Source organism: Battus philenor, unplaced genomic scaffold (genome assembly GCF_028537555.1).
Source record: "Battus philenor isolate CCGP_79_NKW_IND1 unplaced genomic scaffold, ilBatPhil1.0.hap1 SCAF_19, whole genome shotgun sequence".
NCBI lineage: Eukaryota > Metazoa > Arthropoda > Insecta > Lepidoptera > Papilionidae > Battus > Battus philenor.
The window spans coordinates 5080875-5152963 of record NW_027181681.1 but is presented as its reverse complement, the minus strand read 5'-3'; the positions used below and the strand labels follow the sequence as shown (position 1 = coordinate 5152963).

Sequence of the window (72089 nt, the reverse complement as noted above, 5' to 3'; positions counted from 1 at the left end):
TAAGAAGCGGTCTTATCGCCCGAGACGATATCTACCACACAGCCTTTGGACGGAGATGGGACATAAAGGAGAGGGCAGTTTAGAGTGTACATATATACCAATACACACATTCATACATAAAAACCAACGTATATACATATATTTATATAAGTATGTTTATTTTGTAGTTGGTTTATTCAATAGCATTAAAAATAAACAAAGCGCATTCGAAATAATCTCTGTTGAGTTTAATAAGATGAAGATAATAGATAAAAAATTACTGTTATTTATGTATTGTAAATCCTATTAAAAAAACATAAGTAAGACAAAGCGTTTAAACCTGTTTGTCAACAAATGCGCTATCTCTTAAACCTTTTAAAACTTTTACACCTATAACTAATCATCTTGTATGTGATTGTCTATGAAGCAGAGCAATCATTTCTTTACTTTTTAGTGGGGGGTATGTGAAGGGATCTCGGAAATGAACCCAGGGGCTATATCGTCCGCGAGGTTAGTGCTACGCCACGATCATTTCTGCTGCGAGTAGTACGAAATACAGAAGCCAGATTCCACGAGCGTGCCCAACGTAATGGAATAAAATCCGTATAATTCTTATTTAAAATTTTAATTGATATAAATATTTAGATTTTTTAATTGAATTTAAAATTCGAATTCTGCCACCGGACACTTTTATTCACTTACTTCTGTTACATTTGGTACAATGGCGGACTCAATGCCTTATAGGCACTTTCTACCAGTCAATTTACAATTGTGTAAATATATGAACGCAAGTTTGGAAATGTTTTAAAAAAATAATACAAACATAAAATACCACATACACGGTAAACATTAACATATAGTTATTATTATATTAAAAGCATTTTTAATTAAGCATATTCGACTTAATTTTAGCATCGGTGAGAGAAGCGCTAGCAGTAGATTGCCACGCATTATCGTTAGACACGGATTGATTAACTAATAAGAATCAACAGAGATGCCACAAATGTTATATACACACACATATATATATATATATATATATATATATATATATATATATATATATATATATATATATATATATAGATATATATATATATATATATAGATATATATATGTGTGTATATATATATATATGTATATAAATATATGCTATATAAATTAAACTATATAATATAAAATCAGTATGAAGTTACGTCGAATCTTCCGCCAGTAGGTCTCGTCTCAATTTTTTAAACATATGTCCGTTTGCTGACTTTTTAATCCTGATAAACTTTATTCGAAAATAGAATGAATACTTTAGACACGAGAATAATTAATTTGATCTATGACAGATGTTACCATAGATTTGACTTGTTCGTAGATGTAAATAAATAAATTATGTTTTTATTAAAATTTAAAGTATGTCTGCAACTTTCCTTCAACCCGGATTCGGATCCTTGAAGAACCTTCAAAGCTACTGAATCACAGTGATTTAATAGAATGCAATAAATTTCAATCAACTTCTGAATATTTATTATTTGCTCTTTCCATCTCTGTGCATTTATTTTTATGCTCATCCCTACAAATGACATGAAAATAATTTAGAACGAAGGAACGAAACGTTCTTAATTAAACAAAACAATATTTTCAAATCTACTTTACTTATAAATGCAATATATTCGTTTAAATAAATAAAAAGTCACCAAAATTACCGACATTGCACAGTGGAATAGCAAGTTGAAGTAGCTATAGGGTGGCCTGCCTAGCGCGTATAGCGCGTAGATTAGATGGTCACTGAGGACATAAGTTTTTGTAGAGGAGAACACGTACCGACAAGGGCAGCATAGATCGTCTTTTCACAAGACCTTAAAAAGGTATTTGGACTGACCGAGAGACGGACTTAACAATATCTTCAGAAGAAGCTGGATGCATGGAAAATTTACAGAAAATTACCCAGATTCAGGCCGTTTCTAGCTAGTTCTCTATATTCGCCTATGAACGTCCAGCAGCTGAAACGATGATAATAAAACGCGCGAAGCTTGTAGTGCACTATCAACACACAGAGTTTTAAACTCATAATATTTTACATTTTTTAATTAATAAAAAATAAATCTTAATTCCTGTTTATTAATTTTTTTCCCTTCTTTAAATTAGAAAACCGATAAAAAGAGATGAAAAAAGTCCGGTGTCAATTACAAGTTACTGCGTAAACAAAAGAAAAAGAGATTCATTTCTATATAAAGATGGTTATGGATGCAAAAGCGGATGTTTTCTTTAATTGACTATAGACAAAGCATATGACACCTGTATCGCCTGATGTTAAGTGATGACGAGGTCTAAGATGCAACATGCTTGCCCAGAGGAAACCTACTTACTCTTGACTTCAAATCTCCCAAATTATGGTTGGCTAGAATATAATAGAATGAATAGTTCATTTGCCAGTAAAAAGTTTCAGTGCTTTGGCACCTATTTAGAATCATGTTACATAAAGCAATCACTCTAAAATACGTTATCATAAATTCATTTCTCTATTGGAATGCATTAAGCCAATAAATTCTGACAGTAAAATGTCTGTAAAAACATGTAGTAATTAAATTTATGTATTTATCCGAATTTTGAAAACGCTTTTTTTAGTATGCTGTCTTTAGTTTTTAATTATTTCTGAAACTATTTTTTATATTTGAATTGGGAGTACTCACATTTAATTTTAAGCAAATGAGCTTTCACCATTTTGAAGCATCAGAAGAATCTCTCTGAAGATTAACAGTCCAAATAAATATTTTGTGAAGATGTATACCTACTTTATTTATCTGTACTGATGTGAATAAGGGACATAAATATGTATTAGATTGTATAAACATTGACAGATGGCACAATGGGAGGTCGAATCCGCGACAGAAGACGCGCCGGCAGCGTCTACTGTGTGGACCTTAAACATTTCATGCATTAAATTACAATATATGTATTTCAAGTTAGCAACTGCAGCGTCTGATCGCAACACAAAGCCTTTGTATACCCTTCGTCTTCAATTGTTTTCTTCGGAACGTTCAATAAACATTCAAGAATTTATTTGCATTTCTATATTCATATAAAACGCAGACTTATCGAATAAAAAAACCATTCAGAGATATCGTCGCTTATTACTTTATTATTTATGACGACGGAAGCGTAATTTTTGCCTACATTCTGATTTTTAGACTAGTTATTGAACAAAATTCACCGTGAATAAATGCATTATCATGCTACGGTTTGGGACGCTGTATCTATTGGAATTACTGGGTTAATGAGACGTGCTATCTCTTATCTCAAGGTGACATGCTCTGTTTCGTCGTATTTTTTGTATTAAAAAACTTATTAGTGTAACTGCGCCGTATTATCTGATGATCACATATCCTTGTCTGTGATATATCGATGATATAATAGGAACTCAAGTTGGAATATCGGGTATCATTACGCCCTGTTACACCATGGAGTGTCCGCCCAGGTGACTTTAGAGCTTGACGAATTTCCAATTCCGTGGAATATGTAACTTATCGGTTCGAGGCTGCTGAAATAGCCTTTCTACGTCGTTATTACAAAGATATCTGCCCTATCATGTCTGGTGGAGAAACTCATATTTCAGCAAACAGCAAGTATAATGGTAGTACGCAGGGCGCATAGCTCGCGGAAGAGATGGCCTCTGCGGTATCAAGGTAATCTGTAGTGGAAAGCACAGCTTTAGAAGTCTATCGACAAGGTGGAACGACGACTTTGTTAGGACCTTTAGGTCCTTTTTGGAAATCTGTGAGGAAAGCCTACGTCCATCAGCAGAATTGCTATGGTAAACAAGGTTTTTTCCAGTATTTACACTCATTTTACTTTCTGGTTGTGAAGAATAAATTAAATTTCGAAGGAATTAATTGGTTCTTAGAAGCACGATTATAAAAAGAATACCATACAAATTGCAGCTTCCGAACGAAATTTAATTTTCAGGAGACTGCTTACGTCGACATGTGGGTAGAGTTTTATTTTCTTCGGCACTAACTAACGTTTTCATACACTTTTATTGCTTGCAGCAGCTGCTCTATAAAATGATTTTGGCCGTTTCGAAATAAATGGGTCACGTTGAAAAATGTTAGCTCCTTTTTACTAAATTCAGTTGTGAAGTTTCATTAATTCTTTCTCTTTTAACTGGACAGGTGCGTTATTTGCGCTTTGATTTCGACTATTCGTTTTAGGTTAACGTTTTAATTAAAATTGTTGCATTTTGCATAGTTGTTTTTTATTCTATAATTTATATGCTAGCAATTTGCAAGTATTCTTTTTAAAGAGAATGCTATTAGTGGACTTCTATTTAAATTAGCTAACAATTTTACATGCTTGTAGTTTACACACACGTATGTATGTTTACACACCTGTCTTTATTATAATGAAAATGTTGACAGCTTTCTCGTAAGAATTTGGATACTCCGAATCTTGAAGTTCATCTTTTGCGCAGCTTGGTTAATATCACAGTGAACTTAAACATATTAAATTTAATAAATACCAGTAATTTAATTAATATTAAATTTAATAAATACCAATTTTTTTCTTGAGGGAGAAAATCTAAGACCAGCCTTCTTTTTTAACGTCTTAGTGTAGAGATAAATGTTCCTTTGTGGTAATAAAACACGTCCAAAATTAACACGTGTACCTCCGCGGTTCCTTTAATGCTGATCACTACATTTGCATCTTCGTAAAGGCTAATGCAACCTTCCTCGAGGTGTAGGTCTCTAACTGTGGATGAGGAAATCAAAGATTTAGATTTTTCCACTTTCAGACAATTGCTATGTCAGCAATATAGAAAATTATTAATATAAAGTATTGTCATCCAATTTATAATTGGTAATAGTTCCCATATTTTGTGGACCAACTAGCTTATTTCGTTTACTTAAAGACTCTTTTTCATATTTTTGTTACTTATTTGTACTACACTATTTTACACGATTTTAGCGTGTATGTTTTAAAAAAAAGGATAAAGTTGAGAATAACGTATTTAATTTTTTCAAATAACTTACGTTTACTTTTATTAGAAATAAATAAAATAAAATCGTAATTACAAGTTTTCAAAACTTTCACAGTAATCCTAAATTATAAGGAATATCTTTTAAGGCAATGCAGATCGCTAAAGGTGGACGGCAGCTTCGGATACACGCAGTATATAATAATTAAACCAAACTGGCATTGTTTTTTACTATCCGGTAATAAACAAATACGGGCTTGGGTTCCTGAGGGAGCCCTCATGTTTGGCTGCTATAAAAGAGATTCAGGCTATTCACCATCTGCATCCAGCCCTCTCAAATCTGCGAAATCTGTAAATACAAATAGGGCAACAGTGACAAGAAATGTTTGTGTATGGTATGAAGTAACATAAAGAAAGAGTCCCGGTGCTCGGGCCCGCCCTTTGCACATTTATAGTTATCAAAACATCAAAGATCAATTTTAAAGATTTGTTTTGGAAAATAAAATTATTACGCAATAATATTCATGAAGATATAATTTCCGTTCAACTTCTGCATGTGTTTTAAAATAATCACATGCGCCGTAATTGCGGAAGTGATAAATAATAACGAGTCATTTAACAACGATACATTTCCGTTACATTTTGAAATTCGTCCAGAAAATTATTAGGAATTAAACCTAATTTATTATTTAGACCACAAGTGAAACTAATTTCTATTTGCTTGCTTTGTCCTCCTTACGTAACTTGTTTATTATACAGGATGATTGGGTATTGATGAAAAAGTTTTAAAAGAATAAATTTGCTGTATGTTAATGTATTGTACGCCTTATCCAAAGTCAAGGATTTAGAAATAAATTATTGTAATATTTCCAAGTTATCACTTTGTACAGGTCGATTGGAAATGGATTAAAAACCTCTAAAGCTATTTGCTAATAAATTATTTATACACTCATTAAAGCTTTTACACTTATAATCTGTATATATTTGGTTGCTATCTATTTTATACATAATGAGGTTGGTAAAGTCGTAGAAAAAATTATAAATATTGAAATAAAATTTATATACTTTTGCTATCGGTACAGAGACAACAAATGCCTTTGAAGACAAGTTTGATTGACCTCTTCTAAATGAAGTAAAGTTACCCGCTGTTAAATTGGTTAATATTTGTATAGATGACCGCACGTGGCCCTTACAACTGAGTGATTACGTGCTTTGGTTGCCGAGTTGAATGTCTCGTTCATTTTATTACTTAATGATCCTTTTTCGTAAATAGTTATAATTTATTTTGTATTTAATAAAACTATTATATTCCTGGAAGAGAAATACGAAATTAAGGCGGAAACGAATTACGCAAATTTACTTATTTTTGGTTAGATAAAGAACAAAAAATTAAAACACTCAAAATCAAACTGAAAGTTTTTATTAGGGCATGTCGGTGTAATTTCGGTCATACATAATTTATTTATATAATATTATATGGAAACATAGAGTTATGATCTGATGATATAATATATTCTCAACAGACTGAAAATAATTTTAAGTCATAAGGAAAACTAAGTACATTCTACAATTAAACATTAATAATATTATTATTGTTTTAAGTGTAATACTAATATTTATCTAGCAAAAATTTAAAATATTTATTTTTATAATCATTAAAGTCATTAAAATCTCTGAAGTACTTTCTCACTTCGGGCCTCATTGTCAAGATGAGGAGATACACACACAGTATTTTTTTACGAGATGGAATTAGGGATAAGTAGATCTGAAGCCCAAGTAAAGTAACCGAAATAATTGTAAGGTTTGAAAGATTTAAGTGGCACTGGTCAGACCACATATAGCGTTAAATACGTGAGCGATGGTGCCTTAACGTTCTAGAGTGGGGATAACAAAACGGCAAATGCAGCGAAGGACGTCTTTTTTTCTATAAGTTATATAGACGTCCAGATCATCGAAAGACGCTGGATGTAGACCGCTTACAACCGTCCGTTTTGGAAATTTTCGGGGGAGACCTGTGTCCAACGGTGGATGTCTTACGGCTATAATAATTATGATGATGCAATCTCCAATACTTTTTGTAAATTATTTTAAATATTTATAGGAATATCAATGACATATTTTCTTCACATTTATTTTGTCTATGAATCAAATATTCCGTCAAGAAAAAAATGTTATTTTTTATTGTTTGACATTCCAGTGACTAAGATCTACACTTAAAAAAGGTCTTACACACCGCCTGCGGTGGCCGCATTATCTAAATAGGCTTCGCTGGCTTTAAAATATAATTTGTTCTTATCGCACAATATAAAGCTACTCTCAGTAACATCAGAACGTACTTAATATGCTCTCTCTGCCCTTTTACCATTTCTTAAAGAGCTCGTAACTGTTTGATGCTATCATCATTTGTTTCACTGTCACGTGTCAAGGAATGGTGGCGTAAGGTACAAGAAGATCGTTTTTAAAAGTGATTATGGTTTACCAAAACAGCAGAATATAAAACGTATTTCTAGTAGTGCTTATTATTTGAACAACGTGCATAATTACTTCAAAAGGTCATTCAACATTAATAACTTGAAAATATTTTTCAAGAAAACTATACTTAGTGCGTAATAATTAAATAAACTAGAATTAGTAACTGTAGGAGGCGTGTTGTATTAATATTTAACAAATATGAGACTCTGTTATTTAAGGTAGAAATGTGGGTGTCGCTGGGGGCGTAGGGTAAGCGGCACTGTACTGGCTGTACTTGTTTGGCATTCCGACTTTGCGAAAGTGTAAACGCACTACAGTCTCGTTAGTGTATATTATTTAAAACATGTAATATACATCAAATACCTTAGGTAATGGTCTGTGTAATTTTATTCTTTAATATCCAAGTTAGGACGCCTAAATGATTATATATTCTTATTTCTACTACACAAGTCGTTATAGACTTAAGACTCTGTATGTAAACCGTTTTCTATCGGTCTTATTGGGAATCTATGACAAAGACCTATGTCTAACAAAAGACATTCAATTTCATGTCTGATTACTTTCATTAAAAACGTCGATAAAAAGCTAATTGAAACCTATTTTAATATGTGAAATTTGTAAAATTAATTGTCAAGCCCTATTAAGTAGAGCTTCTCGTAGGACTTTTCGTAAAGAAATTAGGTTCAATTATCCCATCCCTGTAGTGGGATATGCTTCATCTAATTATAAGCATAATTCTTACATGGTGCGAGTAATTAGAAACGTTAACACAATTATCCAAGAATTCGACGCAGACCTCTTCAATATAACTGTCTTTCCTTGTGAAGTATGAAATCGATGAAGAGATAATATAGAGATAATTACTTACATATATAAATTATTAATTACTTTTTCTGATACTTATTGTGTAAATCGATAATTCAAGAATAAATGAAAATATTACAATTTTTCTATAGGAATGTGCCTAGAGTTTAAAAATCGCTTTAAGCCTGTAAATTAATGCTGACACTTGAGGTCGTTGCTACGACCCATTAACTATTGTATAACGCTTTCTTATTCAGACTGAATGTCTTGTTCGAGATCGTATCGTAAACGTATTGTGTATGTATTTTGCACGCAGATCGCGTATGGTTCGAAATCTTTACATCATAACGTTTAAAGTATTTCACAAAGTAACACGCATTACAGGCGTGAAAGTAAATTAAAGACGAATGTAAATTACGTACTATTATGAGTATTCATGTTCAAACTTTCATTCCCAATTCCCAATTACCTCACTAACTTGGCTATAAGCATATTAACAAGTTTGAAGATCGATAACAACACTGTTCCTTAGGTGCCATAACCTCCTCTTTTATTTCAATCCGCTTACTAACCTTTACTTCTCTTGGCGTACGTCGCTTTCGGCGTTATTCGTAAACTTCCTCCGTTCAAAGTTCAAAGCAATCCGCAGTGGCGCCTTAATTACTTGAAGTAACCACGCGTATATACCTATTGTTCTAAATAGTATCTAATAGTATTTGATATGTAAAAATAAATTTTATGCCGAATATTATGATGTATAATATTTAAAGAAAATAATTGGATATAGAGGTGTAAAAGTTTTAAAGGAGTGATGTATAGCTCACTTTAAGCAAGTAATTAAATGTAAATCACTCTGAAATATGATACAAAAATTAATTTTCTTCTTTTGGAATATAAAAAGCTAATAACTTCTCGCAGAACAATTTCTGCAAGGTCATATAGTAAATAATAATTAATTTTAATATGTTGTTATCCGGATTTTGAAAAAGCGTTTTCTTACTATGTTATCATTATGTTATTTTAATATATATCTTATATACGAACTTCTGTTTAAAGAAAAGTTAAGATGTTTATTTTCTGTCTGTCGAATTAACACCATATTTACAGGAAATTCAATCGTCTGCTGAAGTTGCTAAAACAACTTAATCATTAACGTTTCGACACGCATGTTTCTACAGACAATTCTACATACTGTTTAGTATGGAATAATTGATTACTTGTTAAGGTAAGGAAAGTCTATTGTAAGTGGGACAACTATATGTATACATCCAAGGATTCGGAACTATATATTTACAATGCAAGACTTAAATCGCTTTTAAATTTATGCCAGGACAGCTGCCGTTGCGTCTTGCACTCTACCTGTTCTGAATACATATTAAGAGGTTTTCAGGTGAAGGCATCGCCGACTGTCCACTACTATGTGGAAATAAGCAGTAACCGTTCAGTTGCGCAAAGAAAATAGAAACTCTCCATGCTAAATATGTCATGGGGTTTTTCCGGTAGGAGTCCATAACCTTTTTGATACCCTTGCATCAGAAAGATATCCTAATAATAAATTTCACTTGAGACCAAAAAGAGATTAAATAATAAGACAAAGATAAAACAAATTTTGAGATTGTAATTTTTGTTCACTTTCACCTTTTTACTTCATCGGTCTTGTATCGATAGAAGTTTTCATGTAATACCTAAAATACATGTTGTTTAATATAATACATAAGATAAACTAATACAAGTTTTTTATGATGGTAATAATAAATAGGGTAATTTGAGCAGCAGTAGAGACTGATACTTGCGATCGCGAGTTCGATTGCCAGCATATAATCTTATTAAATTCACAATTCGTGCATTAATTATACAGGGCTGCCACTGCTCACAAACAAGTTTACAGAGGATGAGCAACAGCGTCTTCTGCGTACCATAATACTACATTGCGATCGCTAACTAGCATGCCAAGCGTGGCGATATTCTTCCATAAATATCTTTGGGAAGTCTCTAGTCTTTACCTTGCAGTGGGCTTCTAGGGGCTGAAATGACCACGACGAATTTGTAATAATAATTGTTATGCTATTAGTTTATTTAAATTTTTATTTGGTGGGTAATCGTGAAGGCAAAGAAAATAATTACTATGTTTCTATACTGTTGTTATTGACACAATTCTTTATAAACAATTGTATGTTACCTCAAATAAAATAAAACAATGAAATTTATTAAAACGTTGCTGTTTCATTTTCTCTTATTAGTCGTACGTGTCCTTTAATAATTTTATTTTAATAGTTCAAACGTAATATTTAAATATCATAATGTATAAATATTATATATGTATACCTAAATATCTATACAGATATTCATAAATACATACACACATATATGTATGTATAAAATCTGAATACAATATATATATATATATATATATATATATATATATATATATATAAATATATATATATATATATATATAAATGACGTTTAACAAATTTTTATGTGTACATTATTATATACTATAACCATGCAAATATATCAACTAATCAAGTTCTACATGTTTCGATTAACCAAAAATTCCTGAATGCTATAAGATTTATTTAATAACATTGATTAATGATCGACAAAAATGTTATTTATTTATATGAAAGAAGAGTGTTTAACTAGTTTAATATTTTTAAAATATTTTTGATTTTTAGATTGTTTTTTGATTGTTTCACAGGTTTAGTTCTTTAAATAAAAACAGTTTGGTGTGTACAAAAAATAATCAGTCTTACCTAATCACTTCAAACACGTCAAATGCTTTCAGAGCATGTATTTTAACCGAAGGTGTCAATTTCAAATGATGAATTGATTTTAAAAATGTCAAGCAAAGACATCGTCGTTATGTAGGATATTTTTACAACGTTGCTAGCTTATATGCTTTCTTTTTTTGCAAATTATAAAGAAACGAGCTAGACACACTCATATTTTTCACAGTATCCAGCAAAATGCAATAGAGATATATGATTATTATGCTTTTTTCATGGCATTTGAGTGACAAATGTCTATTTATGCCAAAACAAACCATTTTTATTTTGATTTGGTTCCTTATACTGACGGCAGTAAACTTAAACGGTTAAGTAACATTTTCAAATTTTGCGGGTTCGAGATGACAGGGCGCAGAGGGCATTTAGCCTAAAATCTCTTTTAAGGTAGCGACGCTCAAAAGCTCCCTGGAGAACTACACCTAAAATATTTTTGACGGATTAGAAGGTCGTGAAACTCTTAGATCGCTTTGGCGGATACTTCATAGTGTCTAGGCTATCAATCGACGATCCCCTTTTAGGATCCCAACTCAAGGGCGCTCGAGAGAGCCGTACATTAGCTAGGTCGATTGATCAAGCTTACATTATTTCTACTTAGAAAAATGTTTGTCACGGAAGAAGTGAAGGAAGAATCTCCAATTCTATTTTCACATACGCTTTATTGAAATAAGAGTTTCAGCACGGCAACTGTATAGTATATAATAAGTAAGAGGATCGTACCTATCGAGGAGTGTAAAAGGTACTTTTAAAGGTCTATACTTTGTAGTGGGCTCTATGATTCCAGATTGTTTCTATCAGAAGAAAAGTGAGGTTATAAATATTTTCAAAATCTTATTATAGTTTAAATAAACAAGCTTAAATTCAGTCATATATAAAAAGCAAATCTATTTTTTTATAATTAGAGCGTTGATTCCAAGCAATGATTAAATTAGTTTCTAAATTACCTGCGCGATAATGCCTCTGATCAAGGTCATCCGATGTTTAAATTGCGTCACAATACGTGGACGTCGACCTTGCTATCGGTCACGAAGTAAAATCCTGTTAGTGTTGCATAATGTTCTCTTGTTACTGACGCGTAATCTGTCATATATAGAGAACAATGAATTTGGCGGGGATATTGATGATCAATGCATTTGTATAATAAATCAGTTAACGTAATTGATATCGAAAATATATGTAATAAATAAAAACTTATGGAAAAAAGTTATTGCAAAAATTATCATCAACACGTGAACCGATAGACGCCCTGCATGTCTTCCCCAAAGAACGCCATGATGACCAAAATTACACAAATAAAGGACCGTGTAAAACTATAATTATTTAAAAAAAAACAATACTATAGTTATTTACCTACAATCTCCTCACCTCAATATTCAAAACTTGGCGCCACGGACAGTCGCCCGGCTTGGTCGCCGATTTAACCGGATGGGTGTGAATGTACCTGGGGAGAGTTGTTTAGAGCATAATGTTATAGACAGAGAATCAGGGACGGTGGGAGATGTCCTTTTAGCATCGTCATCATCATTATGTAGGCCGATAGACGAAGGCATGGCAAAGGCAATCCAAGATCGCTGTGATTACCGGTCTTGCACAGTCCGCATCCATTATGTTGTCGGTCAACCAAGGTTCGTGTTTACTACTTTGTTCTTTGTTCAACGTGCGCCACCCAATGCCACTTAATGACTTTAATTTCCAGCAATTACAACACCTCGGTTCAGTCTGGAAGCTCCGGCATAGATAGGCATTAGAAGCAGACCTATGGTTTAGGATAAAAGATGTTTTGAAAATAATTCGAAGATTTTTACATGATTTCTGGAAAGTTACAATTGATTTCTTATTTTAAATGGTAAAAGTAATATACGCACAATTAAGAAAACGAGTGTTGGATGTGAAATTAAAAAATATAGGAATGGTTTGAACATCTCCCATAATTTATTTTATAAAAAATTACAGCGGGCGTGCACGTACACCGTAATGTGATTCAAGAAGACATCAATACAGGTAAACACCGCATCGTGTTTTATGATATCGGTCAAGGCGTCGGCGGTTGTTAAAATAATGCAAGTATTTCAGTGCTTGATGCTCTGCCAAATGTATTTATATTTAAATGTGTTTGGACCTTTTTTTTGTTCAAGTTATTTATTTACATTAGGCTATTTGTCAATCATGTACAGACATAATAATAAATGTATACGTTACTCTGTTTACTACATTCCGAATTGACTGTGAAATATTTAGTAATAAATTAATTTCTACGTTATTCTTACTATTTATGTATCAAAATATTTTTCTTGTAAAATGAATTTATTCAAGGCTATTAAAATGGCGAATATGCATGTAAAATTCACAGCCTGTTTAAACCGTTCAATTTAAAATATAATATATTAATTATTTTTTGTATTGGAATGCATCAGCCCAATAATTCCTAGCAGTACAAAATCTTCGCTTAATTAATGTCTTACTATGTAATGATACGTTATTATTACACGTTATTTATAATTTTTGAATAATTGGATGTGGTGTACCATGTATTAATTGACTGCGAATTAGCTATAAATTCAGCCTTTTAAAACTTTTAAATCTAGAACCATTCATCCTGTATAGCAAATTATTTCACAGTTCTACATTATATTGACTTTTGGAGTACTTATAGTTCAATGTTTTATAAGTCAAAATAGAATTTAGGTCCTAAAATGTTTCTTACTGCCGAGTTGTATATTTCGAATACATTTAGAAATAATAAAAAACGTAGGAAAAATATTAGTTGGTACTACAGTTTTAAGTATAGATGTATAGTTAAAGAAGAAGACGAGAACTTTTGTATTTATTTAATTATTATTTTCATACAAAGATACTACTTAAAAAATCAGTAAACTAATGATCGAGTCGAATCGACGAGATTGTTCAATTGAGATGAAGAAATACAGTATCAGTACAATACGTTACAGATGATATAATGTTTTTAAGGACTGTAAATAAATATTAAAAATTTACACCTCAAACTAATTTAACTGTCGGCTAAAAAATCCGCTGTGCATTTGACAAGCTGCTGTAAATAAGTCGTCATTCAATGTGACGTCAACGTCGAATCGGATTATGTTTGGGCGTATTTACACAAGTCAATTCCACATTTTAGGGCAAAACGTAACTGAAAGCCCGTTAGCCTACTTTCGAACTGCACCGTTTTTTTCAGAATTATATGTGATTTCATATCTTTTTAATAATTATGATTAAGAATAAGTGTATTAATGGTTTGATTTCTTTCGTCTTAAAATTAAAAACCTTGACTGTGAAAACAGATCGCTACGTCATTTTTGGAAGGAAGCGTCTATTAAAAAAGTCTTTTTGTGTGTTAAAGATTACAGACTAAACTGTAAACTATTTTTTACAAGATAGCACACCTCGGAAATGATGTATTCACTTCTAGGCTATTTTAATGTTATGTTTTTAAAAATATGGATTCTCCCTGTCTTTTTTCGCTTATGCCTTTCAGGTCTGAAGCTATTGCGAAAAGTATTTTCAGTGTAGGAGGTAAACTGATTTTGACTTCTTGAAGAAATTTTATCCAGTCTATATTGAAGAAGAATTTTTAAATTTTCATTTTGCGTTCACCAGATCATTGATTTTACTAGTTACGGGACCCTTCAAACCGAACACAAAACTGAACGTAGTGATGAAGCTGGGCTATTCGAGACATGTTTTCGAGGGTAGTCAAATGCAGCAACATCGCGGGAAACTGCGTGAACTCAGTCCCGATCTGGCCTCGTATCAACATGACGTCAATCTAAACTCCGCCGACGTGCCAACGTGTTTGTGATTTACCGCTGAAAACTCCGCGTAACCTGTATAATAAAATTATTGTTGATCTTAACCGTACTGCCTTGTTTTAGTGTAAACAATATTCTTTACGTCTTCACAGATAATAAATCTATAAGATTATTGCAGAAACTCAATGTTGTTGTCACGTGATCGAAATGTAGCATTAGTACATGGAGGGTATTTAATATTCGCTATTTTCATTTTAAAACAAATAAAACATGTTTATATTTGTGTAAGCACAAATAAATTTGATCTTCTTACAGATAATCTCAGGCTATTTATAAAGTGAAAGCTTTTTTAAGTAATAATTTAACTTCTTAAATACATTCTGCTTATTGTAGTGGATTTTCTTAAACATTTAATTAACGAATACTAAGTTAATTTTCTATAGATCTTATATTAATTATTAATCTATCAAACATTTTATATATTAGTTAATATTTCATATCACAATATTAAATTAAATTTTGTGTTCATATGTATTTATTTATCTTCAATAATATACATATAATTTACACCACCAAATCAACTAATTGAATTAGAAATCACTTTACACGAAATACATTACATTGCACATCGTACACTGGCATCTATGTCAGCGAATATAATAATATAATAATTATTTTATAAAAAAATATTTTCATGTTTCAAATTATTAGAGTTATTCCACATTTATAAGTTCGTCATTGTAGCTCGCACAAGCTCCTAACAAACTGACTCGGTAATAAACTAATTAACGGAGTTTAATAAACGCTTTTGCTAGAAGAACTTTCATAGTTAATACTAAGAATATGGTCTGAAGACAAGTTACGGTTTCAAGTTGCTTTATAAAATCCTCTTAGAAATGTTTAAACTTAATAGTTTTATTACTTCGTTGGATTAAAGATAGGATTTATATTCTCAATATTGCAAATCGGCAAGTATTCACAAAATGGAAATTCATACTAAATTTCGTAATCAGTCATATGAAATCCACTACTAGACATAAGCGTACCCCTTGAATTTCCAGTAAGGGCGTTTATAAGCTGCCTACCATGAAAATTAAACCAGCTCTAATGAAATGCAATACACAAATGAGAGAAGAAACATAACTCCAGATAATATGAATAAGAAAAAAAAACAAATGATCGTTGCGAGTTCGGCCTTCTAGGGTTCCAATGAGTCGGAATGTTAAACGCGATTAGAGTGACAGTGCAACTCAAGGTCTCTTTTGGCAGTTTTAATATAGGTATTAGACATTAATAACTTGAGTAATTTTAATGAACTTTTGCCTAAATTGAGGAAATAATGGCTTATCAATCCAGTGAAATACGTTTAAGAAGTCACATAATGAGTTTAACAACTTTATTAAACAAAAACTTGTAAAGTCATCCTACTTGAGCGTCGATTTCTAAAGTGTTAATAAAGCTTTGGAATGAGGTAAGAGAATAACTCTTACCGTGTTAAATAAAAACCGTTTAAGGTTTGGTGCGGGCTTCTCTCAGATCTGGGTGCGTGGAACAGGACGCCAATATAAGAGAACACGGACCGGCAAGCGCAGCAGTTATCAGGGCGGCCGCTCGCTCCTTAACCACGAACAGCATCGGCGAACCGAGGTTGGATTCTGATCCCTCCTTGGCTCGCCTGTGGTCTTCGTTGCCATCCCAAGACGTAATTAAAAAAACATTACTAGTACATACCTCTACCCGGATATAGCTGTTACTAATGTGTGTACGACTTCTTATGCCTGGAACGTGTCGGTCCAGATTTTGTTTTGTTTTTAAGTTCACGGACCCTTCCGCTCAGTGAACTCAGTTCCGTTTAAAGCTCCCGGGCTAACAGCATCAACATCAATCGAGGATAACTATTAGCAGTTATCATTGGTAATACACATTGGTTGTGTCTTATCTTCGTCTTTAGGTGTCGAGGGACATTGGGCGAAAAAATGTTTCATAGTTAAAATAAACCAGAAAAATACAGTAGATAATGGAATAAATATAAAAAATAATGTTTTTACAAAATTCTATTATTATTTTCCAATGTACTAATAACATGACTGCTTTTTAGAAAGATGAGCATAGTAATTCGTTTTACGGTTTTTATAGTGCGCTTAGAAAGTGACCTTTTGAATCCAATGAGCGAAATTTTTACGGCGCTGCGTTCCACATCCTTATTTTATATTAAAATGTTTAGGTGGATTTTATATAAAAGAGGATGCAAAAGGAAAGTTTTAAATTTGCTAAATTGGTACCCGAACACGCGAGTACTTTACTTGAATACTATTATAATGATGGTGACGAATAACATAGATATCATTAAATAACATAACATTTTCGATGATTATTCTTTATAATGTTCGACCAATATGTGTTACCAATGATGACAGATAGCGCTAAAACGCAGACTCTTACTCCTGGCACAGTCGCTTAACGTGTTTTAAAGAGGGCTATGCTCGGGATTTTTCTACGAGATAAATTTAAGAATGAGAAGATTCGTAGGCAGAAGTAGACAGTAGAAATAAAAGTAATCAACCTAGCTCATCCAGTTGGCAAGTTGAAGTTGGTCACAGGGACTTTAAGTTTGTGGGATGAAGACCACGGACCGACAAGCAGGGAACGTTCACGTGAAAGGTGGAGAGACGACTTTGTTCAAATCTCTTCTTCTTTAATCGAACCTAGATCCCGTGTTGCTCTTCTATATTATTATAGAATAGTTGTGTATGTGCACGTGATGATTAATATTTAGCTTCACGAAACTTTTAAAAACGACATACTCTATTTTCATGATTTAGTGCTGTGTTTACTGTGTCAAATGGCTCGTGTTATTCTATGTTCTTACCATCAAAGATCCTTTGAACTGCAGACATATACAGAATAGCAATTTTTTTTAATATGTGCTACGATCAAAGGAGGTTTTATTGAGGGAGTGTAACGCGACGCAGTGATTCTCGGCACGTCTGGGCATCGGCATGTGAAGCGGCATTTTACACTTCAACAGTTATTGCACTTTCTCGTCCGCGTCTACGATCAAAGATTATGCCCTTTCACACGTGATTATCAGGACTAAAGGTTATTGTGATTTGATAAAATTAAAATTAATATAGAACAGTTTTTTATTTTTATTATACATATATCACAATATGCTTCAATTTGGCGTTGAATCGAATGAACTTCATTGTTTAGTTATAAGAAACATTAATAGCATTCAGACTTGTAATATAATACTTCAATAAAATCAAAAACCGAATGGATCTATTGTTGTCAGTATGAAAGAAACTTTTTACTTTGCGAAGCGTATGTTCAACTAACTTGTTTTCACTTAGGAGTCTGTCTATAGAGTTATTCTATGGACTATAACGTTAAAATTTGAAGTTATTTTGTAGACGACGATGGCATCTAATGTTACAAAGTTTTTAGTCAAGGCTAAATACGTAATTATTATATTGTAACTTTACCATTTATAAAATATCGAGTTCGTATGAAGTGAAAAGTAAAGATTACACATTCCTCTAAAATATTTTTTGGCCAAATGCTCTTTAGTGCAATCCAGAGCTCAATAAACATTTTTAGATGTACAACATTATTATGTACATTCTCTAAAATTCTTCTTACTCATTACGCAATATCTCGTTAAAATTTTAACTTTACTTTAGTCGTAATACATAAAGTCGATAAAAGAGATTGACCTTCCAATTACATAAAACCTGAAACAGTCTTTTATTATTCAGTTTTAATGGTAACAGTAACTTTACTTCTCGTACCAAATTGTGTCCTAACGCTTTTGTCGTGTTTTCGTAAGAATTTTTAAAATGTTTAGAGACTAACTTCCACTGTTAAAATTACAATTCATTGTTCATTATAGGAATATAAAGATGTGCATTTGAAATATGTTTTTTTCTTAATACGATCGAGTCTCTCGGAGACACGTCTGTTTATAACAGTGGCTTTAAACCTTCATTTAGAATTTAGCTTAACTGTTAGGCGGATAGCTATCCATGGTTATGAAATTTTAATTCTTGAACGCCAGAAGGGTTCGCTGTCCTATGTTGCATTTCGAACGCAATTGCTGGAATCCCGCAACAGCACAGAGGAAGATTGAAGGAATTTGACGCAATTGCGCCCTTCCACCATAATTGTAAACTATCTTGCATCGTATAAAAAAATTATACTAGCACATGAAATCTTATTGGGCTGTATGTAGGCTTTTATTCTCCGGAACGGTGTAAAATTTAACATTGACGATTTTTGCAATTGATGGCAGTCATTAACATTATCATCATCTTTCACTGCAAGGTATAAGCTTCCTTCAAAGATCATCACGATGACTTGTCTTGCGCTGCTCACATCCAGCAACTTCGCGTGACATTTCGAAGTCCACCTAGCAGGGAACCTATTCATGCAGCGTCTACCGGCTCGCAGTCGCACTCAATAATTTTCCAGCTCCAACTGCCGTCAGCTGCACGGGCGATGTGTCCCGTCCGCTGCCACATATATAATGGCATTAAAAGCAGTAAACACTGAAAGTTAATTAAAAGCGCTATTAAGTTAATTGCGCTCCAAGTTATGTTTCAACTAGATACATTTTTATTTAAAAACACAGTAGGGTCTAATATTTTCATTCTGTTGTCAAATTAATAAATTGACGGAACGACGATGAATGTTTGTCATGCAAACAATAAAGTTTGAGTTGAAGGCATAACCACACCTGTTTTTCCGACTACACGCCTATGTGTGTTTGCAGTGTCATAAATAAAATTGAGCGGTTCTGATCGACGTTACATTCGGAAAATAGTTGGCTATTAGTCTTGGCCCAGCGACAGCCAGCTAAACGTGGAAAACCCAGAGTTGTCCACAATTGAAATATTTAATCAATCCTCCGCTGCCTATCGATTTATGATAGCTGATGGTTTCTACAATTGATTGCAGTCCACTGCAAGGCATGGGCCTACCCCAAAGATCGCCGCGATGACTGGTCTTGCGCTGCCTGCATCCAGTGCCGTATTGCGACCTTAACTATAGCGGTCCACCTAGTCATGGATGCCACACGAGAATCTGCCACCCCCCGTGGCTGTCAGTTATAAGAGGGATGTCCCCCCCCCCCCCTTCTGCTTCAGACCGGCAATTCTTCGAACTATTGCGGATCTCATTTAGGCTCGAGCTCGTAGCGTAGCTAAGAGCATAGCTGATTCCATTACTCTTCGAGTGACCTTGAGCCTTCTTATAAGGCCCAACGTAAGCGACCACGTCTCCCACAATAGCTAAAGTGTTTTTGTCTTCAGGCGTTACATTGACATTTACTATATTTATTGAATAAATTTTTTAAAATGTTCTGGTTGTAAATATATTCATTATTATGCACATGTCGCAGTTATCCAGTCACCGTGATAATTTTTGATTATCGCTTTCATATATCTGTAGAGCACAGAAATAGTACATAACTTACATTTGTAACATTAACAACATTTTCTTAGTCCAACGCAAAACTACGTGCTGATTTCTAATAATTTTACTTAACAGTTCAAAATATGCCGTTTTTGAAAATGTTTTCAGTTATACTCATTTTTAATATTCTTGCAAAGAAATGAGAAATTTCCAACTTTATCCGAAATAAGAATAAGGTGTAAATTTTTAATGTAAATTCATAGCTGCCGATATTGTACAAAGTAATACATAAATATCGTAACATCGTCCTAATTCTATTTTTAATAATTTTTTCGAAAGTAATAATAAAAACGATTGTTTTTTGTATATTGTAAATTAAATAACTCTAGAAATAATTGTGTCTTATTGTACCTTTGTTTTGTACTTTCTCTGGTGAAAATAACAGGTTAATATTATGAATTTTTATTAACCTGTTATTTTCACTAGAAAATAAGCGCTGTTAGGTGTTGCTGAGGATCTTCACTAACGCCGTCATTTCATTCACAGGATCATTGTTCACTACTAGCCCTTCTTCATAGATTTCCATAAAGATAGATTGTGTCCAATATCTTTCGACGTCCTAAACAAGGTCGTCTATTCGCTTAGTGGGTGAAAGTTCTTGCTGGACCGTGGTATCCACCAATTATGGGTCAAGAAACTGTCTCACTGCCAGTTTAATTTACTAACTACTTTATTTCCAGTTAATTTATTGTAATAAATGCAAACCATGTGACCTCTAAACAGTACGAGCTAAACAAAACTAAAACTTCACAGCGCTTTCTGTTTCTCGCTCAAATTTTAAAAGATCAATAAAGGAACCGTCCAACAACAGGGTTCCCTTAACGAAATGTACTGTTTTATTGAACTTTGCTATTATGGCTCGCGATAAAGATAAATACGTCTGTGAAAATATATTTTTTGGTCTGTTTTGCCAATGGCGTGCAATCCTGAAATACTTTTTTCAGATAAACAATTAACAAATAGATGTAGCGATTACTGTTTTAATTTGTCAGGATTTTATTTAAAGTAGACAGAAAAGTTGTTAAGAATAGTGTTAGCAGTATGCCCAAAACCATCTATAATTCATTACAGATGACTTGCATATACTATGTTGGTGGTTTCGAAAAAAAAACATTAAAAATAAAAGAAATACTCCGACATGTCACTTAAATTTCTTAAAATTACGATGCAAAAAGAATAAAATATTTTTTTTATATTCTTTTTAATGATATTTAAACGAGCTGAGTTTTTTCTTCTCAAATCTAAGGCATTCATCATCCGAATATATGGTACCCATTCTATGTTGAATAAAGAATTTTTGAGTTTGAAATTAAAACACATAAAAATGCATCCTGACAAGAGTCCTTTATCACGAATTAAATAAAGTTAAATTAATGAATAAGTGAAGGGGTTCGATTTATTATATTATACACATTACAGTACACCTATCTCCCGATTTACACGGTAGATACGTTCCTGAGAAAAACGTGTAAATCGAAAATTAAAAGTTTTCAAGTTAAAGCCGTATAAATCGAAAAGCTTGCAGAAAATGTATAATTTTGCTATTTAATAGTTTGATTTTTTCAATATGTTTAGGTGTACACAGAAATAAAAATAAAATGCATTAACAAGTTAAACTATTTAATATAATACGGAAACACTGTTTTTTTATTTAATTACAATACATTAAACAGAAGAACAAAAAATGAAACCAAAGATGTTTTATTATCCTTTATCACTGTCAGAAATTACTCTCATTCTTTTATTCGGAATCGAAGGATCGAATTAACTTTCATCACTCGAAGTTATTTATGCCGATTCGATGTTTGAAGCAGAAATATTTACATTATGAGAGATGGCAATAAAATCGATTATTAAAACAAAAAAAAACTTTTTTGGAAAACCGTGTAAAACAAGTACCGTGTAAACCGGGGTGTATAGTAAAATTTACCTTTTTGTTTGTAAAAAATCACTTTAACTTATGTATGTAGTGAATAACTTGCTGGAAATCTTTGGTGAAGGTCATGTCTGTCAGTGAACATCCAGATAGATACGACGATGAATTTGAAAAGACAAATTAAAACAATCTGTAATGTATCTTATTTATTTTGAATAGCATTACTAAGTAATTCCTTTAAGGCTACACCAATCTGAAGTCGGTTCAGCCCACAGGTGTCCACCGCAGGGCATAGGCCTCCAAAGATATCTTTAGGGGGATATACTATAATCGTTACGCTTGGCAGGAGGGTTGGCAAACTCAGTATGATAGAGGTACGTAGAGGACGCTATTGCTCATCCTATCAAAACGTGTTTGTGAGCAGTGTCAATTCTATATAATTAATATTCAAATTCAATATGAATTATATTAATTATACAATAAGATTGTATCTCGGGAATTGAACCCGCGACTTACAATCGCAAGTTTCAGTCCTTTACCGCCGACGGCCAAGTAGTAAATAAGTAAATAAAATACTGTCGAGTATGTCTAACTGAACAACATGAAGGAAGCAAACTTTGTCAAATTAATTAATAAAAAATACACGGGCTTCTTCCGCTAGAATTTAGGGATAATTATAATAAATGTCAGGAAACCGTGTTCTAGGTGTAGGTGTCATAGAGTAGCCACGGCTTGATTACCTGATGCTTAGAGAACCTTAGCCAGACCTAGACATAAAAATCGCCCTTGGGGGATCACGGGTAGCTTGGCACAAGAATATAAAACGGACAGACCGTCTTGTTCTCTCTCTACAATATTGGTCTAATTATAAGGAAATGATTTAGTTTTACGATGCATTACTCTCTATGTCTGGTCCGAAAATAAAATTCCCGGGTTCGAATTATGACTGATAGAGAAATTAAGACCCGATCTTCTATGGAAGTCGCTTATGACCGGTGGTAGACGTTCTACCGGTGTTATGATGAAAATCTTTAGAGAACATGCTTTTGAACTACATTACATTAGAATTTAAATTACCTTATCAGTTACTTTTCGTTCGGTAATTAAATTTCAGTTCGAAATTTTATTTTATTTCGTTTGACATAAGTTAAAATGCATAAAAAGTTTCGTGTTAACGGGATAATGTTAATACTAACACGACCACCGAATACCATTAAAAACACCACTAAAATAACTAAACCATTTAATTAAAAAAATATTTGTTTTGCCAAGTCTCTTACGTTAACAATCAGCTACTGTTTTTATTCAAGTTAAGCTTCCAATTGTCTACTTAAATAATAATAAAGAGATTAGCCTACATGAAGAATTTTTTTAAAATTTCTTAGATATCTAATCCACGCAATATATTTTTATTTTGATCATCGTCATTATGGCATCCAATAGGCGTCCATTATTTTGATACTTGGTGGGAATAATTCCATGATAAATACTTGTATTATGTACCGATACGTCACTTAAATTTTATTTGAGAAACATATCATCATTACATAAGAAATGTATCATGTAAATAGTGTTGTATGTAGATTTATAATACAAAACTTTATGTAACTACACTTTCTAGTTAAAGTGATCGTACACATCTTGATGAAATATTTTTATATTAAATGAATTTTACGCTGAGACATGTTTTTAAAACAGAGATATTCACATGGGTAATGATCTTACATTGTCTTTAAAATTTCACAAAACTTTATTTCTACAAATTTTGGACGATGGTCACTGTTTACGTTTTTACGAATTTAAATATTTTTTTTTAATATTTGTTTTAAAATAACCTGTTCTTATATCTTTCAGTATCACAGTTACAATGTACCTAGAAACAAACAATAAAATGCTTTTATATGAGACAGTAGTAAAAATAATATGTTTATACAGTAATAATAAGCCTTGGACGCCAATAAATGATCGACGAACTTATTATTTGTATTTATCTGTGAATTAAACATTGAGTAATGGATTACACGTCTTAGTCACGATTTCTTTTGAAGTGAAATACAATCGTTTTATAGGCTGAACGCGAACCATGAACAAAGTTCTATTCTGGGTTGTTTCGTCGTAAAACTGTGACCGATTAATAAACACGTCTTTAGTTACAACTTCATTTGTAAACGTTGAGGGCCGATGTTGCGAGATAACTGTACCACTGCTTCCATACGTGTTTGGTAGAAACCAAACCATCAAATACTAATCCTGAAATAAAAAACAAGTATTTCTGCACTGTATTATTTCACTGCCATTACTACCATCACGTGTTATAAAAATAACGATCATCAAAACAAATAATAATAATTAAGTTTTAATTACTGTTTAAAAAATATTTTAAAGTTCTTCAAAATATATCGATGTATGGGATATACCTCCATAAATGTTACTTTAACTTATATATATATATATATGTATATATACTTATGTATATATACATATATATATATATATAAGTATATATATATATATATATATATATATATATATATATAAGTATATATATATTTATATATGTATATGTATATATATATATATATATACAGAGAGAGAGAGAGAGAATCTCATATTACTTAGGTGCGCCTTAGCTTAGGCTTGTTTTTACCGATTCCATTATTCTTTTTTTAACTTACCTAATGCTTTGTAAGACTTTCTTATGCAAGAAGAAAATTGCACTGAAACGTGAAAAATCTTATAAATATAATAGCTTATAAATATAATCTTTTCGCGTTTGACAGTTCGCTTCAGCTAGCTTTAATATTTAAATTATAAAATAGTTTAAGGCGAGACTAGAGTCACACTCTAGTGTGACACGCACGACCGAGATCATAAACAATGGAAAAACTAAAAGTCATGTGTTGCAAAAAGAACGGTACGGATGCTGTCTGATTCAATAAAGAAAAAAAAGCATTGATAGCTTAACAGTTAAAGACAGATAAACGATCGAAATATACGAGTTCATTCCTGGCCAACTTTTAGATGAATTGTTATGTCACCACTGATTAATAATGACGAAAAACATCACATAACTGGCATGTCTTATAAGCTTATAATAAAAAATATTCAGATTGGTATGAAAAATCATTAATCAATACTGATCCATTTGTACCGATGTGGAGTACTCGGCATTTGATTTAATAAGTCATAAATAAAATTCTCTAAATTGAGAAGTTTTAAAAATGTCTCGTCAAATTATTTTATGTGAATTTTTTAAGCCCGCTGCACTTTTACAACTGTCCAGTAACATATTTACATTACAAAAATTTTTTTCGTATTGTACTTTTATTAGGAAATTAAAATCGCTCACTTTTTTGTTACTAATGATTTACATAACGGATACTAGAATGATAGTATTGTCCAGATCAACTAAAAGCAAGTAAAACTCTCCTATCTTAACACATGTTAATTCACTTTACATGTTTGATGTAATATTTGTTATTCTTTCAGAATGGATAAGTTGGTTCTTTCCCTGCACATTACACAGATATAAAGTCTTTCTACTCGTGATACAAAGTTTCTAACTACTTCATTTTAAATAAAGATCTAACATACTTTAATATTGTTACGTTAGCAAATTTTGTTCTTTTTTGTTGTATGCACTGAGTAATATTTAAACCAAAAAAAAATAGTTTCTACAGAGATTTATTGAATGCATTGTTAAGAAAAATCAAACATATTAAAAAAAGAATACTTAGCGAATGTACTTATAATCATCATTTTTTCAGCCACCCACCACTAAGGACTTTAGATTTACAATATGTTTTTGGATTGCATAGCGTTTTCCGATGACTTTAATGTTGTCTTTCCACTTTGTATGCGGATGTCCTACTCTGCACTTGACAGCATCATTTAATCTTTAAAAATGTCTCCATAAAAGCAATTCAGCATTACCTTCAGAAAAAAGGCGAATTAAACTATTTTAATTTTGTATTTAAATTTTTATATTATAAATAACAATTTCAACGCCCCTACGTCATCTAGCGGTAAAAAAAAAAAAACAAAAATACGAATTTGTATTGTACATTTTAAAATTAGAACAAAAAAATGCATGTGCTGAATTCATTTAATACACTCTTTCAATTTACGTAGTTACGTAGTTCAGTTAAGCTCAGCGAAGTGTATCAGTTTACAGCAATTTCAGTCGACTGCGGCTCAGTAGCAGCAATTTTATTATTACGTGCAACCGAGGTAGCAATGCATCTGCAAGTGCTCATCAGTGCAGACTTACTACTACACGCTTGCAGATATTTTAAATTAAGAATTAAAAATGTGAAGGAGAAAAAATGTAAATAAAATGCAATAAAACACATATCGTATGTAGGTTGCGTTTTATAGCAGCAAATCGAACAAAAATTGTTGTATTTTAGTTTTATGAGCATAGAAAGAAAATTTACGGAGTTAATAAGATACTGCATATGCATATGTATCTTTTTTATTTCAAAATAATAACTAACACCGCATAGTTATTACAATGGATTGTAATAATTATTATAAAATGAACCTCTTGATCATCTTGTCTTTTATGGGTACAAATAAATATTTTTTTAATTTTTAGTTAATCAATCCGTGTCTAACGATAATGCAAGGCAATCTACTGCTAGCGCTTCTCTCAGTGATGCTAAAATTAAGTCGAATGTGTTAAATTAAAATGAAACGCCAAATATGTTGCTCAAAAGGCCACAATTCAAAGATGTTTAACCAATTCTGATTATTTTTTTCTTATAACACTTTAGTTTTTCCGTAGAAATCACAGAGTAAATAAAAACAACAGTCCCAGTTGTCAAACATTTGATATCAATTATCAGAAAATCTCCAATTCACAGCAGTAAATACTTTTATTCCATTTTTAATACTCCTAAGATCAACTAGCATAGTTTCCACTAGAAAACTTATCACTTCGAAGGTTATCGGACGAATGACCGAGCTCCCGACTCAATAATCAAAACGCTGTTTCAACCCCATCACTCTCAATGCTTTTACCGGAAGTTGTCACAAAAGAATGACGGGGTCGAGTAGTATTGCCATTTAAGAAAAAAAAAATTACCTTTTATAAAATTATTATATTAGGCCATCCTACGAAATGTGTAGCCTCCTGGCACACTAAAAACATCAGGAACTCTGCCAATAAATTACTTACTAACTTAAGTTACTCATTATTATTTTGAAGCTAATAGAATGAAATCTTAATTTAATTTTGATTTAAACAAGCATAATCTCATAAAAGTATCTATTTTGTCTAAATTTAAATAGATACTCTAAGGTAGCTTCTGCACATTTTAAAAGATTTCATGTGTCTGTTAAATTATACAGTATTTTGTACCAATGCATTTAGGTTTACATAGATCTTTATATTTACAAATAAATGAATTAAAACTTTATAGATGTTAATTTTCTCATAGGTATACGGAATCACACAAACTTAATTATTTTAATTTCAAATACAAGAAACTTCGATTAATCTTAAAATATTAGTTCAATTTTCCTTATTGTAATTAGTTTGAGATACTTTTTATTTCTGTTGTACTGCGACAGACCGTTAAATTTTGACTCTGCAAAGTCTGTCAAGGAAGCTAGTACTTATAAGATTTACACAGTGAAATATCGCTATATGACTCAAGAAGTAGCTTCTAAAAATACATAACACTGTTAAACATTTGTAAACAACTTCTATGCCAAATCTTGTACAGTTATTCCGAGAAGTCGCAATACAGTAAGACACAAGTAACGTAACATTGGAAGTAGTTTCTTAGATATTGTAATAATTTTTTCCGTTCGACACTGAATTACACGTCGGTATTAACTGATGTTTCATAGATCCAAAAAAAGGTTGCATGAACTCTGTACTGGAATTATGTTTATGTCAAGTAGCGTTGTTCTGCTGAAACCGAATCATGGAGTTGTACTAATTGAACTATTCAAGTTTTGGTTGCAGGAAATTTTTTACTAAAAAAAACTTTACTATAGACCACCTTGTATATTCTTATATATCGATAATATGACTATAATGTTAGTGGTTGAGAGGATGAGCAGCATCGTCCTCTGCGTAGTATAATACCGAACTGTGATCGCTAACTCGCCTGCCAAGCATGGCGATTATGATATATCCCTCCGTACCTTTCCCTGCGAACTAAGGGTCTAAGGAGAAACCTTGTAGCAGGCTGAAACGACAACGACAGCGAATGTTAGTACACAACGCTGTATAAAACAGCGTTGTGTGTCGTAATTCTTAATAATAATATATTATTTTGTTATTTAAGGAGCAGTCAAACTATTCTTTTTTGTTTGATCTTTAGCGTATCAACGCATAGCTAGCATAACTATGGTTAGTGCCATGTGAGTCTACAACAGGTTAACATTTACACAATATTATATATTATAAAACTTATTGAAATGTATATATCGTTGTGCTGTGGGCGTGCCTAAATAAATTAAATAAATACTATTTGGGAAAATATATTAATATGTCTCTAATTTATATGGATGGAACTGTCTTTGCTTGAAATAACTTTTGGACAAGAAATTATTGCTTCATAGTATATTAGATAAATTAACAAAGGATAACACTCATCCATTCGATTCCTGGGATTTTTTTATATGAAAGAGGTTCCTATCACTACTGATCTCCGATAATGACCTTGAGTTTGACGTTTTGAAATTAATTAATAAATAAAATATTTGATTTTTTATGTCCATAAATAGCCTCAACAGTAAATGTTCATCGATTTTAACATATCCGAAGTGACTTTAACCAATCTTATACATACGATAAACCGCTGGACAATTTAATGATTTCATTGTGGCGTAATATTGTCGTGTGAAAATGTTTGATTAGGTGTCAGTGTGAAGTGTTATTTATCTTAATTTATTAAAAGATATGGGAGGCTAAAGTGCGTCTTAAATTAAAAGAGTTCACTGTAATACTGCCTTGAGTGGTCGGCGTCCTGCTATTACTTTTGGCGCTTTAATGACAATGAATTCGATGTTTAAAATTGTCCACGTGAAGGGAGACTAAAACATTAAAAGAGATTGGAAATCGCAGACGCAAGCTTTCTTCTTTGTTAAGAGTATTTACTATTGTTACTCAATCATCCTGTAATCTTACAATGAAATAGCACATAAAACACTTTGTTTATGTTATACTACTCATTTCTAAAACGAGATTATTGGTAACAAATTAATAGGTTTCGTTAAAAAGCGTGGCGGACGTCCATTGCTTCAGTTTTAGGGGTACGCTATCGCTATGCAGCCATTATTTAATCTTACAATGGAGTAGGATATAAAATATGGATATATTGTATTAATATGTTATGGTATTGGTAGCATAGTTTTCAATAAAACCTTTTGTTTTGTTGAAAACGTGGCAGACTTCGACCGTTTACGAAATAATACATTAATCCAAACTTTATCAAATCTCCTTGGACTTAATGATAGACATTATTAAACTTTTGATTATTATTGAATTTTAACATTCACAAATGACTTTCTCATTGGAAATTGGATAATTCCACAGAGAGATCGTTAAATAAACGCGAGTTAATTGGACGTTATAAATCTTAAATAGGTTTACGAAGTCAAATGAATTTATTTGCTCTTTTAACTGGATTTCAGTCAAATGAAGCACTATTGTAAATGTTGGAAAGTAGTATAATTGTTTTATTTAATTGATATAATAGAATTGGAGATTGTATTTAAGACCACATAACAATAGTTGAACACAAAACGATTTCATTAATTATTTTACCGGTCTCTACTTAATTTATTACACGACTTTATGTTAGTTGGTATTTTTAATTTTTATTTCATGGAAGAACATGTTGCATGTTTATTTATTCTTTTTGGAAGGTTTCAATGGATAAAAAATGCGCAAAGCTTGAATTCATCATGAAATTTGCGAGTTTGAACTATAATTACTTATTAGTAAGCCAGGGCTATGTCTGTCGGTTCAACTCGTTTACAATAAAAGCCTGCTTTGGTGGACATACTGAATAATACAATCCTCACAGTTTATCGAAGCGTGAACAATACGTGAAGTATATTTTATTTTATAATTTTTCTAACATCTTCAAATAAACAATACCACAAATTTGCAAAATTTTGAATTAATTCCAGAAGCCATGGTTAACTATAGCCAACTCGAAAATTGTTATTATTGTTGACGCTGGATCCGCTCAGAGAATTATTAATTCAATTCTCGGCGGCAACTGTTGTCTGAAGCAACTTCTGTCCATCTTAATATAATGCAAACTTCCACCATTAAATGACTTCGTCTTAGGGTATTCGAGAATAATGCTAACGCTGTATTTTCACCAGGACAATTCTCTTAATATAAATTTACGTTGGCTTACTTTATTTTTAAGTTATAAAAATATAAAATAGTGTACTACCACAAGTGTACATGTATAAGCAGCTGGTTGTCGGACAAGGTGTCGGCTCCAAGTGGCATGTGTGCGTTGGTAATCGAGCTCCTCTATCTCTTCCTGATCAATATGAAGTCGATCTGGTCGCGGTGTTTTCCGTTAGTTTTTCCATATGGGTGGCCCCGCCTGGTAAATTAAAACTGTAGATTTATTATAAGGTTACCGTCGTTGAATTACTCGTCTAAAGTCACAGCGGGCGGTGCATATCGCTCGAGCATGTGGGGGCTGTAAGGTTCTCAAACAGCGACCACAAGCTAGTAGTCGCAGCATGGGCAGGGCCTCCACTAGGTGGGCCTGCGATAATACATACTCAATGCCGCGGGAAGTGGTTAGATACGAGCAGCATAAGATTTTGCAGTGGACTTAATGATGATAAATGGATATTTCAGTGAAACAAGTTCATCAACTAGTGCAATAACAGCCAAAAGACAAAAACTTTTCGTCAATAATTTGGGCTTATTATTTATGTATAAAGTATAAAATAAAGGAAAGAAAATATTACTTTATAATAATGTAAGAACCTAAACGAAAAGAAAATTATCTGGTCAAATTTCCATCCGCACTTCAACGCGTCCATCTTGTAAATTGAGTTATGTCTCAAGAAAATTTAAAGATTACAAAATACGTATGTGCCCGTGTCATCTATGTTAGATACATAGAGATAAGCTGTGGCGACCAGCTCAGAAAACTGGTATGAAACCTTTAAAATAAAAACGGTGAGTAATAATTACCTAGGAAGTCCGTATATGATATTTGTTATGGGTTTTAAAATACTGTTTTTCATAGTTTAGTATTTATGTTTAATTTAAAATTCAAAAGATCTTAATTCGAGTAGGAACTTTTGAAACATCATTTATTTTAAGGTAATAAATAGTAAGCTACCGTTGGCTCGAAATGTTAATCTGCCGAGAAGAGCCGACCAGAATCTCAATATTTGCACTATTTAAATGAAAGTTAACGATGGTTGATATTATTATATTAACCCTGTAAACAAGTCAAACCAAGATTTACACATTACGAACAACTAAATTATTATATATAATTTATAAAAAAATAATAGAATGTAGACCAGTTTTGGTCACATTTAAAAAAGGAATTTCTACTGATATAAACTAGCTATTAATTCAGTCGTAAGTCATTGGCTGCATTGGGTGCGTTGCCTATTACACGCATTTTATTAAAACTTGTAAAGTAAACTTCGTTCGTTGTATCAAACAAGCACTTTGGTTTGAGGATATCAATTTGTTAGTAATGCTTAAAACTATGACGCGGTTTCTAATGGTTAGTTCTCGACGGTTACAGAATGATTAATAAAGTTTTTTTAAACAATTTGGTTAAGGTCGAATGCAGTGCACAGTACATTAATATTAGTTTATAGCTCTTTTAATTGTATATAAGTATAACTATAGCGTGAAAGTTTTTGTTAACCTTTTCGATATGATTCTTCTCGGCCATAGCATACATACAGCCGAGCATCGAATTTACTCGTCGGCCGTGATATGAACGCATACGGCTGAGCGTTGACTTAAGTCGTGAACCAAGAAATGTTATCTATCTCTGCAATTACAGTTCATTATAATATTATTAGGTGAACTTTCATCACAAATGTGTTAAAGAGCAAGACGGGCTTAATGCGACGGCAGGTAAAAGCTGGCTGTATGCATACACCTGTGGCCATCGACTATATTCGACGCTCGTACCGAAGTGGTTAAAAGAGTTTGGCGTTTGTTCAATACTATAACATCTGCGAATACTGGCTGTATTTTAAAACTGTGGTGTATGGGGAACTTAAAGTTTTGAATATATTAATATGAATAAATGAAATTAATTCATTTATATTCATTATAAATAACTACACTGATCAGAATTTTAAAATTAAAATAAAGCGCAGCTTTTTGACATACTCGTACAAAAACGATCACTTGGGTTTATTTTAATTAGTCGTGAGAGCTTGCATTCGGGTTGATTTTTTCAAGAATTCTATAGGAATAAAAGAACTGTTTTCATTAAGCGATACTGCTTACGAATTGTTTATTCAAATTATTAATCCGCATGCCACGCTTGTTTAACACCAACCGATAAATTTCATTACTAGTTATTCCGCTTGCGGGACTCCCCGCATGTTGTATGACTAAAATAACGACCAATGAAAATGAGCCTTAAGACATAAGACGTTACGTGTCATTAACCAAGTTATTTCACCAGAAAAGCCGCGTTCTAAATTAGGGCACTATAACAAATGCACGTTATTGTTTTCCGGCAAATAAATATACCGTAATGACTCTTTATACCTGCTTCTTGTATTGTCTGAATAAAACAAGCTGTCTCCCTTATCCGCTTGCAGGTAACGATGAAGTCTACTATTGTATTAATTTCACGTGCTGACACTTAATTTCCTTTTTAAGCGCTGTTTGTTTTTGCCTCTCAATTTTATTCCTTATTTATTAATAATTAAGAATAGATTTCAGTTGATTGTATAGAAGTGTGCAAGAATTTATTTTCAGCACAACTCCACGATCTAATATATTTTTTTGGCAGTTATGTAATGTAAAGATTATTCATTCATTCATGTCAGTGGCGTTGCAAGGCATAGTCTTCTCCCAAAGAACGACACGATTATTGGCCTTGTTCTGCCTGCATCCAACGATGCAGGCTAGACATGAAAGCGAGGCTCAAAGTCAACACACCACAGAACTCCTTCTGAAACTCTTCTACGTAAACAAATTGCGCAAACTCATCAAGACATCTTTCCATCTCACACAACTCCTAAGCTGGCGCGGGTACTATAAGCAGAACTTGCGCCGTTTTAAAATAACCGACAACGATGCCCGTGTGACGGCTCCACAGAATATAGACTTTTCAACACTTACTGTTCCCGGTTCGAATCCAAAAGATGTTGCCACGTTACCCTTTGCGAAAACTCAGATATACCCCCGGTCAATTTACCGTACTTTCTCAAGTTAAAATCTACTTTAGAATCTTTCGATGAGTTAGCCCGAGACATTTTCTTAAATTTCAAAGTATTTATCGGCCTGTAGCGTTTCGGTAGCGACTTCAAATAAGTATATAACTAGGTAAAAGTCTGAAAATGTTTATATGTATACTTTTTGCTGTATTTACCTATAAAGAAAATTGTTTATAATAATAAAAACCTATCGTTAATGGCAGCTGGGAAAAGAAATATCCGCATGAAATAGCGGCAATCCCTCTCCGGACTGTCTGCGTTCAGTAAACGTAAAAAAAACACACTAAGCAAAACGCCCCAGAGTTATAAATTAGAATTATAAAAAAATCCAGCGACATTAACTATGTATGTCGTCGGTAGGTAGACTGTGGGAGGCCAGGCCACGCCGCGTTTACCAGCTCGTGGTAGCAACAGAGAACCTTTTGAAACCTTCCAGCCTTCTTATAATGCCCATCAAGCTATTTTCGATTCAATTTCTATATAGAAATGGAAAGTGTTGTGTTTTAGGAAAATTAAGTGCAACAAAACCAAAACTTCACTAAAGTTTTGTCGGCCTATTCCGCGTGACCTATCTCTGGATGCGATGCCTTAAATCAAACACTTGACTTTTAAATGAAAAATGTTTGCCCTCGATTATAATGATTCAGAAAATTAAAAAGTTTTTCAGTTTATTTTCCTCCCGTCTAACAAAAGAAAAAGGATTTTTGTGTAATTAATTAATTGAATAAATTAATTAGATGCAGAATTTATAAATGAAATTTAATTTCGAGCGACGAGCGCAACCTGTTTGTACTTTTTTATTTCTTAGTACAAAAAGTTAATATTCCGTAACGAATTGAATTTAACGGATTAGAGACGGTGACTCGTGAAAACGTATTTTTATGTTTTTTGATACGACATAAATTACATCGTTTTTATTAATTAACTTTTGTAAATAAAAATGTATCGCCAAACGTTTTTTCTAACGGAAAACTGGAGTACGGGACATTTTGGCTATAGTTAAGTTTACAAAGAAGGGTTTACACAAAACAAAAGAAATTTTTTTCCACTGAAAAGCACAGAATAACTTAAAACATATATCTCTGGCTTTGACGTCAATCAGAACCAAAAAAGTCGTGTTAGGTTGTAATAAAAATATCGTGGATATAACGCATCACAATGAAAACATTATTTCTACAGCCTTGTGGAGTACGAAATAGAAAATTTGTTAGTGTAAGTCATATTTGGTTATGTAGCATTAAATCGATACATACTTCCAACAGAATCAGCTGGAAGCCACCTACATCCAGCGTTTTCTGACGACTTTAAAATGATTGTCTGTCTACCTTGTGGTTGGACGCCCTGTAGGCTCTCATCTCCATTCCAGAGCTGATGTAAGACCTATCGAGCATATGTTCTGCATCCCACGTGTCCCTGCCCACTGCCAAATCAACTAGCCAATCCGCTAAACTATGGTTGCTTTAATATTAAATTAATATCAATATGAAGTAAAATGTCCAAGATGATGTTTTCCGCGATTATTAATACTATTCCAAACACTTAGTGAACGAGCACCATATTGGATTGTTTGGTATGTAATAGTTATATGTAATAGTTTGCCGACTTACTGCAAATCTATCTGCAAATAAATCTTAGTTTGATTCTGGATTTACGTTTCCTTATTTTTTCCCATCTCAGTTATTATTTCATAATAAATAATAAAAAAAGAGTTAATTTTTTTACTCGGGTATATACTTCGTGATTTATTAATTTGTATTTATCTATAGTTCTTATTTACACCATTAAATGTACGTTTTGTCAATTAATTACATTGTGGCAAATTCTAAGCAATTATTTAGGTGTCATTAATAAACATTTCGTGCCGCTACGGATAATATGTACAGGGTGATGGATCACCTTTTTGGGGCCCCTCGTACTCCTCTGTTTGATTTTGGAACAGGGAATTTACATTTTTTTTTTTAATAAATCTTCTCACATACTTTTTTTATTTGTTTACTCTTACTCATACTTATTCCCGTCGCAAAATGAGCTCAGTGCCGCTTGGTGACGGAAACCAGCCCGCTGAGACAAGACAGACAAGACTCATACTTCAGGCATCGCCTCTCTTCCTTCACCTAGTTATCATAGGTTTAGGTAATGATCTCATTTTTTGGCTTATATTTTTATGCTATACTATTTCGCATTCTGATTTTTTTATATTTATGCACTTTGTGCGTGGACTCCTACGCGCTCCGGTCCGCGTCTCCACAGAACTTTAAGTCCTCAGCGGTCTGGGCGTTATATGGCCTATCCACTGCAACTTCAAAATGCCAATCGCTTCTCTACAATATAATTGTACATAAATATAAATAAATCATACACATATACTATTTATATTTATATACAATAATAAATAATGCTTAATTATAATAAATTTGTCGATAATTTCATGAAATTAAATTAAAATACACTGATGATTCTGACAGCTTATCAAGCAATAACATTAAAACTTTCACTTTGAATGCGCAACTTCTCTTGGTCATTCTAATATCAAGGAAGAAGGTACACATTAATAACATATATTACTACCTAAAAATAGAATAGAAAATTAAAAATTTTAAAGCGTTCTATAAAAGCATGCAACAAAGCAGTGTTATATAGTTTGTAACGTCTACAAAGCGCCGGGCGCCGCAAGACGTATATTTTAATTACTTGCTCCAAAGAGCTACAATAGCAGACACGTCCAGGGTTTATGCCCCGCCTCGCTTATTGCGGCTTAATTTATTTCGGACTTGACTTAATAAAGTTTAATTAAGTTTTCTTAGACAATTATTAATGTTACACAAAATGTTGGAGCTTTTCTTCACCTGACCCTTTTGGATAGATCATATTTTACTAAATTATAAATTTCTTTTAAATTAACATAATTAGTCCATCATTAATCAAAAAGTGTGTTGCTGGTGAGTTTTTCTAACGTTTTTTTTTTTCAATTATTTATTCATCACCACCATCAATTCGATCGTAGTACATCGGCTAGACGTAAGCCTCCTCCATAGTTTTTTCAATTGGACCGGTAGGAAGCGACCTGATTTCAGTGTCTTCCAACGACCCTTATATGGCGGTCTGTCCATCATGTGGGTGGACGTATACGCTGCACTGGATCTCCGGTTACCACTTCAGAAAGGCAAAGCCCCAGCAGCTAGCAGTTGGCGCTATGTAGCTTGCCCACTGCCATTTCAATTAGCCAATGCGCTCTGCTATGCCGGCTGCTTTTGTTCGTATACAGATCTCGTTCTCCTGATTCGGTCATCGGCTTCATTACAGACTTCCTGTTGTAAATCTATAGGGAGGGCCTACATCTAGCAGTAGATGGCCTAAAATTAAAATGATGATAATCATAGTATGACCATCTTTTTAGATGAAGGTCTATTCCATTTTCTCCTATGTTTCTATGTCGCTGCCTTTGACCAGCCTGTCCCTTCTATGTCGTTAAAGATATCAGCTAAACGTTTATATATCCTGTCCACCTCACTCGTTCCTACTATACTCTTCTATTTTAATATTCGTGTGATTCACATGGTTTTCTTTATAACATATCGTGTATATCAGCCCACTGTGATTGTAGTTTTATTGCATATGTAAGTTATATCCTGTTTATATTATTCATCATCATCTTATCAGCTGACAAACGCTAACTGCAAGGGATAACCCAACCTCAAAATACATTAGGTACATTTAATAACTAATAATCTTTTTTGTTACTATTTAAGAATATTTCCAACTTAAAGAGATTAAACGGTACAAATTAAAATGTGTAATTTAATAAATTGAGTCCGGAGCCTGCCTCACGGACTTACTTCTTTTTCTAAACACTTTTTTGTATCAAAGTATTATTTTTTGAATACGACTATATATTGTTCATTATTGCAAGCTCTGGGTAATTGACAAGTATAATATTATAATTTGGGTGTATATGCTTCGGACAATTTTACGATTTCCAATATAAAACGGTATTGTTTTAAGATCAAAGTGGATACATTCTCGGGATATGTCTCAAGGCGATAAGATCATACGTGGTCTCTCTTAAATATATAAATTTGTTATTCGTCATTATTTAATACAATAAAATTTATAATTTTAAATCAAATTAGACTTGTTTTTCAAATTAATTTTCCGGTCTAACTTGAACTTTCAGCATTAAATGCATTTACGGAAATAATTGACATAGTCCAGTGGATTGCCAAGTCGAAATGGCAGTTGGCAAGCTACATTTTGCCCAGAGAATATGGCCGATAGGACCTTAAGTTTCTAGAGTAAAGACTATAGATCGACAAGCGCAAAGTAGAACCCACAAGGTGGACGGACGAACTTATTGCAGTACTCGAAAGATGCTGAATTCATGCCGCTTCCTACCGATCCTATTTAAAAAGGGGACAGACCTGTGTCCAACAGAGGACGTGTACCAGCTGAAATGATGATAGCAATGAATACATTTAATTCAATGTTTAATTAATTTATAAAACGTTCACATCAGAAAAGTCGACATTAAAACTAAAAATAAATTGATTAAATGTGATCACAGTAAATTATATTCCACGCTTATTTCGTTTTCTTTAAAACATTTTCAACGACTTGCAACTTTGGGTAGAAATACGACGTCTAGACGTCATTGACCTCTCGCGTGTCTCGAAAGTAGATTAAATAGAAACTGTATATATTCCCTGTTACTACAGCACCACATAAATCAAGAATAAGTTTGTTGAGATTTTATTCAGAAGTACTTGGCTCTTGAAAAAGTTTATATATATGTCTTAATGAATCACCAAGTAAAACGAGGATGTTTTAATTTCCAGAAGTGAATGCAGACAGCAAATCAAAACAAAAAATAAACATTGTTGAACAGCTCAAGTGTTACCAATTTAAATAAAATGGATACACAAATTAAGTGTTAACAACACAGTATATGGAACGTCGTACATGAAGTCTTTGCGAACGAAAATAGATGCAATTCGAAACGCAATAATTAGTTGTTTATTATTGTTCTCAGCTGCAACCCACAAGGCATTAAGTGGACTCTCCAAAGGCAATAAACTTGTGTTTATTTTTCACGGGCACGAAATGTTTGCGTTGGGTGTAATTAGCGATAAAGCATGGCCTATCCTGTCTTCGAAGAGATGTACTAAAGATTTATAGAGTGATTGGATGTACATAGCTTTAAAGGGGTGAACCTATATAGTGATCTTCTTGAAATATGTTACATTTATTTATTTTTTGTAATCAAATGCGACAGGCTAAAAACTTCTAGCAGCACAAAGTCTGCGGTGACAAATAACAAACAATAATAATTTCAACATAGTTAGTTAGTTATTCGTATTATAAAACCGCCTTTTGTACCATATTATTTTTGTTAGGCGTTTGGAAAGAATGTACCATACATTAGCAAGTAAGCACATACATGTACATTCATCTATTTGAAGTATTTGAAGCCTGTACACCATTTTTCAATGACCTGTATAGTATAGTCGATAGCAATCACTTGTACTCGTAAATATCGGTATTAAATTTAAAAAAACATCGTTGTAATATTACAAAAAAAGAAACTATATGTTTTAAAAGAGTAAAAAATAGCTTTCATTCTAAATGTGAACCATTAAAATACACAATTGAAATTAAAAATAGAAATTTATAATGACACGCCGTATATAATTTTGTTTTTTTTTTACATTTAATGACAACTACGCTTATATTTTTTAACTGTTCTAGAAAATTATTTTAAATTTTGTAAGGGTTAGATATTAGATAATGCTGATTTGGAGAACACGTACGAGTTTCTTTACCTACACGTGTGTGAATATATCATAAACATAGCTTTGTCTCTTTCTCTATTGACTAGAGCCGAGATCATGTACGTATCACTGCGTCTATGTTTGCCATCAAACAGTATACTGTGTTTTAATTTGAAGGGACTGTAGCTGTAATAAGAGTATGTGCGTAAATGTGGTATTGCTGACTTGTAATATAAAATTCTCTTTTAAAACGCATTATTAAGCGCAAGCGTACATATGTTTATACTTCTTTACATTTTTGTTAACTATTTCTATGATTGAAGGAAATATTTTGTAAGGAAATAATGTGATGTAAAAAATATGTTTTTCTGAAGACAGCTATGGTCAAAAAAGAGTCAGAAATGAAGGGATCTGGAGAAGAACCAAGGCCGGAGGATGTAGTTTGAAGAAATGCTGATCCGAAGTGGCTGTGAGCGAGCTCATCACTTGTGCAACCGTTCGGCTGGAAGGTTCTTGAAGCCAATCACTGCCCGATATATGCGGCGTAGATAGGCCCGACGACATCATAAAGGTCGCGGGTAGTCTCTAGACGCGGGCAACGTAAGATCAGCTGCCTCTGCCTAGCCGTCTATTGCCTGATATAATGATGATGATATGATGTAGATGATGTTTTTACATAACTATAAATATAAAAGAACGTATTTAATACCCTACCTGTAGGTCTCTTTTAGGTAGTTGCTAATATCATAAAATAACAGCTATATACTATAATCTTTATACGCTGACACCTTTCAATACATATTAATAAAAACTGTCAATTATGAATAAAACTTAAAAATAAAAATGTTTATGTATATTTATATATATGTGTGTGTGTGTGTAAGTAACAGATGGTGTGTTATCGGCATCGTTATATAAAGCTAGTATTACCCAAAACCATTACATAATATTTTATTTCACGTGACTTACACCGCGAACGTAATTTACGGTTGTGTATACGTTCTTGAATTTACGGTCCGGAACTCCGACAGTATTTCACCTGCTTATCGAACGGACAGCTTCATATACTTAAGCTGGCCATGAATACTGTAACAATTGAAAAAAAGTATAAAATTAATTTTCAATTTGGTATTTGTACCTCTCATATGAATATTTATATCATTTTTTTTCCATTTTCGACATAGTCGGTGTTAAATGTTTTTGTGATAATAAAATGGATGAGGTCAGACTCGTTTTGTAACTTAATTGTGTGTGTACATGCCAATTAGCTTTTATTAAGGCTTTTTATCATTAGGTTAGGTCTATAAATAGATTTAGGTAAATTACAACTGCGAATACAAACATGAACGAATAAGATGTAATAAAGGAATATATTGTAATAATAAAAGAGGAGTAAATATAACCAAAATAAGGAACATTATTAATAATGAAAAAAAAAGAAGAAGGAACAACAATATATCTATGAAGATAAACAAAGGTATAAGAAAGTTGTGGACAGAACACACAATGTGCACAAAATTGATATTAAAAAAGCAAAAGGTACCCACGAAAACCACGGTCTGCAAAGAAAGCCAGAACAAAATAAAAAGAAAAAGATATAATAAAAGAATACTCAGTAGAGATAAAATTTCATATGTGAAAGCTGCTTTTGAAATACATTACAGAGATCGTAAAACCTCAGAGTTTTTGTTAATATTATTGCAGATAACAATAATTATCGATGTCTGAAAAGATTCGTTAGTTCTTTGTTTCAAACAGGAGCCAAAACGACATAGCCTCAGGATATCAGGACCCAATTGTTTCGGGACAAAGGTAAGGGTATGATTGAACGGAGAGACAAATTTGCGAAAATTTTCCTTCAGGATAAAGGAGCTTCATTTGATTATATTGTTTCATTTTTTCCACGATGCGATTTATATTATAAATAAAAGTAACTATATGGTATAATTTGTCTGAGAAAAATCAACTCAGGGCCTTCAATATATTTTTGTCCAATTCATCAATACCAAAAACATTTTGTTCAACATTTTTGGCGATATTAACCGTAATATTTCTCAAAGTTAACATCGTGCTCGTTTAATCACACCCACGCTCGTTTTCTAAGCACGTTATCGTCGTTTTAGTTATTAAACACCCACTGCAAGGAACAGGCCTCTCCCAACGATGCCTATGATATATAATATCATAATCACCACGTTTCGTCGGCAAGTTGGCTATCGCAGTTTGGTATTGTGGTACGCAGATGATGCTGTTGCCCATCATTTGGAAACTTGTTTGTAACAAGTGGCAACCCTATATAATTAATGCACATATTGTTAATTATATATACAATTGTATCCCGTGAATCGAACCTACGACCTACGAACGCAAGTATCAATCCTCAACCGCTAAGATACCTCTGCACAAGTAGTGCAATCGTGTGAAAGGAACAAATGATTGTAGTAGGCGTTTACAATCGCAAAGAAATCTATTTAAAAGTGCACAAGTATGACGTAGCAGCTGTTTACACTTGGCCAATAAAACCTATATTTCCTAAGACGTTGTTCAAAGAAAAACAAGATTTGTTTTTGTACTATTTCTGTATTTTTAGTATTAAATATTAGTTATAAAAGACTTGTCAGGTATTATAATTTAGTCTACGAAAATACTGACATATCTTTTTGAATTATTTACCAAATAGTGTCGAAATCAAGATATGATAATAATACTTTATTTTACTTACCATTTATTATGAAAAGGGGTCTTAAGTTATTTAAACATTAAATATTCTTAAAAACTTAATGAACACTACACATTAATTTTTGCGATTTTATATGAGTATTATAAAAAGATTTTGGTTAATATAAATTTACAATTCGTTATTTGATGCTATAGATGCTAAAAATTATTTCAAACATTAAATTCGTACGCTAATGAATATACATTTTTGCTTCTCTCTCCATGCTCCTTACCAGTATAGAATCTGGTCCATTATAGATTAACATACTTCGAAATCCATTAATCGCAACCGTCGTCCCCAAAGACATTAACGTGAAAATTTTATCTCGGTGCTTATGACTGAAGCAGGTATTGTAGAGATGTCTAGACGAGATGTGTATAGCTTCTTAAACTATATTTATTGATTGGAGTGATCATAAACCATTATACTTGAAACAAATGGTTTTACATACAGATTATAAGGAGATGTTAAGAGGTCACTATGTTGACTAGTAGAGAATGTTATAAAAATATACACCTATCAACAGATTCAGATTCCTCTCAGCAGATTAAACTAAGTTACAAAAATGGTTTATTTTTATTTACAAATTTATTCTATCTTGTAACCGCTTTTTTATTTGTATTAATACTAAACGTTGCTACTATAAATAAGTTAATTATATTAGAGCCTCATACATACGTTTATTTTCTTTATGTTCGACTTTGAATCCATCTCAATGATCATTTTTTCAAAAGAAAAATGCTAGAAGAGCCGTTCATCACGGAAACAACTAAGAGATTGATAAAGTTCGACTTCGATGGATCTCAACTTTTAATTAAGATTTACTGACAGTTTTGTTAAAGTAAAAAAATGAACAAAATTAATTGAAACATCTGTCTGCCAAACATTTGACAATCAAATATGAAATAAGCTTGTTGGGATCTAATCAAACAAAAATATGACAACAAAACATTTAAATGAAAGTGTAGTCACAATATTTTGAAGTGTGAGGTTAACTAAATTTAATTTTATTGATCTTCGTTAATTATTATTAGCACATTTAATCAATAAGCTGTTCACTAAGAACAGTGAGTCTGTGAGGGTAGATATGTAAAGTATAAAAATATTGTATTTAATTGCAACTTATTCCATTGTTAGCCTTCATACTTCTCCTGCTAGATACTGATTCATAAACAAAAATCAAAATATTTTTGTTCAAATAGGTATTTACTGCGCTTTCGAATCATAATTTTTTTAATTATTATATTACCAGTTACTACCATGGGCTCGGAATGATGATCTGCTGAGAAGAGCCGGCCAGAAACAGTTCTCTTTTTATATGTACAATGTTTGATGAATTTGTTATAATATTAACCCCGCCGTGGCTTGGTGTACGTTTACTTTCAGCCGCTATTCTTTAATGGTCCATTTGCTAGGAAACCGTACACATCGTTGTCCCATACGTGACCTCCACTGAAAAACTATCTCTGTGGGAAGATTTTGTCGAAGATTCTTTATACCGGCAACTAATATCACATTAGTTTTATGATGGTTCCATACACTAGAGTTAGATACGCACAAGAGTGGTATCTAACTATAGTGCACTATAAGTTTTATATTTCAATCCTATAGTGCATAATTAGTCACTTCCTCGCATTTAAGCTTTAGATCTACTGAATTTGTTTTACCTTCAAAATACGTTGGTAAATGGATTAGGTACTTGCGTACATGAACAAAGTTGCAATTAAAATTTCACTGCCCAGAGCGTAAAACCCCTAGGGTTAGCCGTCGGCCGGAAATTATCACCGATACAACCGAACCATAAAGCGAAGTGGAATTGTTCATTGTAAAGGGTGCGAATCTTTGAATTTATTCTAGTCTTTAAAAAGTTTTGACGCGAGTCGATTCTACGCAATGTCAATATCAAAATCAGGCCTAAGACGAGTAATAGAGTATTTTAGTCACATAGCAAGAAATGACATTAAACAACTGATAGTTACTGGAAAAGTCATGAGCACACGTCCGAGAGATCGTAGTCCCATCAGATGGTTGAACAAATCAAATCAATTCTTCATGCTGCCCTCCACGATACCACAAATAGAAATAGGAGCGCAAAATAACCAAGCGTAAGATGTCTCTGTGTTCTGGGAATCACGAATGTGGAAAACGATGTGAGGTGGAGTTTTCAAAAGTTTTGTACAGACGTGAAACCTATGAATGTGTTCAATATATAAGTTTTAGACGCAAATAAGGAAGAAACTTTGTCTTAACCTTTTTTTATACATTACAGGAATATTTAAAAAATAAACCATCATTACGGAACCTAAAATTATGTCTCTGCATACCAACAAGATGATAGTATATATTTCTTGTGTACACTATATGATAATTTCCATTTTAATATCTTTAACTCTCTCTCTCTCTCTCTCCTAAGCATTATTAATCCCATTGCTTCCATTATCATCTCTTATAAATCAGGCCTTATAGATTAACTGGCACCCCTCGATCACAGGTAACGCCAATTATTTTCCGCCACTTTAGCCAGCCAGCTGCGATTCGGTGTTGTATATTTACCTCCAAATTTCCTGAGTTGTGCAACATGATACCTAAATATTTGTACTTGTCACATCTGTTGACTTGTTGTCCATCAATGATAAGAGGGTTTTCAACTAATTAGGTTCATTGCACACCATGTATTGGGTTTTCGCAACACTTAACTGAAAGGCCACCTGTAACTAACGTTTCCATTCACCGAGAGCTACCTCCAACTCTTTTCGCGATGTTGTACAAACAGCTACATCGTCTGCGTAAATAAATGTCCACAGTGCTTCGTTTTGAGCATGTTCTGCGAGTGCATCCATCACCAGGCAGAAGAGGTATGAACTTAGTACAGAACCTTGATGTACCCGTTCGGTACCGCTATTGGTTTCGTTTGCACCACTGCAGTTCGAATAATCGATTTCACATTTATGTACATGTCGGCTATGATATCGACGTACCTCCCAGAGATATTTTTCTTACGAAGGCTCCACCAGATTGTTGTACGAGGAACGCGATCAAATGCCTTTTCCATGTCTAAGAAAGCGATAAAGAGCGGTTTATTTTTGGCCCTGAATTCCTGAGCAATAAGCAAGTTTGCCATAAGCAAAACATGGGATCGATGGTTGACAGGCCAGGGACCAAGCCGTACTGGTTTTTAGTTGAGGAGCTCTCTGTTCTTAACCGGGCATCGATAACTCGCTCATACGGCTTCATCGTGTGACTCGTCGACTTAATTCCGCGATAACTGTTGCATTTATATCTACAACCCTTGCCCTTGTAAAGGGGGACGATGGTGCTTAACCTCCATGCGTCTGGTATACATGAAGTTTTTTGAAGAAGTTTTGTTTTCATGAAGCTTTGAGAAGTAGATGGATGAGAAGATACATCCCTTTATTTCCAAGGCACTTCCAAGCTTCGATGGAGAATCCGTCCGGTGCCGGGGATTTCTTGTTCGACATTTTTCTTAGCGTTGATTTAACTTCCAAAGGTGATATCGCTAGGAAGAGGCCGAGATTTTTCTCGGCCATTGGAAGATCAACTGTTATTTTTGTTGAATTTAGAAGTCGGTTACAGTAAGTATACCACTCCGCCAAGACATCCTTGTCCCTTAACAAAAGCGTCTCGTATGCGCTTTTAATAGTCCTTGTCTTTATCGAATCCTGTGATGCCTTAATCCGAGTTTTTGCGTGTTTACATATCTCCTTATGTCCTTCTTTACTTTCCAGAGCAGCGTATAGTGACCCCATGGCGTCTCTTCTAGCGATGGAAACAGTCTTCTTAGCCTTATTTTTAAAAACTTAATAAATATCTCTATCTTGTGGTGTCGCAATGGATTGCCAAACTTTAAAAGCCTTCTTCTTTGCTTGCAGAGCCGTTTGTACCATAGCACTCCACCATCAAGTTTCTTTAAATGTTTTCCTTCCCGGTTTCGTACGACCTAGGATTTTATTTGCCGCTTTCATTATTCCAGAAGATATTTATTTACAAATAGAATTTACATCATCTTCCATGTTTATAGTCAACCCTTCTAGTTCTTTCTTAAATTTCTAAGCCTTTTCGCCTTTAAATAGCCACCATTTATGTCTGGCACCTTTTCTTGTTTAGCTTTTGGCTTTTGCCGGAAGATCATGTCCATGACTAACACCCGATGTTGTGAAATGACGCATTTGTCAGGTATCACCTTGCTGTTTTTCACTTTACCCATGTTTACTGGTACTTCTGTTCGTTACAATGTATTCTGTGTACTATGTCGGCCACTCTTATAAGTTACTAGATGTTCTGACTTCTTTTGAAAGAAACTGTTGACAATAGCCAGATCATGAGCCATAGCGGTGGGTAATATGATTTTACCAGCATGATTCAGACACCCGTAGCCGTATCCTCCATGCACTCGCCCGAATGTATTGCACCTTGATCCTATGTGGCCATTGAGATCTCCGCCGATATCACGTGCTTCTCCATGCGGTATCTGCTGGAGTACGTCTTCAAAAGTGGTCCAGAAAGCTTCTTTTTCGCTGTCTTCACAGCCGACTTGCGGAGCATAAACGGATATGATATTGCAGGTCTCGCTGTGTATTTGCACTTTTACATACATTATGCGATCATTTATCCGTTATACTTCTATTGCATTGTCATTGTGTTCTTGGCTTACCACTACGGCTACACCATTTCGTCCATCGGTTGAGCCAGTATACATCATTTTGTAGCCTTCGCTGATATTTCTCGCTTTGGAACCACGCCATTTTGTCTCCTGAAGACACGCAAAGTCGATCTTCCTTCTTTTAAATAGCTCTGCTAGTTCCATTGTCCTCCCCGTTAGTGAGCCGGCATTTAATGTAGCGAAATGGACCTTCAAGTTTTGTTCTTGGACTACCTTTTTTAGCCGAACCCGTCCTGTACTCTGTAGCTCTCGCATATTTGTCGCAGATGTAGGGCAAAGTGTCTGCGCGTCGTTTAACGACACCCTATCCACTAAATGTGCTCTAAAAACTTGCCTTTTTATTATTTCCTTTCTGGTGTGGTGGTTGTTTGTTGGGTTTATTACTCCAGTGCCGATTGCCATCTGACGCACCAAAACCAACCGGTTACGGTTGGGAAGCCTATGGAGTTAGGTGTTAGGGTCCATGACACAGGTCTTTTAAACCTGCGTTAAGTGTTGTCTAGTTATACCGCCAGATACTCGGTCGTTATTGCCTCGTCCGTTATCTAGCAGGGAGCATCACGGTGACTGCTGGAGTCACCGCCGTCGGCTATTCGTACGAACCACCGACGCGAGCCGGTGAGGTTGACAATTGGGCTAGATGAGATCTTAGCTCCGTTCACCCTTTACTCCCCCTCCTCTCTCCCCAATTTTAATATCTTTAATACTACAATAAAAAGAAAAATTTAATCCTCTTATGTTCGAAAGTTTGATAATATTTTGCGTAAATATTTATTTCGTCAATAAACTTTTTTAACATAATATGTTTTAAATAATTTTCGGTTATGAAATTGGCATAATGGTTTATAGATACCACTGTCTTTGTATCACCCTTAGCGACGTTACTATTTTTTAGTTTTATCTGAAAATTAGTCACTAACCTTGTCCACAGAAAAAGAGATTATGCCAACTGCATTATCTTCTTTGCAATTGTCATCTTAGTTCACAAAATATAACGTTAGAATAACCCCCTAACACGACTTGCTATGGCGTCCTTTATACCAGAAATTAATTGCTCGCGTTCTATTGTTTGGCTACAGTCCCTACTAGACAGTTTCTTGCAAGTACAACATTTGATACTGTCATAAAATTATATTAATGAGAATCTAACCCATCTGTTTTCAGACTAAGAATTGCTCTGTATCCTTGAAATGCATATTTATAATCCACGAAATGCCAGACGTAAGACCGTATATGTATTTATACGGTCTTACTTCCGGCATTTTGCAATACAAAAAAATTCCGTGAAACTATTTACATTCTAAATAGTAAAACGTAATTTTCCGTAACTGTCAAATATCACAAGTCTACCATTAAAAATCGCTGAGACAAATTACACCGATTGTTTTCAGTTTTTGAATTCAAGACAATGAATTCTTTTCTAATTCTAATAGGTTAAATATTTTGCGCATTTGAAATTTTAAATATTGGTTAAGTATGACGAATTGCTGACACTTATTCTTACTGTTCTTTGACATAGAACTAATTCCTGTCAATCAAAATGAAGGATTACCTAGTTTTTATTTTTTCATATTCCAATTATGCAGGGGATTATTTCAAAAACAAATTCAGCAGGCAATGCTATTACTACATAAAATTAACAATTAAATAGAAATTAAAAATATACTAGCCTCCCTTAAATTAAAATCAAATTCGATCCAATAAATAATTAAGATTTACATTTACCTTATTGATGTTATTTTATTGTTTTACTAATGTACATGCTTTGCTTGTAAAAACTTGGGACATCGGTACTGGTTATAAAATCAAATATGTTTTGTAGTACATTTTTTGCATTCCTTCTCTACATTTAAGTAACATAAAAAAATTACAGACAGTGAAGATCGAATTATAAATAATCAAGACAAGCAAGCAAGTACAAGGGAGTACAACGCAGTTGTAATCAGATTTTTATCATTAGAACGTAAAACTGAGGGCTTTTACAAGATCGTCCAAACGCATTGCTGGTGGGGTGGGACCTGCGATGCATCTGCAAGTCCATGGTCTCTACTCTAGAACTTTAAGGCACCAGCGGTCTTCTGTTCCACTCGCTATAGGGCCGGCCATAACTACTCCAAGTATTGATTTATCGTCTATTTGTAAGAGCTATGGCTAAAAAACAATCTTTTTATGTAGAACTACATGAATATCTTTAAAAATAACATAATTAACAAACCGTTTCTATTGTTACAGATCGAAAACCATGGTTACCCTGTTAAGTGCTAGTGCCAAAGTGTAGTGCCAATGTGAAAAAATGGGTTGCACACCGAGCATGCTGCTTGATCATAAGAGCCGACGCCGCGACAGCACTGGCTCGCAAGAAGCTGCTCTAGCTAAGGTTGCTCCTACGCCAGTTTGCCAAAACAAAGCAGTCCAGGCTGCGAGGGCTCCACGAGCATCATTGGAATCAGACGGCCTCAGCATTCAGTTATCAAGCAAAAAGGACAGCTATGTCTCACAAATGGGCAATAATTTCGCAACTCAATTGCACATTAAGAGGATATCTGGTAAGTTAAATAGGTTTTTCCTTATTTCTCATGTACGTACCTATGAAGCACCGTCCAACAAGTTTCTTAAGCCCATTCACACCTTGATAGCTCCGCCGAAGAAATTTGAGACCTTATCTCCTAGCACGATGAAATAAATAAGTTACCTTAAAAATATGCCCTATTATAACACAACATAATAATAACAATTTAATATCAGGTTTTTCATCGTCCTTATCAATTCATTATTACATATATAAATTTCCAGTAAGACCGTCGGTAAGCGTCTTGGATACAACGTATTAAGACGTCTTGAGAAAGGTCATCTGCCCCTCTTTTTTGTGGATACCTTACGCCGCGCTCGCTTGTTCGTGGTTTTCATCCCAGAAACTTAAAGCCCAAGTTGCCATCTGTTCTACACGTTATATGATATGCTCACTGCTACTTCAATGTGCCCACCCACTGGTCTATGTCGGCTACTTTCGTTCGTCTACGGATCTCCTCATTATTGGTACGATATTGTAAGATTGTACAGGTTTTTATGTTTGGGGAAGCAAAGACTTAAGGAAGCGAGCTCAGCATGTGGTAGTTGAGACAGTAGTTCCGAGTACCGTTGGTTTTAAGCCTCTTCTAGCTTGTTGAGACGTTTAAAGTTTATCATATAGTATAAGCCTGCCAGGTAAAATTGGACAAAATACACTTTAAGTGTTTTTATTACGATTTTTTTTTAAAAAATACATGATAAATAGGGGTACGGAAATTTCGTATTTACGAAATAGATGCGAATAAATGCGAAAATTACATATAAATGCGAATAAATGCGAAATGTATGATAGTGTTCGTATTGATTATTAAATTATTATCGTATCGCCCAAGTCGCGACTCGCGTCAATTGCAGTTGCAAATTGCAGTTTTATATCTTAATGATTATTTGGATTACATAAATTACTTTTTTGATGAAGTAGAGAATCCAAATTCAATAAACATATTGCTGGAAAGCTTTTCGAAAATTCCTTTTTTCCAAGGATTTCCTCAAAATGAGGTAATTGATGGGTATGCGCACTTTCATAGGTTACTTCTTCGGCCTATTAATATAAATGAAAATCCCAATATAAGGGACATATTGTTGGCTGTCAAATGCAACTTTCCGTCCTTTGCTGAAGCAGCATTACAGAGTATTTGGAATCCAACCAACAGCGTGGACGCTGAACGCTTCTTCAGCATAAACAATGTCGTCGTGACGGATCGAAGAACGACGCTTAAGGAGTCAAATGTTGAAATTTCTACAATGTTATCTTTTAATTAATTAAAATTGTTTAATGTTAAGACTTGTCCTTTGAAATTTTGTATTTTGTTAAACTTTACTTTCATATTTAGTAATAAAATTACTAAACAAGTATTTTTGTTTAATAAATACCTAATTTACACAAATTTTATAATTTCAAAAATATAAATGCGAAATTTATGCGAAATTTTTAAATTTTGAAAAATGTAAATGCGAAATTGGTGATTTTTTTTGCGAAATTTCCGTACTTCTAATGATAAATAATAAACACAAACAAATCAAAATGTTAAAGAAAAAAAAGATAAAGGAAAAAAATCATATACTGATTAAAACCTTAAGACGGAATTACTAAGAATAAGAGAACTTACAAGAGACGAATTACTAACACGACAAGAAAAAATTTCTGTTTCGTCTAGAATACTAGATCTTTAGTTTGTTGTAAAAACCTGATTATCTTGTTACGCTAAAGAAGAAACTATAAAGCTTTACCAGCTTGTTTTCTCAAGAGAAAAGTTGTAAATAACAAAACCTTTTTGCTTCTTTTAGTCTTTTTAAATGTAAATCATATACCATGTTACATTAAATACCGTTTACTACGTTTTAAGCAATGGTTCATTCAACATTTTCTATTTTGAATGAAAGTTGTGGTAAAGATTAATCTGTATGTCATATTTAAATTATTAAGTACAACTTAAAACTAGTACATAGTGAGAAAAACAATTACAAATTCTTTTCTTGTTAAGTTAATAAAAAGTATAACAATAAATGTTTTATTTATTGACAGACTGGTAATATTTTAATAAATTCTTCTCTCTCACAGAGCTAAATGGATAATTTAACATTAATATTAGTCGCATGAACCTTGTTTTAACAGTTAAGTCCATATAAAAATGTATTCGTTTTAAAATATTCTTCTCATTTTGACCTTTCGTTTTATAATATTGGTTGAACATTTGATTCACAATTCAGTTAACTTTTGTTTCGTATTGTATTTGATATGATCTTACCGTACACCTTATTCATATTAAGATTTTCACAATGACGGAACTGGTCGCCTCCAAAGGGACAGAATTCAAGTCGTTTAAACGCTCCGACCATAGCTAAAATTTCTTTAAGTTTGCTCTCCGGTACTTCTTCGGGCATTTTGAATTCCTTCCAATTTGCCACGTGATATTTAGTTTCGGATTTTTGGTTTATTTTAATATTTTTTTTCTTTGTTGTATTTAAACTAAATAATGTATTTACAAGAAGATTTATGAAGAATACCTGAAAAAGTGGTTAGCGTTGAAGTTAGTTAAATAAGGTTTTAATAATCCATGCACGAAACCGTCAACCATGTGCCACCGTTGTGGCAGCAAGACGTCACGGCTAAGCACACGCTCGAGGGGCATCTTAGGATGGTTTATACTCCTCGTGCGCCGAGCACTCACTGACATTGTGGGGAATGACCTCTAGTTACCAAGATGCTACAGTAGAGGCAACGCTGGTTTAACCTTCTGCGAAAAAATGATGATTTTTATGGTCCCCTTCAGGGGGGGGGGGGCTCTGGTTCCCCTATCTTATTTTTGGGACAGGTATATATTTTACAATGATTTTTTTACAAATTTCCCTATTTTCACCCTCTCTTTCTCACCTTCCACAATTTTTCTCTTTCTTTCCTCTTTCATCCTTCATACGTTCTATTATTCTCACAACATTAATTTACATTACATTCACTCATCGCCTCCCAATCTTTGCCATATTTCTTGCAATTTTTATTATTATCATTTCCTATTTACTATTTTTACTTTTATTTCCTCCAATTTTTCATTTTCATTCATTTCCTATATAAAAATTTCTTCTTAATATTACTAATGTAAAAATATATTACGATGTCTTTTCCTTACACGGTTTTGTTACGCTTAATTACAACATTTATTTCCTTGTAAAAAAAAAACGAAAAAGTGATGTTGCAGAAGAAGGCTGCGTAGAACGAAATCTCATGGAAGCTGCGCACTATGTGGCCTGTCTACTGCCATTTCAACTTGCCAATCCGCTGGGATATATCCGTTACTTTCGTTCGTCTACGAAGAGAAACTCACCGCCATTTAAATGCATATTTTATGTGAATAATAATTAGGTAGATATTTATATTCGTTGCAACATAATTCAGGTTCTACAATATATATATGTATACGTAACGTAATTTAATTTTAGCTTACTATAAAAAAAGTCTTCATCGTAAACATTGCTCACGTCAACACCAGATATATTTCAAGTGACATCTGTACGACAGGGAGATTAAATTAACATTCTTTTGTAACTAATTGTTAATTTAAATTCTTATTAAGAAGTGATTCGTCGCAGTAACTTTGAGTGTTTTTAATTAATTCCAATTACCGTTCTGATGATTTGAAACTGTAAATGTATTTAATTAACGTGAACTCGTGATTAAAATATTTAAAAAGATTAATATATACAGAATAATTTACATAGTGTTTCACTATATGTTTATAAGGTTTAAAAGAGTAAATTTTAGCATCTTCATCAGCAAAAAGCTTCAGAGTTTTTTTACTTTTAAACATTCTGAAATATGTTACATCAATTTAGTTTTTGTAATAGGATGCTACAGGCTAATTACTTCTGGCGATAGTAAACAGTAATTAACTTTAATATAGTAAATTGAATTCTTAAAACGCTTTTTCTAACTATTTTATCGTTGAGTATAATAAATAAATTCTCAAAACTTAGGATGGAGATGACAGATATAAAGGAAAGTGCAATATATGTAATAAACCCATTTTTATAATTTTAATTTACAATAGAATCATTGCGTTATTACATAATGCATAGATTTCCATTTATTTAAACACAATTTCATCAGAGAATTTGCATAAGGGTCTCGAATACAGCTTTACACACACATGCACGCGAAACTTATGTTGCGCACAAAATTCCACGGCACGAAGCGAAGGGTAGCGGTTAAGTGTTGTACTACTTTAAGAGGCCAGGGAACTCCTTCCATTAAGAAAAGGTGTCAGCAGTGTCTTCCTTATCTTAATCGGTCGAGAGGTTTCGAGTCACGTACCGCATTGTTTCGTATTAAATCATACTCTTTGTTATTTTTTAAAGCACATACAATAATTACTTATAAAAATCGTAGTAACCAAAAATGCTGAAACGATTTTTACTACAGTTTTTACGCTAATTTATTGTATTTATATTCCTGAATAACCAATCAAAATTAAAATATTATTTAAAAAGCAATGTGCCTGTATGCAAACATTATTTATTACTTGAAACAATTTTCCAAACAATTTTTTTAAACACTTCCATCATTATAATCATTGCCATGTCAGTCGTTAGACGTCAACTTCAAGATATAGGCCTCTCCGAAGTTCTTGCGCTGCCCGTATCCAGTGACTTACTGCGATCTCTAATATTATACGTGAAATGATCATCTTAAGAAATGGCTTCTTGAGTCCTTAGAAGATGCTCTCTAAGCTACTACAACAAAATTAATTCTGTCAGTCTAGGATGATTACTTTCTTCATTAATTTATATAATATCAAGACATATTAAAAAAAAAACAGTGCGAACTGCTACTGTAATAATAACATTAGATTTTCATTGTAGCGTTGTATCATAAAGCACAATGTTTCTTAACAAATTCTTTTTAGTTACCATTGATAATCTCAATCTAGTAATAATATCTGCGATATTCAGCCCGAGTCGAGACTCCCGAGGAAGCCCTCGGGCTAAGTTACGTAAACGAGGATTAGACTAAGCGCCTTTCGCGCTCTTTCCCGTCAATCTCTTGGAATCTCTTCTTGTATAGATCAAGGCATATCAATTAAAATAACTTATTTATGTTTAAATAAAATTGGTTCTTATTCACTAAGCTGTTTTAACTCTATAGTATACATCTTAAAATAAAAGAGTTGTTTCTATTTTCTTGAAAAAATTTATTTCTTTTTCCATTAAAACCATTCCCTGCACCTTAACAAAAATATGAAAAATAAATCTATACATTTGATAGAACTGTCCTCGAGATTTGCTATAGAAAACATATTAAACGATTTTTTGATATTTGTAGTATTGTAATTATCAAGCGGTATGTTTTAAGAACGTGAAATTAAAATCAATCCTAATTGTTAATTGTTCAGAATTATTAATCTTATACGTTTATCACAGAACACCAATAAATATTTTTGTGAAATTTTCGTTAAATGTTGAGACAGCTGTCACCTGTGACAGTTTAAGAGGTGCTTTGAAACCTACTTTAATAATTTAGCTTACGTAACTCTGCAATTACGATTTCAACGTCAACATCATGTCGTAGGTGTTTTCAGACTTCTGCGTACATTTTTAATCGTTTTATTATCCGTTAATTCAGGACAAATTTAATTTTTTGGTTGAACAAAATTTTTTCTTCAAATAACTTGTATCTCGTTGGTTTGGAAAGAATTAAAAAAGGTTACATTTAAAAAAGGAACGAGATTCTATGATCTTTGTTTCCAGCTATTTTTCATTTCTTTACTATCAGTCAAACTGAGTCAATCTGTTGGAGAAATTCCATATATTATAAATGAAGGGTGCATTAATAGCAGATTAATTTGGTGCTTTGAAATTGGACGTTTCTGGCATTCTATTCACTAGGAATCCCTGTATTGGATTCTAAGTGTATTATAGTACGAATAAACGAACTCACCGCAGAGCTAATTTCTATCGTGAAACTCAGTACAAAATCTGGTATTCCACACATGTGTATTCTAAAATATATTTTGTATATATTTTACACATTAAATATATGACAATCGAGTGTGACGTGCAGCTACATAAATTAAAAGCCTTGATTTCAAAGTTCAAAGTACTGCGTTACTATTATCTACAATTATTTCTTCATTTACCTTAAGTAATAAACAAAAAAAATATTATGTAATGAATTTTGAATAGCAATATAAAAATATTTGTATATTTCTGAATTTCAAAGAAACAACTTTATAAGAATTTCAGTGCACTTAGCGTTGATGATAAATAAAAATTTATTAGTGACACAAATTTGCAGTTGGATCTCCCAAAAAAAAAAACAGTAAAGAAAAAACTCGATTGTAATAAATTTAGATAAAACTTGAATTCAATAAATCTAGTTAATAAAGTCCAAATTTCGCAGTAAATAAATCTAACCAAGTTTTTCTTCCGAGTATAATTTTCAAAGAGCATTTAATAATTAAGTAACAAAGCGTGTCGGACCTTTTTATTTATTTCCATCGTTTATACTTGCTACACTTGGATGCAAATTTCTGAAAGAAAGCTTTATACGAATTTTTTTAAAAGATTGTCTTCACGAGAATGTTGTGGTTTAATATATTTCTAATACCTTTTTGATTTATTTAAACATCTGAATGTTCTTTTGTTTCCGTGTCGCAGGCGGAACGGATAGAAAAAGCTTTTAATATATCTAGTGAGGAGACACAGACTTTGCTACCCAGTGCTATTGACAGCTCATTACTGTACAATAGCGAAGATTTATTACTTTGATTTCCAACTTTCATTATGTGGAGTACGGAATTGTTACCGCAAATAAACTACGTTCTACAGGTTGATTAGAAAAAGATGTAATAGCTTTGAAAGGACGAATTTTAGCTTATTCGTTAAACAATTAATGTGTGGTATCTAAAAATCAATAATTTCTGAAACAATTAGTAATTTAATGATAGTATAGTAACAAAAATCGGTTTTAAAATTCGGATTACTGCATATTAAATTTAATTATTGTTTACTATTTGTTCTTGCAGCCTTTGTACTGCCTGATTCTCGCCTTTAAATATATACAGTCTCTGTCTATACAGGGTGATTGGAAATATATAAACTGTATATTGACTTACTAATGTACCAAGGGTTTCCAATACGTTAATCACCTTTTTTGTTAAAAATTTCTTCACTATTTTTGTTCTTTAAGGTGGAATTATAAAGTAACATGAACTGTTTTGTGCTGTAATAATTTTTTTTTCATCTTTCAGGAAGTTTCATTATGCTCTTTTAAAATTTAACGACTGAGACTTAAGCAAGCATATTTATATAAATACCGCTACGTAAAACTATTGGGCTGTACGGAAGAAACTGATAGGATAACCTAACATATTTTATTCAATATTCCGTTAAAGCGATCTAGTTACAAATCGCGAGCAAGTCACGTGTTTTAATTTACACGTGTAGGCAGCTTAAATTTCACATGCAAGGAGACCCGCTAGTGGGAAAAATAACTTATTACGGCGACAGTGCACGTCATACGTCCACCCGTCTCGTTAATCTCTCCCACCACTGGCATTATCAAAGCAATGACGCACGACAACCAAACAGCTCCACTGCTTCGCACGGATTTATTTCATCCGCTAAAGTAACGTCACAAATTCATTGTTCTGAAATAAATGGATTTGATCGGTGAACAATTCGTTTAATATTCAAAGCCTCATCTATAATACATTGCTTTAAGGTTGCATCGTCACCAATCACTAGTGACCTGGATTGGAACGTCTTTATCTTGTACCGTGTACTACAAAATTGATAAGGCATATATGACTTAAACAAATTTGAATAACTTGCTAAATATTATCACTCCTTATATCAATTGCATTCAAACAATAGTCACACTTAACTTAAAAGTTTTTTATTTTATTTATAACTTCAATTTCCTATAGTAATGAAACTTCAAATGGCGACTATTTATGTTAACTTTTAGAACAATATTATATTCTATTATATTTAGAGTGGAAGGATAATCGAAAGTGGACTCTTCGCACCGATCTACAAACAAATTGATATTAATAATTTCGAGTTTCTGGTATCCTTCGCTTGAATTGAAAATCCGGGACACTTATCCATATTAGAGCCGTAACATTACATGGATTCACTGTCTATTCCAAGTCTATCGCGTTAATTGAAGAGGCTTTGAGTGCAGTGTCCGAGTTCGAGTTCTAATGTCCCCCGTTTTTGGGTACCTCGCTTTCTCCCCTACTAGCAGGGGCTATTCATGCAATTATAATTTTCACTGAATTTTATTATCGTCATGCGCTTCTCTCACCCTTCTTAATATCTTCCACTCATTTCTCTTTCTCGCTCCACTTCCAACGCCTTCTCTGCAGAATTCTATATTTTCAACTTGTTTTATTTTTGTTGGCTTAATTTTGCTTTTTACATTTATTTGCCTAAGTTTAATATTAATATTGTTTTGTTTTTCTTACTATCTATAAAACAGTTTACTTTTAGTCAACTATTAAAATTATTACATTTAATTTTAACTTTTCTTTGTTTTTTTTTATTTTATTTAAATTATTTCAGTTAGACCCTTTATTTGTGGGCACTTAACGCAGGTCTTATGCCCTTTCTACATAAGTTTAAACATCTGGCGACTATCCTTATTGTTCACTAGTGAGGCGATGGTTCCTACGAAGGTAGTCGGAGAACCCCGCGTGCCCCGTAAACATCTGGGCCAGAACCATTCAGCTTTATCTGACGAAGCACGCGGTGTGCTGAAACGGCCTCCGGAATGCCTCGTAGCAAATTTAAAATGGCGTCCTTATAACACTTTCACTGTGCAAACTCTTCCCCAGTGCTGTCTTTCTTATAAGAGCAGACGGGTCCAATGTCTCGGGCCCCCATTCTCAGAGTGGCTCCGAACAGCTGAAAATCTCTACCACATTTATCGTGAAAACATTTTTAAACATTACACTTTTTTACAAAAAAAAAATACTGCTGAAAATGAGATAATGGAAATAAATCGTAAGCTTATGTATTTTGTATGTTTACGACTGAAAAATTATAGTAAAGCGTTATTTGATATATGCGTGCTTTAATGGAAGTTTTCATTAACTAAATGAAATGATTAATTTAAAATTTAGCAAAACGAAATTTCGTTAATTAATTAATTTCAATATTAAAGAAAATACAGACGAATTAAAATGAACGGGAACCATCAATAATTGAAAAAAAAAATTGTAGTTAAAATAATCTTCAGAATAGATTAAGTTAAAGTAAAAGTTTCGAATTAAAGTGAAAAGAAATTATAATCTATTATACGATTTGTTAGTACAACAGTCGAATTTGGCCAATTGCCTAAAAGATACGTACATACGAATTTGCATAATATTATCGTGAAAACGAATGCATATGAGATAAAAATATAAAGTTAAGGAGTCGGCGAATTTAAATATTTCTGCGTTACTTAACCTAATAAAGTGAGATGTATCAAAAGATACTTTTCCAAATGTTTAATTTGCTTTGCCTAATGGTTACCAATTGAAGCGGAAAGAGTTTTTTTTCCGCAACTTAGGAATTAAAAAAATATATGCGAAGCACAGTGTACTTGTTACAACTAAGTTATTTGTCAATTATGTGAAAATTATGTCCTTCAAAAAAGTTACTTTGAGAATATAATAGAAGATTTTACCAAACTGAAATCCCGAAATGTTTGCCGTAATTTAAAAAAAAAACTGTCGCTTTCTAATATAGTTAGATTATAATATAATATGCTGTTTGATTACCGCCCATAATAAAGAAAATTTAATTGTTCTAGATAATATAGCGATAAGTAAGTATATGAGTGAAACTGTAGTATTATTGGTTACGTAATTATATAAAACTTAATTATATTTAAATAACCTATATTGTACACATAACACAAAGTAATAAATAGTTTTAAGAACTGAAAAAAGTACAATGGGCGGACAGCCAACCATAGTATGGAAATTGAAAAAAAGTAAAGGTTTGGATCTAATGTACAAGGTATTTCAGAAGATATTATTTAAAGGTTTCAATAAAAGAAATAAACCCATTTTAAATGCGGTCATAAAAAAATTTTAATGTTTTCCTTCGAAAAACACTAGTTGCGCTCCGATGAGCAAACAGTGACGTATGCGAGATGCAGATAACTCGTATCTGAAACAAGACGGGAAGCCTACGGGAAATAATTTATGACATTCGATTACCTTGACACGGTTGCTCGGCGCGCGCGTATCGGTGTGATGTCATACTGTATCTAATCGGATTAACCACTACTCATGAATAGCGTACAAAACAAACTTTGTTGATTCGACCAATCGCAGCCGGACGGGATGACCTGATGGACGACGTTTACCACACGGAAAATACAAGCACGGGGTGGACGGAACCGGGCAATAAACTTGTTTTCTATTCCATTATTCTTTAATGTTTGTATTTTAATTATTTTTAAGTCTTTTCAGCTTTACTACTTGATAGTGCTATTTCTACTATCAAGAATGATTTATAGCGATTATCTATATAATTGTTCAGAAAAATTTCTTTCGTATTTTAAGAAATAAATCTCAACAATTTTAATCAACGTTTTAAAAATAAAAGATATTTTTGGCTATAGTGTTTAGGTGGTTCGATAACTTTTTGCCATCTTGCATCTTGAGTTCTGATGAAAAATCGCGAGTACTATAACAGTATCTGAAGAGTCCTATAGAGAAAAAAACAAGAGGAAATCTGCATGCGTGAGATCAGGCTTATATGGCGAAAGCATTACGACATCCAAGTGAAACTATTTTAATTTTGCCGAGTGGAAGTCCGCTAAGATCGGATTTTACGCAATTCTACCTGCAAGGGAGTTGAAGTTGCGTTCATTAAGTTCTCGAAGCGGGCGGGGGCCAGCTTATATAATATAATATATTTCAAGTTACTGTTGAAGAAGTATTTTGCGGTTAGTAATGAAGCCTATTAATACTAAACAGTTCTTATTTGTCAACAGTGTGTCAAACAAAATTTTAGTGTCTGCTTAAAACATTAATATTTACGAATATCTTCACATTGGCAGGCCGTAACAAAAGATTGTCACCTCATTTGTCACAGTTCTTAGCGACACCAAAAGACATAAATTGCGTAATAAATCTCCTCTAGACATACATTGCTTGCTTTAAATGTACTAATAATAATAACCATATTTGATAGTGAAAGCGTCATTCTTTAAATGAGGTTAATATAAATCGTGATAATTTCAAGATGTTCCCCAATACACATCCGCGAGAACATATTTATCAGAACTGGAATTGACATCCGCTATTAAATTAACCATTTTTTGTGAAATCATAAATATCAATAAAAAATAGTTTATTTAGAAAGCGTTCGCCCTTAACACGAAATAATCCTGTATTATCTTTTATTTTATTGGTAACAATCAGACAGTAATAAACTCGTGACGTCAATTTACGAGGGATCATAAAGATCTTTATAAACGATAAAATTGTTGATTTTCTTATAATTCCAAGATCTATATTATTACGTACAAAAGCCTTCCTGACTTACATAAGTGCGACAACGACGGCGTTGCTCTTATAACGCATGTTACTTCAAAACCGTTTGATTTAAAACTGCTGTTCATTTATATTATTACAAATAAGTATATTAATTGCTTACTCTATTACAATGTAATGAAATAAATTGAATAGAGCATTATTTTTTTTATTAAATAAGACATAGAAAAGCTATGAATTTAAAAATTCTTTAATTAATTCTATAAATAATTAATTAATTTCCTTTAACCGCAAAGTTTACTAAACACTATATCAAATATTTTTTTAGAAGGTTCACTAATATGAGACATTTTAACAAAAAAAAATCTATTTCTTTAAACATGTTACTGTAAAGTTTACACGTGCTTCGGCGAGTAGTGACCATAATTAGTACGCCGTGTAACCAAATCGAAAGTCACCCTATTATTCAAACGGCTATTGGAATATCTGAACGAAAATGAAGTTAAATTTTATGTTATAGTTCAAAATATAATTATGGTCGCTGGGGCCTTAAGATTTTAGAGTGGAGACTCGGCAAGTGCGGCATAGCGCTGAGTGCGAGCTGCTTCCGATGAGTCCTATTGGAAATTTTTCACAGTTTTATGTCCAACAGTCTGTTAGATTCATTTATAACCATTATGAATTTGATGTTTAAAATGTCCTAACAATCCTTAACTGAGGAAAAACCAGAGAAATTTAAATAAAGAAAATATATAGACAGCTAGAATTTACGTATTCATAAACTTAACAATAAAAATGTATGTATGTATATATGGCAGTGTGTACCAAGAGTGCAACGCGACAGTTGTATGAAAGCGAATACCAGCGTCGGTTGTTTGGACTCATTAAATTGTAATTAAAGCGGACAAACAAGGACATTCCTCCGAATATACTCCAACGAATCACAGACATACCAAACTTATGAATCATTTAATATTACGTATTAATTTTAGGTGCATTAATAAATATATCCATATTCATGCATCAGCACTTTAATAAGAACTATTTGATTAAAAACTTGTTATTGTAAATATATTATTTTAAAGAACAATTTTTGTTTTGTTTTAATTTCAATTAGCGTCTATTGGAATATTCTTATTCGTAATGTGTAATTATTTTTTCCTTCTTATGTGGCTAGGAAAATGAAAGTGAGCTATGACCTATGGGTTATATATACACAAAAGATTTGCATCTTTGTAATATTCGATTCGCAAAGTGGAGGTTAGTTAAGTACTCGTAGTATTTTTGGAAAATCCTTTTTATAAAAAACAACGTGATATTTGTATATAGAAAGACTATTTACAATCGTATTTGGACCAATCATAATGCTCACTGCTCAGTAAATTTAATTTAACTCTAAAAAGTATTGAGGACGTAGTCACCTGCGACATAGAGCATTAAAAGATCGTTAACGGAAGAGGAGTTGTTAAGAAAATTAGATAGAGTGTAATTTTTAGCCCACGAGAACGAATCCACGAGTTATAAAATTGTGTGCACATATCATTAACGATACAACAGCTTCTGCGCATTGGAGACATGCGCTCACGCTTATCAGTCGACCTCCAGCCTCGAGCATGCTTAGCATGCCGCAGCGAACTAGTTAGATAACGCGTCGTATATCGATAAAACAAACGAAACCATATACATTTTAATATTTCTGCGAAAAATTTATTACACATGTGAACAACTTTATTTCAGTTCCGACCTGTGGTTTACATAGTTGTGACGAAGTTATGAAGTTAAAATTAGTTATTTCAAAGCCGAAAATAGTTCTCATGGTTTGCGGTTATGTTTACTGAAGTGTCATATGTATTGTGAAATAAAGGTGAAAACAGTGATGTTTAGAAACGTCGACATTTTGAATAACCTGTTATAAACGTTTGCTATCGACATTTTAGTAAGTTAGTTTAAAAGTTTATTTACGTAGATTGATTGCTAGATGGTGCTAAAAATGTGACTATATTTGTGGGTTCATGTAATATAAGGTTAGGTTAGGTTAGCTGTTATTACAAGAAATACATATCAATTATCAAATTCAAAAAATTGTGGCTATCACGAATGTGTAGTTAACGGTATTTTATTTATAAATCGTATAATAAAAATATAAAAGTACAAATGTGAAAAGTTTATTGATTTATGGCTTATCGATAATAAGTCATGTTTTTGTAACGTCACTAGTGCAAGTGGTGTAAACAATTTAAAAAACGTGGACATGTTACCTAAATAAAATATTTAGCGCGAATACGCTTGAAAACGAAGCCAATGATTTAAGAGAATTCTAGTATTCGTTAAACGTATTTTACATCGGTGTTTTATATGAAGTGGTGTTAATATAAACATGTTACAATAGCGCAAACATGTTCCAGTGACAATAACAGTTAAATAAAATGAATATTTCTAACTGAGATGGAAGTGGACAGTGAGGATAATTCAGGTAATAGATTGTAGTTTTAGTAATAGTAATATTCATACCAAGAGTGTTTTTGGAGATTGGAGAGCACGGATAGGTAAATGCAGCGTAGAATGCTCGCCCACATAGTGGACAGACGTAAAGGTTGTTGGAAGATTCTGGATGCAGGTCGCATCGAAACATTCCTGTTGCTATGGGCATCCTCCCATGTCTAGCAATGGACATCCTACGGCTGAAATGATGATGACAATAATCCTATTTACTACTATACTACTATATTTTTACTAAGACGACCTATTGCATTTATTTTTATTTTGCTCTAAATATATAATAATTTAATTAGTGGTACATCATCCTGTCTTGATTTTTATTTATGTATAATCGAAACAAAACTGTTAGCAGTGGCTCAGGTCATTTTAACATCAGTTATACTTATTCAAATCCGAAAACTATTATAGTTAAATTTATACTTTACTAAGCGTAACCGACAAAACGCACTTGTAAGCAATTTCCTCAAACTGTCATCAGCGTAACTCGAAGAATTACTCGTTAGAAGTGGAAGAGGGCGAGGTACATTGCTCGTGCAACTGAGGGCTGATGGGGCTAAAAGGTTCTCTAATGACGAATACGAACTGATAGACACGGCTTGGATAGGCCCGGCACTAGGTGGATTAACGATATAGTTAAGGTTGCAAGAAGTCGCCGGATGCAGGCAGCGCAAAATCGATCATCGTGGCGATCTTTGAGGGAGTCCTATGCCTTCCAGTGGGCTTCTATCGGAACAAGAAGAATATTACATAATACAATATCATCACCATCGTTATGTTTATTTCCAATAGTATCGATAGGAAGCGTCCTGCAACTAACGTCTTCTAACGACATTAACAATATTGTCTGTCCCCCTTTTGAGAGGACGATCTGCGCTGGAGTTAGCGATCTATGGTTTCCAGTCCAGAAACTTAAGTCCCCAACGTCCATCTACACTCTCTCGTAGATATATCTACTGCCGCTTAAACTTACCAGTCCAAATAGCTTTGTCAATTACTCGAGAGTATGTTCATCTACGGAATTCCTCATTCCTGGTTCGATCTCGTAGAGAAATGTCAAACATATCCCTTTTTCATAACCATAATACATGCTTAATTAAATCAAAACTTTTCACAAACAACGATTAACGAGAAAAAAAAATATTTTTAAACCTGATATCTTCTCGGTGTTATTATGAAAAAATGATTTGAATATGAACATTTAAATGTTTATATTTACACAACACTTAAATATTTAACGATGTATATGAAGATTTCTTCACAATTAAAAGGTAATACAAATATTACACAAGCAAGTTAGTATCATTTCTAGAAAATTCTAGAACATAAATTTTAAATGAGACAAAACACGTGACGTTCACAAAGCCGCCGTTATGCTGCGTGCCGCTTAGCCATAACTAAACTGCCGCAAGATATATGCAGCAAGGATTAATAAATCTTGCAGAACAAAAACGGAATTCTTCTAAATAAAATATTTTTCATTACGCCTATATCGACCTTGACACTACCATTCCACTAAACGCGTATTTCTAAGATATCGTATCAGAAATGAGGAGATCTGTAGATTAACGAAAGTTACCAACATAACCCCGGACTGGCGAGTTAAAATAGCAGTGGGCAGACCACATAGCGTACAGAACAGATGAGCGCTGGGGCCTCAAGGTTTATAGTAAAGACCATGGACTAGCAAATGCCCACGGTGGAGAGTTGAGAGTCGATCTTGTTAAGTTCGTCGGAAGACAGGACACTTGGAACAGGTCCCACATATATATATATATATATATATATATATATACACACATACATATATACATACATACATACTGCTAGATAACACCGACCGCAACCGAGCGTAGTTTACGCTAAATCCCTTTATGAAAATCGGATAGTGAGTGTGCCATATTGATAGTTAATATGCGGTCACGTACTCAAATACAAACATATTTAACAATACCTACATAGCTTAACCCCACAACCTCTAAACATTCAAAACCGACTACTCCTCTACAATAACAAAATTATTCCCTTTTACAGAATATTTACAATGTGATAATTTAGACAACTACATAGAAAACTTTCGTATTTGTCTTTAGATCCCGTTACAGACGTGTCCCGTAGCACTCTCAGAGCGCTACCAATTTCATTTCAAACCTATAGCTTAGACATATTTATTTAACTTAAAAGAATAATTTGAGGCAAAGTATATTATAAATGTAAAGTCAGACAAATAATCCCACTCGACTTGAACGTTTTTCCGCGGCCAATGACATGATAAATATGCTATAAAACTCCAGTCTAATAAGTAACATCTAATTAAAATCCATAATCTAAGCTCGTTGGTATTAAGTTCAATTTACTTTGCTAAGTTAATAAATGAGGATTAATATCTAGTAGTGCTTGTGTAGTGTTTGCATTTGCTTTTGTTAACGCATAAAAAAGCATCTTTAGAATCTTGTAAGTTTATTGTGAACCTTTATTTTACGTTTTTATTTACATGTGCGTTTTGACTTTAATTCCTTATGCTATTTATCTAAATTGTTGAGTTTTATATTATGTATTATAATTCTCAAGGAGTTGGATTTTACAACTGTACTTATTCATATCAAAATGTATTTTGATAGGCGTTATCACGGGATTTTTGAAGTGTATTAGGTACTTATATTGATTACGAAAAAGGTTTGTGCTTAAGGCAAATATTACTTGCTTTATAATGTTACCATTGTTGGAATAAATTTACTCTCAAAAAGAAACGCCATGCTTTTTTACGTAGTAGCGAAGTCATTATTTATTTACGAAGATATACGTTTCTGTTCAAGAAACGAAGATATCACATAAGAACAGGTGTATAATGTAAAATAATCACCATTTTCAAAGAGCGCTTTCGTTATTAGCTTAAATAACTACTTGCTTGGAAAAAGTATGGGCTAACCATCTAAATTACCTTATTCAACATGAAATAAGTTTATTAAGATATAAATGCAAATTTAATTCATCCTATGAAAACGGTAGAACAGAATAAAAACACGCGTAAAATGGTTCCCAGCGGGTGCGAGATGCTACAAGCCGTTATCAGTTGTTTATCTCTATCATGCTACAGTATCATAAAATGTTATGATGTTAGGTAGCCATTTATTATAGAATATCGCTCGGTTAATGAAAAAACTTTATAAATACATCGTTCGACCGCGAATTCGTCGTGCTTCAAAAACTATTTATTTGGCATAGGCGAAATAGCTATATATTAGTCCCTTTCTTAGGTAAGATGGACTTCCGCGAGGTAACACCTGAATCTGTTAGATATTTTTTTGGCTTCTGGGTTCGACTTTGGGTACCGAGATATTTTTCTATATTCTTATTTATCAGCTGTTACTATGTGGGTGTCAACATGGGTATCCCATGTTTCGTTGCGGAAGAAACGAAAAGGTTATACCGGACTCGGATAAAACTCCTTGATATTTTTTGACGCCTTTTGTTACAATTACGCGAACGAAATCGCATTCCACTGGCGATGGCTTAGTCCATGCAGAACCTCTCGCGTTTACATAAAGATACGACCAAAATTAGCTCATGCGCCAACGCGAGGCTTGGACATACGTGCGATGGATCAACCGAAATCCGTCGCCAAGCCGTCTATGGGGCTTGCGTTACCTGCAACGATGTCCATATATCCGGCTCCTTTCCAATATTACTAATTTTAACTTTACTTACCACAATAATAGCATGTTATAATAATGCTAGTACTTGTTGCTAATTGTTCTTAAAAGGCAGTAATAATTTGATTAGTTACAAACCTACTTGCTGGACAATAGAATGATTGTAAATAATTCACAATTATTAACTCACTAACGTTTACAAATATTATTAAACTAGCTGCATCGAAATTCAATTCAAAATATCTTTATTCAAGTAGGTATCTGTTAGTACTTTTGAATCGTTTTGGTTACTTTTACATTATAAGTATAGAGTTACTACCGGCTTGGAACGCTGATTAGTTGAAAAGAGCCACTCAGAAGCTTAACAAAAAACCTTCGTTGTATCTTAACGAAAACTTAAACATCTAATCTCTGAATCACATTATAAAGTATATTATATTCAATAGAAAGACATCTTAATAAAGTCCTGTCTAACCATCACCAACATTTCAGCGGTGGGCCACCCATAACTAGTCATTGGCTTTCCCAAAGATATTCAATAGACTAGTTGGAAGGGGCCTGATATAAGCGTCTTCCAAATACGTCTGTCTACCTTGTCATATGATGCAATTAGTTGTATTTTCATTGCTATTAAGTTTAAAAAATTTTTAAGCGTCATGGTATTCAGAGTTCGCGAATCAAAAATTCCCAAATTTAAATTGTCATCCTTGACGTTAATTTCTGTCACTGCAAACTAGTTTACAAGGAATATATAACATGTTGGACATACCCCATCATCATCTTAATATCAGCCGATAAACGCCCACTGCAATGTTTTATGCGTCCCCTAAAGATTGTAACTATGACCGGTCTTGCACTGGTGGCATCATATCACATGATATCAATTAAACACCTTTACTTACTTCTTCCTTTAACACCTTTGGCGAGGCGCGCTAACACTAGCTCTTATTAGATAAATACATCACCTGCTGTTTTGGTGGTTGTTCACTTCATGCCCTTATTATACCTCACTAAATAAAGAGATTATTAAAACTACGATCAATTTTCTAATTTAAAGTAACACTGAGAAATATCCCTTGTCAAAATGGATGACTTCGTTTGCGCATTGAGCTCTTATGTTCATACCATAATTAATTTACAATGATTACTGCGATTAAAAAAGACTGCATGACATTTGATAATTGACGCTGCTTCTGATAAAGTGCAGGTTGGCCTTTTATACAGAAGGCCTTCAATAAAGAGTTAATTGTTCGCAAAAGAGCTTTCGCATCGACGGCAACGAACTATAATTTTACAAAAGAAGACTTATGCGTGCAGTTAATGCCTTCATATACATAATTTGTTATGTGAAATTGCTCTTGATTGCATAAAATTGTTCGAATTCAATTTATGAACGTTGTCATACATAATAGCGGAGAGGAAAAAACATAAGCGAATGTAAATAAAAAATAATGTTCAACTGTCACATAAAACAATTTTTTTCTCTTTTTTTTTACTTTCTAAAGACAATTACGAGAAGCGAAGGAGTGTCTCTATCTTTATCGACAACTATTGTGCGTGTTGTCTTTAATATGTTTAAATAACTCTCGCACAATAAGACTAATTAATAATTTTTTTTAGCATCTAATCTCCGGGCATCAATTACCCTAGAATAATCCCATATTCTTATTACAATAAGTAGTAACACTAGAGTTTTGAGGGAGTACGTAGAAAAAATAAGTAAAACAAAATGTACAATACTAAGTGAAAATTTTTAATATCGTGTAATTTTGATATTGATACAACACCAAAACATTTTTTTTTTATTAAAAACCGTTTTAATAGAATTTTTAATAATTATCGCAGCAATTGACCAAAACCGAAAAGTTTTGTTGAATCTAAAATTGTAACGTCAATTAGCCTTCTGTGTACCGCGTTGGAGATTTTAATTAGTTTTTCCTCGTCCTCACATTGTTGTCCTCATTGAGGGTCGTAATCCATTGGACGCAGAGTGAAACTTTCAGAAGGTGCGATTTTCTTGAGCTCACGCTATGGAGCCGGTTCGTGTAATATGCATGTCAATGTCGGTAAATTCCCCGTGATTAACCGCCTTGAATTTTACAGCCGGGTTGTGCATCTCCAGGAAAACCCTCCTCCTTTTTCATCCGGGTTTGGGACCGACATCGACGTTGTTAAATTAAAATGATTAACATTATTTTGTAAAAATGTTGTGTCTCAATAAGGAAATTTCATAAAACAAATTGTTACAAAGTTTTAAATTTCAAATACTTTTAGACACATAAGAAACTTTGTTTTTTACATTACGGCCCTTCTTATGTAAAAAAAGGGAACAACAAGCCATTTATCAATTTACGTTTACAAAGGACGCCTACACAGTATATAAATCTGCTCCCCACACAAATACTTTTGCTGTACAATTCGAGACAGCAATTGCAAACCATATTTTAAACTAATGTTTCTTTTAAGAGTTTAAAATGAATGTTTTAAACTTCATTGAAATTTATCTGTAAAAACGAATGATAGAACATCGAACATAGTATAAACAAAAACTAATTTTTTTCGTAACTGAATGTTACCAGATATAACTTACGACACAAAAACGTAGTCTCTTACTTCGGGTCTTATTGAAAAGTTCACCGTTGCGTAGCGAACCATGGCGAGGGTTTCTCGGCGATATTGAATTAGGAATGAGCCAAGAGGATTGGTGTTGAAGTAAGCCGTATAGTGTGGGGAGCTAATAGCCCCTGGGGCCGTAGGGTTCCGGAGTGAAGACCACGGTAGGATGTCCACCCACAACATGGAGGCCGCTTCCAACCGGCTCTTATGAAAGTCTACAGGAGAAGCCTATGTTCTGCAGAATAACTCCTATGCCTAATGCTGAGTTCCATCTGAAATAAATGACATTTTTTTTGGTACCGCATACATTTCAGACGACAAAATGTACATACCGAAATTTATGACTGCTCATTTACATCAGAGGTCATTTACTAACACAAGTGACATAATCAAGACTCAATAAACACGTTGGGCATGACTACATCCAATTTCACAGTCAATTCCTGTTTAATGTTCTTTACACACAACGACTTTACAACGGGTATTTGAATCGTAGGGGGAAATTACACGTGTGAGAAATTTTATGTGTTTTTTCACTATTGAATTAATTTACTTTACGAGGTCAGGACTGCATGACACTTACACTTATACAGGTTGATTGTTTGGTTAAGTTCAAGAGTCTTCAAAGGTTGAGTGTAGATAGCTCATTTGTGAGCAAAACTTTTTAAAGCTTTTACATCTATTTCAAATAGACCTGTATGTTATAAATACTATGAAATATGTCACAGTAATTTACTTTTTTATCGAAATACGACCGGCCAATAACTATTGGTAGTACAAAGGAAGATTTGCAAAATTTTATCTAACATCCGTGAACCGAATTTTGAAAGCGCAATTTTAGTTTATCAATATTACTTTATTTATTATTTCTTAAAGCATTGATTTTAGTATTGCATACGTTCTTTGACAGTAAATGAGCATATTTACACCACTTTTACACCTGTTTCCAATTACCTCCGTATATTACATTAGTTATCTAAATACTCAAAGTATGATTTCAAGTATTCTAGTTATGTATACGAGAGTCAAGTAGTAGAATTAACTAAAACTTGTACATAGTGTACCCGGCTAGATGATATCGTGTCGTCAGGTGTAAATGTCTAAAACCCTCTCTAATCTTCCCGTGATTACATTGCAATGAGATATAAATGTGTTCCGATAAAGCACCTCGCATAAAATCAATATACGTTTTCGTCACAGATTGAAAAGGGAATTTTCTCTATTATCCCTTATCGTATGTATATTACCGGTATAAATTTTTTTTCGCGCTCTCAGACATGATTGATCATCGAAAAAAGTTTAATCTTGGTTTTATGCGGACAAAGCGCTGTTTTTTTAAATTTACCGTATTATTTATAATTATAGTTGATTATGCTTCGATATTTAAATTTAAATTAAAAAAGGAAAAATAACCTTGTCATCGTCATCATTAAGGCATAGTCTACAGCGGGATCTTCTCTGAAGATTTTCAATGGAGTCGGTTTGAAGTGGCCTTCACCAAGCGCCTTCCGATCACCTTAACCAGATTTACGTTTGCCTGTCCGTAGTCTCTACTCCAGAGCTTTAAGGGTTTCAGCAGGCATCTACTAAGCGCGCTATGTTGTTTGCCTACTGCCACTTCAAGTTGCCAATCCGCTGCCCTATGCTATGCTCGATCTTGTATTTAGATACGTGTAAATTTATTACATTTTTTTATTTATTTCCAAAAAAAATTATGGCTATAGGAATAACATTTTATTTAATTTAATTTGCTTATGATTTACTGATATTCATCATCGTTTCTATTATAATAATTATAAATAAAATAACAACAAAGTGACTGAAACTTGTTGATATTGTTCACTATAATAGAATACAATATCAACAATTTTAAAATGCTCAGGTAATTGTCTTTTCTTAACACGCAACATATCTTTCACTTTTTATTTCCCATTACACAGCTATGTTTTACACAACAATAAATAACCATTTCATTGTATTAAACATAGTGGATCGGAGCATAAATCTCACCAAGGAAAGATTTTAATCATTTTAATGACTGAAAGTCGTCGTTCAAGAATAGATTAAAAATGCGTACAACTTTTTCTGACAAAAACTGCACCGTGAAGTATCTGTTTATCTCTGAGATCACTTCAATAAAAACTTATGCAGCGCGGTTTCATAATATTGCTACTCAAGAAATATTTACATAAACTACTATCTTGATATAAAGCCAATGATATGATGGTCCGAGTGTCTCGAGGTAAGCCAGTTCAGCCAAGTATCTACATTGGCTACCATTATTGTTAATTGGCCATTAGATAAGGCATCACTAAACTAAATTTGGTGTTAAATAAATTAGCTTATTAACCACTACCCTTAACCACAAGCAATACCGGAAGACTGGTCCAAGTCTGTTAGTGTTAGTTGAGAAAAAATTGCTATAATATTTTTAATATTTCCTGTATTTCCTAATTTTTTAGGTGAAATGAATACGGGCAAATAGTTGTTAGATTCCTTCAGCTTGACTACCGACATAGGACTATTCTAAAGCTTTCTGTTTAATTCTATCTTTA

At 33.1% G+C, this 72089-nt stretch overlaps 1 pseudogene; it reads right to left on the bottom strand.

Annotated features, from left to right (window-relative positions):
- Positions 1–46076: 46076 nt before the first annotated feature.
- On the bottom strand, positions 46077–47111 carry LOC137921664 (craniofacial development protein 2-like; annotated as a pseudogene).
- Positions 47112–72089: the final 24978 nt, after the last annotated feature.